The sequence below is a fragment of the Balaenoptera borealis genome (genome assembly GCF_965194805.1).
Source record: "Balaenoptera borealis genome assembly, chromosome: X".
In the NCBI taxonomy this organism is placed as follows: Eukaryota; Metazoa; Chordata; class Mammalia; order Artiodactyla; family Balaenopteridae; genus Balaenoptera; species Balaenoptera borealis.
Genome location: NC_138881.1, coordinates 100873106 through 100923588, shown reverse-complemented (window position 1 = coordinate 100923588; position 50483 = coordinate 100873106). Strand labels below are relative to the sequence as shown.

At 40.3% G+C, this 50483-nt stretch overlaps 1 protein-coding gene across 3 annotated transcripts; it reads left to right on the top strand.

The window, feature by feature from the left end:
- The first annotated feature begins 3020 nt into the window (after positions 1-3020).
- LAMP2 (lysosomal associated membrane protein 2) lies at positions 3021-38917 on the top strand. 3 transcript variants are annotated; one of them, XM_082377348.1, is made up of 9 exons: positions 3021-3228; positions 14234-14352; positions 15042-15258; positions 18929-19087; positions 20026-20213; positions 21012-21134; positions 24469-24532; positions 24947-25111; positions 34225-38917. In XM_082377348.1, the coding sequence occupies exons 1-9, from the start codon at positions 3165-3167 to the stop codon at positions 34362-34364; spliced, it is 1239 nt and encodes a 412-aa protein (XP_082233474.1). In that variant the 5' UTR covers positions 3021-3164; the 3' UTR covers positions 34365-38917. The 3 variants fall into 3 exon arrangements, with proteins under 3 accessions (XP_082233474.1, XP_082233473.1, XP_082233475.1); XM_082377347.1 differs by lacking the exon at positions 34225-38917 and adding an exon at positions 27460-29871 and having other exon boundaries at positions 3022-3228; XM_082377349.1 differs by having other exon boundaries at positions 3097-3228; positions 37077-38917.
- The last annotated feature ends 11566 nt before the right edge of the window (positions 38918-50483 follow it).

Below are 50483 nucleotides of genomic sequence, written 5' to 3'. Positions count from 1 at the left end.
TGTCTGGTATTTTTGTGATTAGCAGTAATTTTTGATGTTCGACAACATTTTTTTTTTTCCAGCAAAAAACTCCTCTATATCGCGGCTCCTCCCTTGCCTCTTTGGAACAGTTCCGCAGAGCTCTCTGAGAGGCTGTCTCGGGTGCGGGCTACAGTGCTCAGTAAACTCCCTGAATAAAACAGAACTCCCAACTTTTAGACAGTGGGTTTTTCTTCATTCAACAGATGGCAGGTAGATGGCATCAGTACCTCAGGGTCGCTCATTTATTTAATAAGCATTTGTCATTTTTTCCATTCTAAATCTGTATCTTTTTGTTCATTTCCTCCCTCAGACCCACACATCTCATTGTTTTCTCATTTACCAACTCTGAGAGGGTCACTATTTCTGCCACCACTCAGTGTGTTCACACTTAGGGCAGTGTTTGCCAGTGATTCCCTGCTCCCTGGCTAAAAAGTCATGAGCTCTCAGAGCTGCTCCAAAGAGTCAGAATCTACCTATGGTGGTGGGGGACTGAGGAGTTTTGCCCTGGGGGGAGGTACGAGGTCCGGTAGGAGAGGAAGTGCACGTAAAAGCGCTCTGTTTACAGCAGTATCAATAATCAAGTCCACAGATGTGAAGCTCAGATCCCAGGGGATCTCACAAAGTTCCTCAAACCATGGACCCTAGTCCCACATACGGATCTGCCTCTCCTGCAGAAGAGCTCTGGTCAAGTTCCTTCAACTGGGTGGGGGTGATGGGAGACAGTGCACAAAAAAGGGAGTAGTTCTCTCAGTGTTGGAGGAGGGGACATTAAACAACTGCAAGTATGGACACTCAGACCAAACAAAGGTTTGAGAATTTTTGGCTTGTTTCTTCTGACAAAATAACCCAACCTTTACTCACCACCCCAAAAACATTGTTCTGTCTCCTGAAGGAGGCTGTCCCAGTCAAGGAACGAGCATTTGTTTTTGTCAGGGGAAAAGGTGGTGATGGCGGTGGATTTAGCTTGTAAGGCCGCTGATATCTCTCTGTGTTCCATGTTTTCATTTGATGACATCTGCAAGAAGTTCAGGACAACAATTTGTTAAATGGGATGTTTGACTCATTGGGACACTTTGTTTTCTTATATTTTAAACAAGTGAGCATTTACTCTCATAGAATCCTACAATTGTAAAGCTGGGGCTACCTTAGAGAGATCATGTCTGGCCCATTAATATTGCCTTGGGGAGTTTTGAGAAAAACACAATGCCCAGGCCCCACTCCATATCAACTGAATCAGAATCTCAAGGGGCGGGACCAAGGGGCATCTCTAGTTTTTAAGCCCTACAAGTGATCCCAATGTGCAGCCAGGATTGAGAAACAGCTCTAGTCACACTATGTTATTTTTGGATAAAGATATAGAAGCTCAAAGAGATGAAGTGACTTGCCCAAGGTCATGCTGCCAGTAAGTGGTATCTCATACCCAACTCTTCTGACTGCCCATCCAATGTTCTTTCCACCATGCTCTTTTGTCTCTTCTTCTGGAACTTAGAGTTTCACTGAACATTAAAGGTAGGCAGTTTACAGCTGAGGGAGAAGGGAGAGAGTCACTTCATTAAGAATTGGGGGGCGGGGCAACTTCTGAGTGCTCAACTCAATTGTGGGTTCTTCAGGACATAGCTGCTGCCTAGCCTTATTGATGGTGGGGCAGTCAAATGACCTTGTTTTGCTAAAGGCAGTGCCTAATACTGTAGTGTATGTCAGTCCCTCTTAGAGGAAGTCACTTGCTCATGACTCAGTTTCACCCATGACAGAACACATTCATTGCTAAGTGTTCTCACTTTCAGGAATTAATCACATTAAAGCAAAGGACAGTGGAGGGTAGATCTTAATATTTGAGCAGGGACGGGTGTTCGGGTGAGGAGTCACAGGTCCCACTTAAGAACCAGTAAAAGCTATAAACTTCTCCAGAAAAATACACATACAGAAATCTTGCATGTAATTTTTGGGGATTCACAGACACCCCCCGACCCCAAGTTCATCCATTGGAACCAGATTAAGATCTCCTGGACTAGATGATTTTGAAGCTCTATTTTAGTGTTGCTCAAAATGTAGTCTGGGGACCATAGGAATCAGAATTACTTGGGGTTCCTGTTAAAAAAATAAAAACAGATTCCTAGGACTGCCAAAGATCTACTGTTTCAGAATCTCTGGGGAATGAGGTTGAGGATTCAATATGTTATTAAAAAATCCCCAGATAATTCTTTTGGAAACTACTATTTGAGAATCAGTGCTTTATCCCAACATGAGATTTTTATAGTTTTTGAATGCTTTCGTTTGTTGAATATTTTAGGTTTCATCCGTCCAATTGTCAGCTATACCAAATAGTATGTTTAGTATGAATTCTAATTCAAGAATATTTACATGTGTATAGGCAGAAGAAAAACAACCTGAAGGATGGACAGATAGATAATAGTCTCTCTGTGTAGTAGGAATATGGATGATCTTCGTTTTTTTCCCTTTGTCCTTCTATTTTATTTCTCTCTTCCTCATTTTCTTTCTTTCTATTTTGAAATAAGACTCTTCCTCTTTCTGAGTTCAGTTTCCCCATCTGAAAAACAGGGTGTTGTAACTAGGTGAACTTCAAGGCCAAACCTTGCTCTGGCGTTCAGTGACTCTGTATCACCCTCTAGCTCCCTTGTCCTTTTAATGACATGAACTGCATGGGCAACAGTGTTTGGAGAATAATCATGTATTATTTTTGTAGGTATTACGTTGCGATGCCTAGCAACCATTTTTACTCCAGCAAAAGTATTCTCTCCTTCCTCAAGGAGTCGGAACTGAAATAATCTCTACTATCTATCCCCCCCCCAAAAAAAAAGTTCGTTTCTCTTTAGCCTTAGAAACGGCCGTCCGCGCCCATCTCCTAGGAGCGTAAGAATGAGTGTGAACCAAAAAGCCAGGGCGTGGTCACCCCGCCCACCGGGCCCTGCATCACCCCCCCCCACCCCGGCCGCTTTCAAACGCGGTGATTGGGTGAAGGCAAGAAAGAGTCCCGCCCCTGGTCTTATGACCGGCGCTGAAGCGCCGAGTCCTGGGTTTTGCAGCGTTGTGGTCGGTGGTCAGCGGTGCTCTTGCCCCGGTTCCGCGAGGCTTTTCTCTGCTGTCGCTGCAGTTGTCGCCGCAGCAGCCTGCTCTGCGGGATCATGGTGTGCTTCCGCCTCGCCCCGGTTCCGGGCTTCGGGTTCCTTCTGCTCTGCCTCGTCCTGGGTGAGTTGTCGGGCCCTCCTGCTTAGTCCCTGAGCCTGGGCCCGGGGCGCCCAGTTCAGAGGCCACAACCTGAAAGACTGGTCCGGGGAGAGGGGGTTGAGAAGCTGAACGACTGACACTGGGCCTCAGCGCTTGGCCCGAGGTGACGAGCGATGACCTAGAGAAGGCCCGACCGAGGGATGGCAGGGGAGAAGGGTCCATAACGGGGCAAGTAAGGGGGGGTGGACGCCGAGGGAGGAGGTAGGGAAGAGAGAGGAGTGGAGCGCATCGGGTTAGAAAGAGTAACTTGGGGGAGATACTAAGGAGTGATGAGCATAGGAGGGGGCGGTACGTGCAGAATCTGGGGTGGCATAGACATTTAGAGTCCTGGTCCTAGTATCAGGCAAGAGTTTTGAAGATGGTGGAAAACTGTAGGGCGGGAGAGAAAACTGAGGGAAGAGACTGCCTGCGTGGAGAAAAGCTTGGGGTAAGTGGGGGGAACAGATACGAGTAGATTCTGAGGGGCAGTGAGAGGCTTGGGTGGCGGGGGGTAGGAATATTGACGCTGTGAAGGAAGGGTGATTAAAGAGGTGAAAAATGATGATGGATTGGAGTTTGGTACTTGGAGTTCTGATGGGGAAGGGATCTAAGGTGGCTGGGGCAGTTTCCAGGGGAGAAAACTTGGACCCAGCCTCTGGAGACTAAAAGGGATGAGTAGGAACTTTGGTGGGGAGTGAATATCTGACTTGGAGGTGCTGAGGACATCGTGGGTTTTTTTTTTTTTACCAGTTTTGTTACTTCCTCCCAGCTAGACCCTGACAAAAAAGTCCCCAGATGTTGAGGTTTTAGACGGGTGGTATATCTGAGTCTTGTATACTGCCTCTTTGCCTTCAGAAGCTCCATTTCTTCTTCCCTCTCACACAACTGGCCTATTACCTCGTTTTCGGAGGAGGAGGGTAGGTAATTTCCTAAGGATTGGGTTGTTACCAGGTCCTAAGAATGACTGGCTGAATGTTGGCTGATGGTGCTATGTGCACCCCACCCCCAAGCATTGGGTCCCTGAGGCCTTTTAATGCCTGAAAGGTGAACTTTGACCAGAATACCTCTTCCTGAACTGATAAATCCTGCGCTTGTTGCTACCACTGACTCTTGCTGTTTGTGAACTATTAAAAGAAGAGAAGGAACAGATCCAGATGGGAATAGAGAGAAAGTAGATATATTAGGGGCCTGAGAAGGCAGTGAGAGGTGCACATTTTGTAATTCACGTTTCAGTAGAATAAAATCAACACCCTGGAATGGTGGATTCTCAACCAGGGGACATTCGGCAATATCTGGAGACATTTTTGGTTATCACAATTGGGGATTGCTTTTGGCATCTAGTGGTAAGAGGCCAGGGGTGCTTCTAAACATCCCACAATGCACAGGACAGCACTCCCCCACCCCCGACAAAGGATTATCCACCTCAAAACGTCAGTAGTGCCAAAAGATGAGAAATCTCGCTCCAGAGCCATGGCGTTGGAAGGGGTCTTGATGATCTAATCTAGTGATTCTCAGGGATCTTTCCAGGGAGAGGGGGTTCTGTCAGATCAAAACTATTTCTAGAATAATATTAAGACATTTGTCTTTTTCACTTTCATCCTCTCATCAGTACAGTGGAGTTTTCCAGAGGCTATAGAATGAATGTGTGATGACATCACCACTCTCATGGGTCTGATGTGTTTTATTCACTTCTTAGTTTTAATTTCTAGTACAGCAAATACCAATAGATGTAACTCACATAAACCAAAGCTCTTTGAGGTCTTCAGTGGATAAAGTAAAGGGGTCCTGATGCCAAAAGAGAGTCCAGCTGTGCACATAGTGCAGGAAACTCTTCTGTAGCCCTTCTTGAAAGTGGGCCACAGAGGCTTTGCTCAAACACAGTTTGAAGCCTTAACTCCCCTGTGAAGTACTCACTGAGGGCCAAGCGACCCTAAGAGAGGATTGTTTACAACGAAAAGCACCTTATGAGTGACTAGAACACATCTGACCAAGGCATCTGGTAATCAGTAGTTCACTGCCAATTGGATCTGCACAAACAACACTGTTTAGAGAAAGTGAAAAAAAATAATCATTGTCTTGTTGGCTTTCATGTCATTAAATTTTTTTTTTAATGAAAGCTTTTTTTTGTTTTGTTTTTACAAAAGCAGTGCTTGCTCATTGCAGAAAATAAACAGGCAAAAAGAAGCACATAAAAGAACCCATCAGCTCATCTGCTCATTTGCCATTTATTGATTGGGACTAACTAGATTCATTCTCTTGGAAGATTTCCAAGATTGATTCCCTCCACTTTCAAGTTCAGAACAGGGTTTGGAGAAGCAAAAGTTAATAATGTAGGTAGGTCAGATTTGTCAAAGGTACCAGGATGAAATGGAAACTCCCTTTTCTCTACAGCTGCTTTTGCTCCCAGCTATTGGTTCAATGTGGAGCTCAAACTCCTTCCATGTGTTTTTTTTTTTTTCCTTAAGAATTTAGCAATTCTTCAGTTGCTTGGTGGGTTTTGCATGTTACTTTTATATATCAAAATGGATACCAAGAATAGTTTTTTGAAAAGTCAATAAATATTTGTTAAGTACCTGCTATGAATTTCATGCTGTTCCTGACTACTGCAGAGGGTACCAACGAAGGGAGGATCTGTTCCTGAATTTATGGTCTCATTAGCTTCCAGCTGGGCCGTTTTCACTTTGTAACTTTGTAACACTATCCCAGCTGCAGCAGGTAGCTTTTAAAAATAGTTGCTCTAGAGTAAATATAGAAAAGAATTCTCAGAGCCTATGTATTGGTCTTTTTCACAGAGATTAAGCTATGCTGGTATTTATTTGAATGAATTATAACTGACTAGAGAACTTTATGAAGAAAAGCTGTGTAGAGGCATTACAAAGAGAGTAGTGGATGAAAAACTTTTCCTAGCATCACTGCTTATGTTCCCTTTGTGACATCATAGATTTCAGATTTCTGTGGTTATTGATTCCTGTAACTAGTCTGACATCTGGTTTTTATAGGGTTGAGGCTTTTCTGGGTGGGAAAAAACCTGATATAAGTGTCCTGAGTGTGTACTTCACTGGTCGGAGTCCCGCCTTTCCACAGTTGTTTAAGGAATGACTTTTGTGTACCAGCCACTAGGTGAAAGGGATAGATAGAGCAATGGAGAAGACAGATCAGGTTCCTGCTCTCATGGAGCTTACATTTTAGTGGGAGAAGACAGCCCAAAAGGTAAATAATAGAATTTCAGTGATAAGCACTGTGAAGAAAATGAGGCAGGTAATGAGGAAGAAGAGCAGACGATAGGCAGTGGGTGGTGGGGTTGACCCTCCTTGACATTTTGTGGTCAGAAGGCCTTCATTGTTGGGTGACATTTGAGCAGAGACCTGAGTGTTGGAAGGAGGCCAGCCAGGTGACTTATTTGGAGGAATAGGAGTAAATCTTGTCTTTCCCAAACTCTTAGGTTATTAGGCTAGCCTATTTCCCACTCTTTTTTTCCCCCAGTAGTAGTCAAGTCTCCCCTGTGGTCTTAGTCTCTGAGAGTGGAGACTGTCTTCTGTACTGTTACTTCCCATTGCCTCCCTAGCACAGGGCCAGGTGGCACATGGTTACCTCTCAGTAAATTTTTGTTGAGGGTCTTCATTGGTGGGCACTGGGGATATAACGGTGAACTAGACCAACTCGGTCTCCTTTTTCTTCTGTGAACCTTAAATTAGGTCTTGCAAGATATTTTGTGTGTGTTTTCTGTTGGAGAACTTCAAGATCAGTGCTAAGCAGTACAGATAGTAACTTATTAAACTATAATCCCATACAATAATGCTAATATCTTACCTGTACCCCTTCACATACACCTACATAGTAGTGGAGGTTCACCTGGGGAGCTAGGAAGTCCTAGGTGAAAAGGAGAATAAGGTTTCCACAAAGAACCAATCTCTCTCTTTTGGAGGTGATCAAAAAGCAAGAAAGTAAGCATTGAGATTTTTCTGTAGCCTTACCACTGATAACTTTGATTTCAAGATTTTGCTGAAATTATTCTAGCTTTAATAAAGATACTTGAAAGGACAGGCTTATTATTCATCCATTAGTCATTGGTTATCACACCTGATAGGATTTATAGATATTCACATATTCCCCATGAGTGCAGCTTTCTTCCCCTATATTATCGAGTGGAATTTGTGATCAAGGATTATTTCACAGCATTATAGCTGACTTCGGTGCTCCATGGTGCAGGAAGACTGCTCTTCCTCCTATAGTGACAAAAGCATTTCAATCATAATTTCAGGTTAAAATGATCAGAAATCCCATCAGATCCAAAAGTGTACTTTATAAGTACTTGTTGGTATCCTGCTGTGCATTGCAAAAGAATTCTGGAGGTCTGCCAAACAGCACTCAGCAATAAGCCCTTTCCATTAGTTGAATGGTGTTGAGTCTTATTTCCTTACCCACTCTCTGACCTTAAAAAAATTATTTCATAGCTTAAAATCTATTATTACTTTTATTTTTTAAGAGATTTACCAGAAATCCAGAGTATCAGAAACCGAAGCGGTAATTGTACTTATATTAGGAATTGAGGAACAGTCAATTTGACTTAACAGACCTATGAGTTGAAAAGAAAGAGTAAATAGATATTGTTGCCTATGTCCTGATTTTTTTTTTGGCTTGTTTTGTTTTTTGTTTTTAAGACCCTTTGCTCAACCTCATTCTGAATTGATGAGTTTGAGGACAAGAGTCCATAACTAAGTATGATGAAAGTAGACATACCTAAAATTTGGGAAGGATCCCTTTAGGTGCTGTGTTTACTAGAAGGGAAACTTTTAAGCTGGAATCTCTAACTTGCTTGGCAGAGTTCTCTTAGCTCTGAAGGGCTTTCATGCTTTCGAAGAATGTATTGGAGAAGTACACACTACAATTCTTAGCAAGGTTAACTTGCCCAGAGTCTCACAGCTAGTAAATTGGACTGCCTGATTTGAATTCTAGCTCTTCAGTGCCAGTGATGGGACTCTTAATCGTCCCATTATATTGCCTCTTAGATCATTGTTTGTTTTTTATTGGTTTTGTTTTACCACTAGTATTATGTTCCCACCCCACCCCCATATTGTTTACAAATGTATATTTTTCAACTACACTTTGGGTCAAATAGACTTATAAAAACCCAGCCACTTTTTGCAGCGTGCCATGCTTGGAGAACAGAGTTTGTTCTGAGTTCTAAAAGAACCTATAAATGATCTCTTTGGAAACAAGATTAAGAGGATATTTGAATTTGAGAAAGTTGATTTTGCCTTTTTCTTCTCTTTGGAGAATAAACTGTCAGCTCTATAATTACACACTCTAGGATATATTCAGCTGTGGTTTTTTAATGTCATAAAGCCTTTTAGACAAAAATGGTTTGGCTATTCGAAAATCAAACACTTCAATATGGATGAAAATGGCTTGCTGGAGATTTTTTTACCAAAGTGTAAATGTTTCAACCATAAACTTAATTTCTGGGAGAAGGATTATTCCTAGCTTGAAATTCATGTCAAAATTTATTGCAAAAAATGGACATGGGGGTTGAGGGAGTATCCAGAAGCCTGATAGGTTGGGTTCATGATTTGGAAGAGCTAAAGGCTCTTCCTGTAATTAGATTAAGCTGTGTTCTGGGTCGTTATTGCATGGTATTTTCACCTTGATCTAATCAATCAGTATTTATTGAGAATCTAATATGTATTCAGCACTACTAGGAATGATAGGAGATAGAGGGAAGTAATAAACATGGTCTCCCCCACCATGACATTTGTGATGGATGACATTCATATAAAAGACACACTCCTATGGGCTGTGGCATAGATAAGATCATCTGTTTAAGGGAGCATATTGAAATTCAAATGAGTGGCAGAGACCTTATCAAAAGGGAATCTTGAATCTACCCATGTATATCATTCATTCATGGACTTTGTTACTTTTTTATTAGTTAACAAATTACTTGCTGTATACTATAATTTACTATGGCACATCAGTTTGTTGCGAAGTAACAGTTGAAAACTGTTGTTTTGGAGCTTATGACAGTAGGGGAGACAGGATTTACAGGCATAAAATAAATGAATAATTCATGATAGTGTAAAATACACTCAAGTGTGGGGCTATGCACTATGACTGCTCCTTGAGGGCTTTTGTAGTCAAGGAAATCTTTATGGAGAAAATGGCTGCTGAAAAGTGGACAGCCTATCAGTCTGGGTTCTTAATTGTAAGCAACAGAAATAAAATCTCATTGTTTTTTTTTTAAGCAGAAAAGGAATTTATTAAAAAGATATTGGGACATGTGCATACCCTTTGACCCTGCAATTTCATTCCTAGACACATACCTAATAGATACACATACTCCTGTGTTCACCTGTGTTCACCGATGTGTCCATTTGTAATAGAACCAAACTGGAAACTATCCAAATGCCCATCAGCAGTAGCATAGACAAGCAGTGAAAGAAGGCTATACACAGAGAGAAATGACAAACTGCAGTTACACACAACAGCATGGGTGAATCTCACAGACATAATATTGAGTGAAAGAAGCCAGATACAAAAGAGAGCATAGTGAATGATTTCATTTACATCAAGTTGAAAAACAGGCAAAAGTAAACTGTACTGTTAGAAGACAGGATGGCGGCCGCCCTTAGGAGGGAAATCGTAACTGGAAGGGGGAACAGGGGGACTTTGAAGAGTACTTGGAATGTTCCTGACACAATGTTTCCTGACACAAGCGGGTTCAGTTTGTGAAAATTATTTGAGCTGTATACTTTGTGCACTTTAAATCCCTTCCGAATGTATGCTGTGTACTTTTCTGTGTGTAACACATCAGTAAATTTTTACTTTATAAAAATATGTTCATTAGGTAACTCAGAATTACTGGAGCTCTTGACTATATACCCCAAAGCCTAGTTCAGTACCCCAACTCACGCCACTGAACTGCACTGCCATCGCCAAGCTTTAACCTGCGGCTTGCACTGCTGGCCACTGCCACTAGCTGTTCTGGCCTTGTTGCCTGGGACCCTGATCCTGCTGTAGCTACTTCCATCTGAGTGTGATAGTTCCCTTCTTGGCTGCATTTCACCGCCCTCTTATTCAGAATCTGGGGTGGATGCCTTTGCTGGATGGAGCCTAGTATAAGTAAGTGCCATCCTTACCACAAGGGAGGCTGGGAAAGCAAGTATCTAACGTTTTCAGCTGTTGTAGTGGGTGGGGATATTTGCCAGAAATTGTAACAAAAAGGCAGGGTGGCGGGTGTTTCAGATATTGGGACAGGGAGAAAGAGTGAAATCCCTCCTGAGGTGAACAAGTAGATTTCAAATGTTAGGAGCAGTAGAAGCCTGGGAGGTTGACTAGAGCATGGCGAATGGGTCCAGGGGAACAAGTTCAGGCAAATTAAAGGGTGTGTTCTGGGAACATGGCTTGAGAGAAGTTGAAGGAATAGGGTGGGACAAGATTAAAGATTACTTTGAAAGTCAGGCAGAGGAATTTAAATTTAATGTGGGAATTTTGGAGCCAGTAAAAGGTTTTGATCAAGAAAGTATCCTGAGAGAAGAGGTATTTAATTTTAATTTTTAATTTAAGAAAAAGTTTTTATTATATTTATTTTTGGCTGTGTTGGGTCTTCGTTGCTATGCACGGGCTTTCTCTAGTTGCGGTTCGTTATGGTGTGCAGGCTTCTCATTGCAGTGGCCTCTCTTGTTGTGGAGCACAGGCTCCAGGCACGCAGATCTCAGTAGTTGTGGCGCATGGGCTTAGTTGCTCCGCGGCATGTGGGATCTTCCCGGACCAGGGCTCGAACCCCTGTCCCCTGCATTGGCAGGTGGATTCTTTTTTTTTTTTAATTTATTTATTTTATTTATTTTTATTTTTGGCTGTGTTGGGTCTTTGTTGCTGCGCGTGGGCTTTCTCTAGTTGTGGCGAGCGGGGGCTCCCCTTCGTTGCGGTGCGTGAGCTCCTCATTGCAGTGGCTTCTCATTGCAGTGGCTTCTCTTGTTGTGGAGCACGGGCTCTAGGCACGCGGGCTTCAGTAGTTGCGGCGCACGGGCTCAGTAGTTGTGGCTCACGGGCCCTAGAGCACAGGCTCAGTAGTTGTGGTGCACGGGCTTAGTTGCTCCACAGCATGTGAGATCTTCCTGGACCAGGGCTTGAACCTGTGTCCCCTGCACTGGCAGGTGGATTCTTAACCACTGTGCCACCAAGGAAGCCCCAGGAAGAGGTATTTAAGGACCATTAATCTGACAGCAGTTCTCTAGGGGTAGCTAGGAGGTATCTGTAGCAAGTTAGGGGTGTGGTGGTGGAGTTGGAATAGAAATAAAAGGCAAAGGATTGGATGTCAGAGGGAATTTGAAGGGAAAAAAATCAATAGGACTTAACGAAGAGAATGAAGTAGAAGCTAATTCCCAAAACCTTTTGAGCCTGAGTGTCGGTACAAGGTCCTGCCTTTCCTTTCGAGCCAGTGAGGCTGAGAAGGCGGGCTCCGTTTGGAGGAAGTCGAAGAGTAGATTTTCATTGTGGAATTGTTGAGTTTGAGGTGATAGGCATTGAGTAAAAGTGGCCCCTGTGCCGTTGGAGATGTAGACCGGGATGCCAGGGAAGCCCTGTGAAGGCATAGCTCTCACAGCGAGAAGGGCTATGAAGGCATGAGAACAGAATGTTTTGGACCCTCGGGGCATTTCTCAGTTCTCATTTATGGGTTGGCAAGTAGGCTGTTTTGATATTAATGTAGTGGCAAATGTGAACCACAACCTGTGCCTTCTACTCCATAGGGCGGAGTTCACCCCAGCACATGTTGATACTAATCATTGTTTTACACTGTTTTGTCTGTTACTCTAATATCTTTGGAAAGAAAATGATTAATACATGCCAGGCTTTTCTTGGTTGTTTCTGATAGTTTTGAATGCTTTGAATATTCACAAAGAGAATATGTTAAAACGAGGGACTTTAAACAAGACCAAGAGAGACTGTGTATGGAAAGCAGGCCTCCAGGTGATTAGAAGAATTCTAAGCTGCAGTTCTCAACACCACTGCAGGGTAGCCTTGGATCAATGATGCCAGCTCCATTACAGATTGTTCTGAGAAAAGAAAGCCTGTAAAACCTACTTGGGCCTCACAAGGTCTTATTGGAGCCTTAGCCGATACATTTAGGCATTGTCAGCAACCACAAGCTTTAGCATATCAGATTCAGGCTTGGCGAGGCAGCCCGGTCTCCGGAGCATGCAGAGCATGACGAGAGCTTTGTGTACAGCTTGAAAGCTGTTGCTGAGGCACGCCTTCTTGGTATTCCTCTTAGGACTTTATTCTCTGTAGTCTAGAGCGTGTCCCCACTTGTAGGTGACGCAGGTGTGCTCAGGTATCATTCAAGGCTATGCAGCTATCTTAACAGGAAACAGCTCACCCCTTGGGTATATGCGTGAGACAGTGAAGAAAATCCTTAGATGATGGCCCATCATTTCTGCTGTTGCTGAGTTTGCTGGCGTATCGTATTTTGAGTTCTTGGGCTCTTCAATGTAATAGGTAATGTCCCCATGTTTAACCTATTGTAGAAGATCAGAGTCAAGTTAGCTGAAAAGTCCCAAGGCTTTTCTGTCCCTGAAAGGTTTCTCTGCTAAAAGAGAGGTAGCAGGTTGAGAATGTAGGAAGGAACTTTAAGTCCATGTCAAAAGATTTTTTAAAAAATAAATTTATTTATTTATTTGGGCTTCCCTGGTGGTGCAGTGGTTGAGAATCTGCCTGCCAATGCAGGGGACACGGGTTCGAGCCCTGGTCTGGGAAGATCCCACATGCCGCGGAGCAGCTAGGCCCGTGAGCCACAACTACTGAGCCTGCGCGTCTGGAGCCTGTGCTCCACAACAAGAGAGGCCGCGATAGTGAGAGGCCCACGCACCACAATGAAGAGTGGCCCCTGCTTGCCGCAACTAGAGAAAGCCCTCGCACAGAAACGAAGACCCAACACAGCCAAAAATAAATAAAATTAATTAAAAAAAATAAAATAAATAAATTTATTTATTTATTTATTTATTAGTTTTGGCTGTGTTGAGTCTTCGTTGCTGTGCGCAGGCTTTCTCTAGTTGCGGCGAGAGGGGTCTACTCTTCGTTGTGGTGCACAGGCTTCTTATTGCGGTGGCTTCTCTTGCTGCGGAGCACGGGCTCAGTAGTTGTGGCTCGCGGGCTCTAGAGCACAGGCTCAGTAGTTGTGGCGCACGGGCTTAGTTGCTCCGCGGCATGTGGGATCTTCCTGGACCAGGGCTCAAACCCATGTCCCCTGCATTGGCAGGTGGATTTCTGAACCACTGCGCCACCAGGGAAGTCCCATGTCAAAAGATTAATTAGGCTTTCTAATCAATTGGATTTTATTATGAAACAAAAATGATGAACGCTGCATTTATAAAAATTAACCTTTTGCTTATGGATCTAACAACCTTTGCAGTACTGTTGGTCATGTGGTACACACGCTTAGCCCTGGCCCACATCATCATTTTTTCACATTGGAATAAAATAGTTTGCCAAGACTTCTAAGTGTCATAGGTCACATAGCTTGTGACAGGATTTAAAGCAGCAAGACCACAGAAATCAGATCTATCATTATTTATGTAGAGAAAGTTCCACCAGCTGGTTTGAGAAAAGTAGGAGTTTAACACCCTTCCCACGCTTCCCCTTCACCTCATTTACCTTAAAAAACAAAAGTCCTAACAGGTAAACTATAATTGCCTAAAACAAAACTAGCAAGGCACAGAGTGTGGAAAAGATTATTAGGAGGTAAAAGGCAAATGTCACCAGTCTGTGCCATTACCTAAGCATCCTATGTTGAGTAAACTTTTTGGGAAAGGGGTATTGCTAACTTTATCAACAGGATTTCGATCAAAAGGTAATCGCCAAGTTACCATATATGTATACTTTGTTTCATTTTAGAGCTGGTTGAGCTTCAGTGCTGGATAGAGCTTGTTTTTATTTTATGTATGTTTTTGTAGTCCAATTTAAAAATCTTAACTCTTTTTAATAAATCTAGGAGCTGTCTCGTCTTATGCATTGGAACTTAATTTGACAGATTCAGAAAATGCCACTTGCCTTTATGCAAAATGGCAGATGAATTTCACAATACGCTATGAGACCACAGACAAACATAATGTAAGTATTTTTATTTTTCTTTGAGTTTTATAGTAGGAATTTACTTCTACTCTTTTTTTATCCTTTGTATTCATTTATACAAATAAGATTTCATATGTTAACTGACTTAACGTGTAAATTCTGTGGAGCTATTTTAGCATGTACACTTGAAGGTATTCTATTTAGTGTTGGAATGAATATTTTTTATTTTACTTATTTATTTAGGAATGAATATTTTAATTCATCAGTTCTTCAGAGGCTTTTTGGAGTTGGTTAAGGGCAGATAATCTGAAGACTGTGTGGTGTTTCAGGTCTAACTACTTCTGTAATGTTTGTAACATGTACTAACATCAAAGCTTGTCCTTTTTTTAATAGCTTGCTATTAAAGTCTCCTTTGGGGGGGTGGGGTATCCTCTCAATCCTTTTTGCCTTCTTATTTCTTTTGGTTAAGGTCCTGCCTGCTTACAATCTGATTTTTTTAAAAAATCAACTTAATAACAAGTTCAGGCCGGTTTTCCTTTTCCTTTTAGACTTGCATGGATTTTTCCAGAGGGACTGGTGTGTAGCTGAAGAATATGAGACTGGTCAGCACAGACGGGCCAGGCTGGCCACGGGGGGTGTGAAGTCAACTGCAGTGGCACCCCGCTCGGAAATGCTTGTGCTCATTGCTGCCTGTTTGGGCCTAACTCCCAGATTTCTTTTTCTTTTAGAAAACTGTAACCATTTCAGACCTTGGTGCTGCAAAGTACAATGGAAGCTCTTGTGGGGATGATCAGAATGGTCCCAAAATTGCAGTGCAGTTTGGATCTGGTTTTTCCTGGATTGTGAATTTTACAGAGGAGGAGACGTCTTCTTATTCAATCGACAGCATCTCATTTTCCTACAACACTAATGATAGCACAACATTTCCTGATGCGAAAGAAAAAGGTAACCTTAAGAATTGGATTGTGTTGTGTTCTTTTGCTTTTTATTAATAATAAAAAAAATGTAAATAATTTAAAAGCCATCCTTATGCAAGTCTGTCTTCCTGTTTGGAATGGAAACATCATGTCTTTGTATTCCCTTGCATGGCATAGTGTTTGACACAGTAAGGATATTTGCTGTCATTGCTTGGTGCTTTACTATGTACCATGTATCAATAGTATCCTAAGTGTGTTGCCAGCAGCATCTCACTTAATCTTTAACAGCAACCCTGGGAAGTAGATGTTATCTCAATTTTACAGGTAAAGGGAATGAGGCTTGATGAGATCAGATGTCTTTCCCAAAGGTCACACAAGCTAATAAGTGCGTGAGCTGGTGTTTGAACCAAAGTGTGTTGAGCTTACAGACTCCATGCACTTAACTACTATTATTTATTTCATTCAGTAGTGGGCACTCAGCAAGTGTTGAATGAATGAGAAAATCCTTAACTAATAACTATTTTAAATGTGTACAAGTTTAGTAACCTGATACCAGCAGAAATACTTCATCTTCAAATCTTTTTTACCATTTAGGTAGGATTTTGACTGAAAAGTAAAAAAGGTAAGGAAAAAAAGTTAAAAAAAAACAAAACGTAAGATGACTGAAATCAACATTTGCTGCTATTTTGAGAGAATTTTAGGTCAAAATGAACTTGGGAAGGCTTTGGGAATTAGGCCATTGTTGTGACTACTAGAACTGAAATGTGTGTTAAAATATTTTGAAGGCATGGATAATGGAGATTTCAATCTTGTTAGGGATATAATTCTCTCCTTTCTCCCCTCTCCACTGAGATTGGGATATTAACATGGTGTTTGTAGTAGCTTAGCATTTCTCACAGGTAGTATTTCATCCTGACCCCAGAAGCACAGGTAGATGGGCTTTAGTTTCCTGGACTTGAGGATGAGTGATTCATTTGGATTTATGGGATATCAAAAGATCATATTTTAAAGATCCAGAAGTGAATGAGCTCATGTAAAACTTGGGAGGTATCACTAACTGAGATTTGGAAATTAAATCCTAGTTTTCTTTTTACTGATGTCTTCATTTGAGAGGATAACTAAAGCAAGTTTATTATTGGATATCTTGGTATTTAGCTTTCTGCCATATATTGTCTTTCAGAACTAGTATTAGGATTTGTCCCTAACTTTCACTGAGCTTAAAAACTAGTTGGAGAGACAAAGTGAAGTTGTTTACCCAAGTTATATGGATAAATTGGAAAGCATTGAGATCCTTGTGAATTTGTTATTGTTTGTGTTTTGGGCATGGAGGGTTCATAAATCTTTTCTGACAATGTGAGGAAAGCTCTAGACCCTCTCAAAGTACAGAGTAAACTTTGCATATGGTACATCGTCCCTGAGCCCATCAGTGGATGCCTGTGGACAAGAGGTCCTGATGAGGAGCAGAGGTCAGCATGCATCGAAGGAGTGAGAAAGCTTGGTGTAGAGAAGGAGGACCTGAGCTGAAACTCGGCCTAATGGTAGATTTTGAATAAGTGGAGAATTTTGAGCAGAATATTTCCAGCAGGGGGAAGCATAGTATGCACAGCTGTAATTGGAGAGCTGCCTGATTAAAATAGAGGCTGTGTGTGTAGTAGAAGGAAAATCAATTTGGCTAGGTGCAGTGAGTCTAAATTATAGGGGGCCTTAGGAAGCCAAGGAAAAGCATTTATAGCTTGATGGGGTAGGCACCAGGGAACCATTTTAGGTTTTTAAGCAGGAGAATGATGTAACAAAAGCAGAGACAGTAGTTTATAAAGAATGTTCTGCAGGATTAATTGGAAGTGAGAAGACTACAGGCAGAGATGCCAGTTTAAGAGGCTGTTATAGGAATCAAGTGATGATGTAATGAGTAGCCAGACCAAGGGGGGTGGCAGTAAAAGCAGATGGGGTTTAATCTGACAGATTTGATGGAAAAACTGTGGGCTCTGAAAGGTTAATGCCAGTCTCTCCCCCCTTTTATTTATTTTTATTTTTTTATTTTTTGGCCGCGCCGTGCAGCTTGTGGGATCTTAGTTCCCTGACCAGGGATGGAACCCGTGCCCTCGGCAGTGAAAGTGTGGAGTCATAACCACTGTACCACCAGGGAATTCCCTCATCCCTTTTATTTTAAACAAGGGAAGATGCAATTTTTATTGCTAGCTTCTGTGTAATATTTGAAACTATTTGAGATTTTAAATGGCTTCCTTAAATAGACTGTTGATGATGGGTTTTTTTCTTTTTTTAAATAAATTTATTTATTTATTTATTATTTATTTTTGGCTGCATTGGGTCTTTGTTGCTGCGTGCGACTTTCTCTAGTTGCGGTGAGCGGGGGCTACTCTTCATTGCGGTGCGCAGGCTTCTCATTGCGGTGGCGGAGCTCGGGCTCTAGGCATGCGGGCTTCAGTGGTTGTGGCACGCGGGCTCTAGAGCACAGGCTCAGTAGTTGTGGCGCACGGGCTTAGTTGCTCCGCAGCATGTGGGATCTTCCTGGACCAGGGATAGAGCCCATGTCCCCTGCATTGGCAGGTGGATTCTTAACTACTGCGCCAGGAGGGAAGCCCTAAAAATGACATAGTTTTATAGTGTAACTCCAGTATGTCTACAGCTTGTTTTTGCACTCGTTTGTTTTTGAGGTCTATCTACATACAGCTAGTTCATACATCTATTCACTGATGTTAACAGTGAGAAACGGTTTTGGAGAAAAATGTTCTGGTTCATTGGTTTAAAAATTTTTTTCCTTTGGCCGTTAGGGGGTGCCAAGGCAGCATAAGTCCTGCCTTGCTATGTGATGGAGAGGCACAGAAGGCAACCTATATTAAGGGACTTGAATAACTTCCTTCCTTGCTTCTCCAAAAGAAGCTAAGCCATTTGGGTGGATAAGTGTGATCATAGTCTTTTGAAGTTTCACCATATAAGCATTATAATAACTCTGCACAGAAAGGTGGTAACTTATTGCTTTCATATTCTGAAATTTTCCTGAAATGGAATAGTCTTTAAATCCTATCCAGGAAGAGGTTTCAAAAACTCATTTTAGTTACTATAACTTACTTTGGGATAGTAGCACAAAAATAATCCTTGATTATTCCATCTCTCTTCTTTGTTTCGTCACTAAGTCCTGTTGATTCTACCTTAGCTATGTGTCTTCAGTTTGGCCTCTTTACTCTCTTCTTACTGCACCTCACTATCTTGGTTTAGGCAACTCCTCCTCGCCTTTCCCCTTAACCAACTCGTTGGCCTTCTAACTAGTTTCCCTCTTAAATGACTTTCCTTAAAAGTTTTCTGCTCTGCCTAACCTCTACAGTTTTGCTGTGTTCCTTAAAATAAATGATACATTTGTTATTCCCAGCTTTAAAAACTGAAGCTGACCTTCTGTTGCTAACAAAATAAAGCCCAACCTGTCCTGAGATCATAGAAGATGCTTCAAAGTGTGACCACCTACAACTTATCTTTCCTTCCTAATCCCCATCACGTCTTTCCTCTTACTCCTTGTGTTTCAGCCACAGTGAATTTGTCAGTTCCGGAACAGGCCTTGTCTTTTGTCACTTCAGGAATGGGGCGGGGCAGGCAGACAGAAGAGATGAAAGTCTAATGTATATTTATATGATCACTTTCCTCCTACCTTCTTGGAAATAGCTATTGTTAATCTTCTTTTACAGGAGTTTTTACTGTTTCTGACCGTGTGGCAGTCAGAGTTCCATTGAATGACATCTTTAGATGCAATAGTTTATTAACCTTAGGAAAGAATGATGTTGTCCAGCACTATTGGGATGTTCATGTACAAGCTTTTGTCCAAAATGGCACAGTGAGCACAAAAGGTGAGCACTTAAAATATATATATTTCTATACTTGGGTCCTAACTTAAGATTAGAATATACCAGGTAGCTTTAGTTGAAGTCGTTATCTTAAAGCATTTATATGTTAAGACTTACACCTTACACTGCACTGTAAAGTTTTTATAAATAACAGCAATTCTTATTCCCGTGGAACTTGCACTTTTAAGTTTCTGATGTACATGTTGTGGAATGGTCTTTTAAAATGTGCTACCTGTAGTGTTTTCAGTGGCTAAAACCTAATCTTTGTTTGAACAAATCCTCAGATAGCATTTGATCCTCAGCTCTTCAGCTTTTGAAGATCCAAGACAAAAGCTGAGAAATGGGATTTCTGTGTTCTAATCTTGACTTTTATAAATCGATTTTGTAACTTTTATATGACTTTATTGGAAAAACAATAATTTCTCGTGCACCAGTTCTGGAAAACTACCAACACTTCCTAAGAAGGGGTTGAAATAAAAGGTTCATTTGTATTTAAATCCTTCAATGATTTTTAAACTTTTTTCAGTTAAAAACCGTATTTTTCCTTAACAGTGGTTATATGTGGAAAAGAAGAGGGCAGGCCTAGGTAGGGGCAAACTGTTTTCAAACTTAAACCTCTGATTTTCACCTCAGAGGCAGATGAAGTTTTGGGGGAACAAAGGGACTGAAGGGACTCATCATGAAAAGATGAGTGTGTGGCCACGCGTGAGTAGATAACGCATTTGTATGTGTCTGGAGCCTGTCTGCCATGTCATAGCTCTTAAGATTGTCTGCATATGAAGCAGCAGTTAGAGGACCTCTGCCTCATTTAGGTTAAAATAATACTATCAAGATATTCTCTACCCTAAACATAACCCTTTTGGACTTTTATTGTGAGAAATATTTTGCTCTTCCCTGGCCTTATGAATTAAAACATTTATTTTGTCCTTTGTTTGTTTCAGAGTTTTTGTGTGATAAAGATAAAACTTTAACCACAGTGGTGCCCATCGTTCCCACCACTGTGCCATCTCCTACTACAACACCCTCTCCAAAGGAAAAGCCAGAGGTTGGATCCTATTCAGTTGTAAATAGCAATGGGACATGTCTTCTGGCTACCATGGGGCTGCAGCTGAACATTACTCATGATAAGGTATAGTTGCCTGTTTTTATTGATACATTGTTTCTGTATCTCCTTTCAAATGTAGTGGGTCCAGCCTTCACCCCAAGCGTAGTGTTATTAGAATGATGCAGTTTTAAATAGAGATTTGTGTTGACTTGTAGAGTTTTGATTAATTTGAGTTATTATAACCATGAAGAGTTAATGTCACTGTCAAGGTGTTGTACTGGCCAGCAGGAAACCTAGTAGTTTAAAGGACTCTTTGGGGTGTAGATTCTTTTTGCCATCAGTAGATCAGAATACGAGCAGTTGATCTTTATTTCAGTTAGTTTAAAATATAACTCCTTCACACTTTTACCTGAACCACACTGTAGGTGTGGAACAGTGCAGCTGTTTCTCCAGCTATTTGATGACTTGAATGGTATAGGTAGATAGGTAGATATAGATAGGGGTGCACGATGGCACTTCTGGTTGCAGTGCTCCACTGGGGCTACAGAGGGCGTGCCAGCAAACCAGTCCGATTTTCAGAGTCCTGGGACTTTAAACAAGCTAGACAGATGGCTCTTGTGCTCCATTAAAAAATGTGTTTTCATTTGGCTCATTATTTGAGGAAGCTTTCCTCTTGTCTTCCTTTTTTTTTTTTTAAGTCTTCTGAGTCATAGCTTGAGGACCTGGGCCAGCTTTGAAAGTAAGGTATCATACACTTAAGTATCCATATCTAGGAGACAAAAGGATTTTTTTGTTCTCCATGAACTTGGTCTTATTAGAGTATAAGATTTTGCTGTAGATTTTTATGATTCATCTGTACCTCTCCCTCTTCTTCCCCTGAAGGTTGCTTCGGTTATTAACATCAATCCCAACACAACCAACTTCACTGGCAGCTGCCATCCTCAAACTGCTCTACTTAGGCTGAGCAGCAGCAGCATTAAGTATCTGGACTTTGTCTTTGCTGTGGTGAGTAACAGGTTCATCAAAAATTAGGGGAGCACATCTGAAAATCTAAAAAGGGGTGTGTGTGTGTCTGTGTGTGTGTGTGTTTGTGTGTGTGTGTATTTGTTGAGAGGGATAATTACCTCTATTTTCTATTTCAACACTACTTAATTATAAAGTGTAGTCCATTGATCCCTGTTAATCCCTCAGGGTCACTTCGATGTTCTGTGGGCTGGACTCGAATTCTGCTATTCTGTTTTTATATAGACCTTAGGGTAGGAGTAAGAATTAACCCATATTAAAAAAAAAGTCTAATATATCCATATAGATATGTTATAATAAAGTCTACTTATAAAAGACAAAGTAAGTTCCATAATATTTTTCTCTATTATTGGTTAGAAAATTCTCATGTTTGTCTGTTATAATATTTTAGGCTTTTTCAAGGCTATACCATTTGTAATAGTATCAGTAATAATGATAGCTAACACTTATTGAGTACTCACTATGTACAAGGCTCTGCAAGTGCTTTATGTGCAGGATAGTTTATAATGGCAGCATTCAGGTTTTTGTTGTTCATGATCATATCAAGGGCTGAACCCTAAGCAGAAGTTTCCATGCATGCTCTGCTTCTAGGTAGCATAAATTGATCATTGGGGACTTTATTTCCACCTTCTCAGAAGCAGTTGTTATCCCCATAATTTTTCGAAGGGTGTGTGTGTGTGTGTGTGTGTGTGTGTGTGTGTGTGTGTGTATTGTATGTACACATGTTACAGCAAATTGGAATGGGGAAGAGGGGCTATCAATGAGGGAAAATGTTGAACCACCAAAGTTACTGTATAAGGCGCTAAAAAACAGTTCTGCTTTTAAATCAGATTACTCTTATCTAGGGATGGGGAAATAGTCTCAACATCTGATATATGAAAAGTTAGGTATGTCTTTGTTTCGTGTCTGAACTTGGTATTTTGAGTCTAAAGCCTCTTATCTCTATGGAATATATGCCGAGTAATTGAGGATTATATTTTAGAAAGGTTTATAAAAATCTTCCCTTTTTCCAGCATTCAAATAATTACGCCGTTGTAGTACATATATGACCAGTGAACTACTATTAAGAATGTCTAGTTAAGCTTGTCATCTTCAGTGTGGTAAGAGCAGACTTCCCAAGTTACCTCATAGAGATTATATTATAGTCAATAAGAATGAAGAAAGTAATATTTTAGATTGACTCCCTTTTGAGTGATTGAGCTTGATTTTTCTAGCTGAGGTAAGATCCTAAAAGGAACATGGTTTCTTCTGACTCTCATGGGGAAACATGTAATATTTAATGATTACAATATTTAATTGCCCAGCAGACTATTCTAAAATGTAATTCAAAATAGTGACATTTTAACCATGCTATAGGCACTTTGAAAAATCAAGAAACATCTGCAGTGTCACCAGAGTTCAGTGGGGCCCATCTCACCTTCAATCCTATCATGACACTTGCTTCTAAGGATAATTTATTGAATTCAGTGTATGTGCAGGATGTTATGGTGGGATACAAAGAGGAAGGCCTGTATTCTTCAGATGCCCATGGATTAGTGGTAAAGATAGCAATGTACTAATAATTCCTGTTTTTATGGAAGGCCTTGAATGTCATGCTGGCTTTTGGAATTGATTCTTTGGGCAAGTAGAGTGCTGTGGGATGAGTGCTAGACCAGAGGAAGATACAAAGTGCTATAAGAGTGTAGAAGAATGAGCCATTAATTCTACCTAGAGGAGAGTCAGGAGGGTTTAACAGAAGAGATGGCATTTAAGCTGGACCTTCAAGGATGGGTCAGATTTGTACACATGGGGGAGAATGGGGGGAGTAAGTGAAAAAGTACAAGCTACCCCTGGATAAAGGAACACAATCAAGACCAGGTGGAGAATGAGACATGTAGCATGTTTAGTGAAAGATAAGTTTGGAAGAGTAGTTGGGACTAATTGTGGAGAGCCTTGAATGCCAAGCCAAGGAGAGATGCGATAAGGTTGTCAGGTCCTCTTTATGCTTCCTCCTGAAATTCTCTTAGTCTGCCCCCTGGTTTTCATTCCCTACTGATTCAGGCCTGCATTACTTCTTACCTGGATGTTTCAGACAGCCTCCTAACTAGTCCCATCTCTTCCTCCCCTCCCCCAATGTACTTCAGCATCAGCTTGATCTTCCTGAAGCTCAGCTCTTCCTCAGAAACCTGCAGTGGTTCTGTTTTGCCAACAAGAAAACATCTAAATTCCATGCCAGGGTAGTTCAAGCCTCCCCTCCCTGCCATGCAATGTAACCTGCATATCCAGCTTTATGATTCCTTCTTTCCCTTTTTATGAATCTCATGCTTCCCTTACCCTGTTCCCTGTGCACATCCCGTGTGGTAGGAGAGCGTATGAGTAACCAGTACCCAGGCTCTGCAGCCAGACTTCTGGTGTCAAATCCCAGCTCACTGACTACTGTGTAGCCTTGTGGAAGTTACTCAACAACCTCCATAATTCAGTTACAAAATGGGGTGTTGCAATTCTTCTGTTCTGTGAAGCCTCACATGTAAAGTTTTAAGAACAGCGCTTGTCACTTCGTAAGTTCTCAGATGCTAGTGTGCTTGTGATTATGCTCATTTTCTGACTACCTTTACTCACGCGGTTGCCTTCTCGAATACTCGTTTCTGCTTGTTTCCTAATTGAATCCTACCCAATTCAAATGGCCCATCCCTAAGCTTGTGTTACCTTTGCTCCTCCCTTAGTTGGAAGTAACTTCTCGCCTTTTAATTTTCATAACCTATCACTTTTTTGTAATATGGTTATTTATTTATATCTATCTTCTCTTACCTGGCAGATTGCAAACGCGGTGGGGGCAGGATCCATATCTGGTCCACTTTGCTGGCTCCCTGGAACACTTAGATATGTTACCTGGTACATACTAAAAGCACTGAAATAATGAGAATGACTGGCTAATCAGATGAGTGCTTCAGAGAGAAAATAGCAGCGAAGGAATGGTTAGAGCTGGAGAGGCTGAAAGGCAGGGAGCCCCGTTAAGAGGCTGTTGTGATCCAGGCTAGAGGTGGTGAGGGCTCAGAAAGTGACAGAAGGAATGGAATGGAGGGAGTGAATTGCTGAGTGTCTAAGAACCATATGAGCACACCTCTGGTCCAAAAGTTGGAAACAAAATGAAGAGGGAAGGGGTTTCTGTCACATTTTGAGTCCCTTTACTTCGTTGCAGTTTATTCTACTGGTCCAGGTCTAATCCGTGGTTTTATCTTCTGGGTAATAGTATTAGATTACTTTCTTTCTGTAGACATTAACTGTACCTGTAGACAGTTGTGATGCATTGATTAACTGGAAGCTCTTTTTCACACAGAAAAATGAAAACCGATTCTATCTAAAGGAGGTGAATGTCAGCATGTATTTGGTTAATGGCTCTGGTAAGCAAAACATTGGCCTCGGGGAAAAGAGTATGGGTTACACTGAAAGAATAGAAACCGTAATTATCTTGTTACCAAATAGTGCCTTATTTAATGGACCAGAAGATTCTATGTCAAAATTGTACTTTGACCATAACTTAGTAACTTAGAACTAGAGTGTTCTACCTTTTGCAGTATCCCATATTTTCAAAGCATGGTAGATAATAGTTAAGAATGTGACTGAGTTTTAGAATGTAGAAACATCTATAGAGAGATACGGAACCTAGTGATCTTAAGAATGGCTTTTTGTGGGCAGACCCTGTACCCTAAGCCCCCATATTTCACAGAAAAATCCTGAGGACTGTCCCATTTTTTTTTTTGTTGTTGTTGTTGATGGGATAAGAAGTTACTAACATGTTTTTTTTTCCCTTAAAGTTTTTAGCATTGCAAATAACAATCTCAGCTACTGGGATGCCCCCCTGGGAAGTTCTTATATGTGCAACAAAGAGCAGACTGTTTCAGTGTCTGGAGCATTTCAGATAAATACCTTTGATCTAAGGGTTCAGCCTTTCAATGTGATGGAAGGAAAGTATTCTACAGGTAAGAATCAAGCAAGTTTTATTAATAATTTATGTTCTTAGGTTGACTGCTGGGTGGCTTTTCCTTTGAGTCATGGGAATTTAAGCACTGAAATAGAGGAATATGAATTCACCTCTCGACTCTGTTGTAGAGTTCTCATAGCCTTGGGCAAGTTGTGTAACTATATTTAGCTCATCATTTTGCTCAAATTAGATTTGTTTTGTGATCTCAAAACCATTTGCAACAAAGTTCTTAAAGCTAAAACTGATAGGAGCTTTAAGTGAACTTTACTGAAGGTGTAGACATTTCTCCATGGGTTGTAGTTTGTGGGAAGGGTGGCACTTGGGAGCAGCAGTTTTTGAGCATCTTGCCTCCGCCTTCTTGGGGCCATCTTCTCGCTGGAAACATTTTCATACCAGAATTAAAGCAGTTTGGTCTCATTTTGTTAAGACAAAAGATTGCAGTAGGAAAGCCTCAGATATCATGACCGATGTTTTGGCCAGCCAGAAAGATCTGGAGAGTTTTAAAAGCATGTGCCAGTGTGAATGAAGCTTTTTGAAGGTCTACTCAGGGCTAATGGTGGTATTTATCAGATTTTTAGTGAAAGCTTTGTGAAGGGCTTATTACAGTGTGTTTATATGAATATGAAATATGCATTTGGCATTACAAGATTCAAATTTGCTTGAAGAGGAAAAAGTACATAAAATTCCTTAATTGGCTCGTCCTTTAAAACCAATTATTTAAAATTGATGGTTTGTGGATCACAGTTCTGCCCAGCAGAGCCATCCCAGTCATCCACATCCTTTTTAACAATTAATTCTATGGTTTAGAAGGAAATGTGGAAGCTGTGTTTAAAGTGAATGTGCTGCGAGCTGCTCAGCAGTTTTGCAGTAGTGCTGAACACCTAGCCTGACTTCGTTAGGCCAGAATAAACTGGGCTCTTTACCCTACCATTCTTGTGATTAGAAGGGTTAATTACAATTTAAAAATACTTTCAAGAATTCATTTCCCCCTTTGTCAGTTTTGCTTACGTACTTCAATTATTTTGATCCTTCAATAGTTTTACTTCTGAGTCTTTATCGAGCTCCCCTACATTATTACCTTAATTTTAGGTCCAGATTTGTGTTTAGAACTTAAAATCATTTGCAGTGTAAAATCCGCTCAAGCCTGTTTATCTAGTCAGCTGTAATAGACATGAGCTGTGTTTTTTCTCTAATTTGAAACTTTGGTTTTTATGTACGTAGAATTAAAAATGTCACCCAAAGGAGTATACAGCATTTAGTACTGATAATGAATGCGTAATCTATTTGTGGAGCTAGGTTCTTGACTGTGGGTACCTATAAATACAACACACTGGTAATACTTCACTGTTTAGGAGGAGGAAATAGACTTTCAGTAAGGTAAGAGTGTTGATTGGATTTTACTGGATCAGACTACTCTCTAGAAATGGGGAAAATAGCCCCTGTGGGCTGCCAGCCCTGACCAGATTGAGAAACGTGGTAAACACACTCAAATTAGTAAGAGGTCCCAGTTTCTTGACTTTTGCAGCCGCTAAAAGCATATACTTGAAGTCGGGAATCTGCAAACTTTTTCTGTAAAGGCTCAGACAGTAAGTGTTAGGTTTGGAGGCCATGTGGTCTCTATCACAACTATTCAGCTCTGCTGTTATAGCATGAAAACAGCCACAGGCAATAAACAAATGAGTGAGGCTGTGTTCCAATAAAGCTTTACTTGTGGATACTGGAACTTGAATGTCATATAATTCTCGTGAGTCACAAAATCATCTTCTTTTGTTTTTTTTCCAATCATTTAGAAATGTTCAAAAGGCATTTTTAGCCCTTGGGCCAGATTTGGCTCACGGGCTATAGTTTGCCCGATCTTTGCTCTAAAGGATTCCAGAGCCAGCATGGCTGTTCTGATCCCACAGTTAAACCTTCCTGATCTGCTCCGAGTTTCCCAGAAGACATTCACTCTACCACTAAGAGTCTAATCCTGCTATGTAGCTATCTGGCTAGATTAGCTCTCTTCATTTCTGATAAAGTAATACTCCTATTTTGGAAAGCACTTGGAATATAAACAATGAAATATATAGACACATGTATGTGTTTTACTCATAGATATAAATGAGTATATATTCATATATATCTATATATACACACATACATGAATGAAAGGACAAATAAGGTTTAGGATTTTAATTCTAGGACACTCCATAATTTTATGTAGCTTTATCATTAAAATATATGTCTTAATTACTTAAAGTTGATCTTATAAGAGCATTTCTGAATTTTGAATCAACATCTTTTGCTTTTGGACATCATTTTTTTTATTATACTCATTATTTGTTACACACTTTTTCTCACCTACAGCCCAAGAGTGTTCGCTGGATGATGACACCATTCTAATACCAATTATAGTTGGTGCTGGTCTTTCAGGCTTGATTATCGTTATAGTGATTGCTTACCTAATTGGCAGAAGAAAAAGTTATGCTGGATATCAGACTCTGTAACACTAATCCACATGTGACTTTGTTACAAAACAATAAAGCAAGTACAAGATCCAAGATCCAACATGCAATACTGTTCGATTTAAGGTATATATAGTTGCAGTTCTAATCTTAACAACAAGTGGTACAGAGGATTTCGAACTTAAATAGATAAAAATACCCCTAAAACTCTAAACTATAAATTAGTCACATGATTTTGGTTTTCCCAACTAAGGAATTTAAAAGTTATTTCTACAGCAAAAAACATGTGCAAAATCACGTGGATTATAGATTCTATTTTATTGTCTTGAATTAGTATTGCATTGTTCTCACTTTAAACATTCTGACTAGAAATATACAGCTTAGGAAAGGGTTAACCGCACCTCCACATGCAGTCGAATTGAGACAACACATTCTACAGTGGATTTGTACTTGCTCCTTTGCATTTTTTGGTGATTTTGTTTGCAGGTTAACTTAGCTGCTTTGGCATTGCTGTGTATTTGACTATGAGAGATATGCCAATAGATTTGAACAGGGTCTAGTATTATTATGTTCTTAGCAATGCATGCTTTTCTAATGCCTTTTGAATACATTTGTTTTTAATGTGGCTGTAGTGACAAAAGATACAAAAGCTTTAAAAATTTTAGAATAGGTGTTAATCTTATTGTTTAATCTTTTTAAGAAAAAAACTGGATATTTCCGTCTTTTAAATTGTAAGACACAAGACTATTCCAACTGGGCATTTCAGTCCATTTTCTAGATGTTCTAGAGATAATTGCTAGGCAGTGCCAATTTGGGGTGTTAGTCCTTTGTACCCGTAAATTGGCTTCTACATGCAGTGCTAAAATTAATGTAGATTTTCCTTTAGCTTTCTAGTATCCTTGTTGGTGATGGTTTGTTTTATTCTCTTCTTTTCTTTTCCTTAAAGAAGAAATGCCAGTATGTCCTAGAACCTAGATAAAGAACTTGCACCTAACCCAAAAGTCTTGGCCTTCTCTTTGTTCATGAAAAAGCTGTTCTTTGTTTCCAGCTTGTGTTGATTGCTACAACATTTACTAATGTGGCTTTCACATTTAAATAGTTCTCTGCTAATCAAAACTTACATTATTATTGTTCATTATGGTAGCATCATCATTAATTCATGTACTTTGTGTTGAGTTCTGTGCTCTGGGGAGATGCACCAATTGTCCATTTAACCTGCACCACCTAATGTTTATATGAGAAAGCAAAACATTTCTGCTTGATAGTTAGCACATCAAGTATTTCTTGCTGCTTCTAGGTCTTTCTTTTTTTTTTTTTTTTTGGTATTGAGATGGCTGAGCAAATATTAAAAAATTGTTAACATGCAGCAATATATGGCAGGTTCCGTGTTTTGGGGGATGGGAGATTATGTGTGCCTCCCATTCACTAGAAAATGAGATATCTGGGTTCCAAAATGTTGTTTGCGTTGAATAAATTTGGTAGTCTAGTGACACACACGCAGAGGCAATTGCATGTTAGCATGTGTATGTCTGTAACTACCTTTCGAGTTATATTGGCATGATAAATATTTTCTCCCACTTAAATTTGCTCTCTGTTTAGAGTAGCCTGAAAATCTTACTGGCTCAGAATAAGATTCCTGACTAAGCCCCTCTCTAAAAGCTACATTGAGCTGCATTGCCAGCTTAAGGCACTTTTTAAAGGCTAAATATAAATCTGATTTTTAAAAAATATTTTTTATTTAAATAGTGTTTTAGTGTAAGATTGTTAACGTTGTAAGAATGGATAATGCTTGCAAGAATGTGAGCCTTAGATATTTCTCATGAGTCAAAACAAAGCAGCTTTTTTAAAAAATAAAAGTTGGAAGCACAAGTGGGTGGCACACTGGCTTAATGCTGTTAATGTTTCTAAAAGTTTCTACCTTTAGATTATATATCTGATTTATATTAAAATACCTCTAATTAGTACTGTTTTATAGAAAATCTGACTTAATTGAATATTTTTGTATTTTACATGGGCCAGTTTATATGCTGTTATTTACACTATCATTTCCTATAGCCATGTGTTCTTTGTACCTTTTGTAGTTTTGCTTTAACAGATTTACACCTTGATGATCTGACACTCTATTTGGTTTCTGGGTGTTTTTCATGGGTTAGCATTTGTATAAAGAAACTGGTCCATGTAAATACTTTCCATGTTTTTTCCTCAGATGTTTAAACCACTAGTTGATGTATGGTATTTCTCTTCAGATATTTGCCTGTCCATTTGCTCAACATATTGCTTCTAAAACAAACAATAAAGATTCTTTTATTTCTTAAGGAAATTTGCTCACATTTCTTTCCCGTTGGCTAAAGTCTAGATTTTGTATACTACATAATGGCAATTTCTTCCAAAAGGAAAAACTTAAGAAATGCTCAGAAGTAGAATTATTTCCAGAATGTTCTGTGTATTACTGTCTGGAAGAGTGGTCCCATACATAGGTCCCTACTGATGTTGGGGTGGCTATAGAGTAAGAATCAGGTCTGGGATGAGACGTGTGTGTGTGTGTGTGGGGGGGGGTGTGTGTAAGCTCCCCAGCTGAATCTAATGTTTAGGCAATTAGGAAACCAGTGATCTAGAATATTTATTTCATAGTAAAAGTGACAGAATATCTCTGTATACTTTTCTCAGGTCCTAAATTGAGGCTGATATTTAGTATCTGTACATTTCAGCCACACAAACTGACCTATTGATCCAAGCCAAAATAGGATTGTGTGTAATCTTTCTCTCAGATCACGTTAAAATGCTTGAACCTTCCAATTTCCAGATAGCTTCCCAGTCCACCTTAGTATATCACACACAAAAATTTAGCAGCCTGGCTAGTCGCTTTCCTCTGGATTACCCAATTAAGCCACGTGACTGCCAGTTAGTCATCAGAGCTCCCAGCTCTACTAGCTACCATGTGACTTTGGTCAAGCTACTCAGCTGGGGTCTCTCTCGTTTTTTCATCTGGGGACTGAGGGCTGTTAAGTCCTGTTACTCTTATTTCTTTGAGTGATAGTTTTTCATTTCAGTGAAGAAAAATATACATTTGAGTATTTTTAGAAGGAACCTGATAAGCTACTTGTTAGGCATCAAGAACATATTTACATACAGTGTAAAACACACCATCTGAAGTTTCTTGCGTTTTTTTAGGAGGGATTATTATGAGACTCATATTTTTAGGATTATAGACTTTTATCTCTGTTTATTTAGGTAGATAATGTTACATTGTCTTGGGCTCATCTCTCTCCTACCTATCTCTTGATCTTCTACCCTGGTACATAACTTTCTGCATCAATAATTACCATATCTTATTTTTGAAACTAGTATAGAGTAGCTTCAAGTATCTTTTCAGATTCATGTAATATATTTCAAACAGTTTGACTATAGATCTAAAAGGTATATAATAAATAAGATGTCGCATAAGGATGTGCTTCTAAATGCTGATTCTTCCAAAGAGAATTTTTGACACATTGGTTTTGAAGAGGTGTTTGTTTTATATTTTATTATAAATGTACATCTCAGCTTTTCAGCCCTCACACTGAAAACTGTATTTGAAAAATTTCTGAACTAACAGAAAATTGAAGATTAACAGCATTTTAAAAATCTACATGAACCTTTCCACTGAGATTTCAATGGTCAGTGACACTTTATCTTTAAAAATCTTCATTGCTTCCGTGACTATTAAACTCTTCCACAAATACACTTTTCCTTTCCCCAGAAAGGTCTCAAGTGTACATTAGGCAAATAGATCAGGTCAAAATGACTTATAGAATGAGGTTTTCTTTTCTTGGATGTGATTTTATAAAAATTACTGTTTTACCAAAATTTCTTTCCATTACCTAAAGAATTTTTAAAGGCCGAATTCATAAAAATCAATAATTATTATAAATTAATACTTCACATACTAACTGAGAGCATTTTAAGTAAATGACAGCATCTAGAAAGATCTTTGTATTAGCAGAATTGCCTTTTTGATCTACTCTGGGAATATTTGTCTTGCATGAAAGCCTTAAGAAAGCCTTATTGGAAGTATTTATGAAAGTCGTTTCAGTACTAGGTCAAATACCCAATTTGGGAAAGAGGACTATGAATTCGTTGCCAGAATAAGACATTAATCTAATGAATTTTTTAAAAACCAAGTTACATTAAATCCAAGACATAATACTTTATGGTCATGTCACCTAATAGTTTATATGCTGGGTGGTAATTTGGGAAATTGAAAGGGAGGAGCTAACTGGGTGCTCTTAAAACCATATATTCACAAGTCACATCTGGCAACCTCAGCTATCTGGATTTTTAACAAAACCAAGAAGCAAGTGAAAAAGATCATTGAACTGGCAGCCAAAATTGATGTCATAAAGTCCATAAACTCTAGGATTGCATCTTGTTCCCAGTTATTGCCCCAGAGACTAGCAAAAGGCTGGCACATTTCTTACATGCAAACACAATCAGACGTGCCTTGCAGCTATTCATTTTTATTTTCGGCACAGTTCTAATAAGCTTAATTATCTGATTTATCAATCCCTGGTAAATTGCAAGCTAGGAGGAGAACTAGGGCAATAAGAGGCAAGGAAATGGAAAATAGAAGCGGTGGTTCAGGAAATGGAAAATAGAAGCGGTGGTTCAACACGCCAGCCACCTCCTCTCTCTGCAAACATATCTCCATCTGCACTATCCCTTTCTTCTCCAGTCTCAGTAGGTTTTCTTCTGGTCAGTGCTTCTGGAATCCCATTTCCCCTTCCTCCCAGGAGACCTTGTACCAGCGTCTTCAACCTGTAAAATGCTCATGGCTCTTTCCCTCATCCTGTAACCACAAGTCTCTTCCACCCTGAAGGTATCCTTTCTTGACCCTGTGTCCCCCTTCTAACTACCTACCTTTCTTCTAAATGTCTCATAACGAGTACTGTGTGTTCCGCATCCCAAGTTCTTGATCTCCTAACCAGTCAATCACTTCCCATTCACTCCTAAACCTGCAACAGTTTGACTCCTAGCCCCCACCCTCCGTATTGCTACATCCAGTGGACATTTCTCAGGCATCTCTAATATTTTACACTGTTCTCCCATGATAATTGAAACTGTTTCCTTCCTTGGCTTCTGTGGCACCATTTTCTACCTGCCTTTCCTACTTTTTCCTGCTCCTTTATTCTTCAAATATTGGTGTTCCCAAGGGTTTTGTCTCTGATCCTTTTATTACTCTATCTGCCCTTGCTGAGAAATATCTTTGTCCCTGGTTTGAACTATCACGTCAACCACTTGGTTAGGACATAGGTATCTTAAACTCAGCAGATCTAAAACGGAATGTCTCCCTCTTCCACATATCCCTCTCCACCCTCCCCCGACACGCAGATTTTAAAAATTAAATTTAAAAAAACCCACACAAAAATAACTACAAGTAAAACTGAAATGCATATATTCCCCCTGTATTCCCTATCACAATGAATGGCACCAGTGTCTACATAATCATGGGATTGGAAGCCATTCTACAATATTGTCTCCTCCTACATCTGTTTGGTCAATTCTGTGTTCTAATTGGATCTCTAGTCCATCCCTTCTGCATCTGCACTTCATTATCCGAGTTCAGGACCATATTATTGGTCATCTGGCTTCTAGCAGTAGAGTTGCTTCCTAACTTAGTACCTCCAGTCTTCCATCTGCCGTAACTTCTGAAACAAATATCCTGCTTAAAATTCTGCAGCAATTTTTTTTTGGGGGGGGGGCATCAGTATAAGGCCAAACTACCTAGAGCATACGGTGCCTTTGTGAGCTGATCCTAGTACCCTTTTCCACCTCTTTTCCAAGAGTACCTCTTAATCCATTGTTCTAGCTATGCCAACCTACTTGCATTTCACCCGAAGTGCTGTGTTTTCTTACCCTCCATAGTTTTGTCTGTGCTGCTTTCTATACCTGGAACGCCCTTCACCCATTACCTGCGTGGTTAATTCCTATTCATTCTTAAAAATTCAGCTCTGGTGTCACCTCTTTCAAACTGTGTCTTGTGTAACAAGGCTGAGTTGAGTGTGCCTCTGAAATATTTCGATGACACTGTGTATTCCCTGCCCCTATTACAGCACATTGTGAAATTATAACCGCTGATTTTCTTATCTGACTCCTACACCAGACTGAAATCTTGAGGCAAACAGTTATGCAATCAGGGCCAGTTTATACCTTTTCTTACTACTAAATGGCCCCATATTCCTATGCATTGAGTTCTTACATCTGCTATGTATAGTTGTTCATTTGGTTCATTTCATTAATACTTCCCAATCTGCAGTGTTCTAGGTACTGTGCTTCTTCAACATCATAACAATTTGCCTCTGAAAGCTCACAGCCTGATCATCAAGGAAAGGCTAATTATATTTATCCATTAGCTTCCATTTGAAAAATCTGTGAAGTATGTGATCATTTTATATATCTTTTCATCCAAAATGACTGCATTTTTTTTGGTACTTAAAAGTATATGATTTGGTTATTTGGAAAATCACTTTTGTGGAACATCTCATTTGTTGCTAATGAATTCCAATGACTTGTTGCCTTGGTGTAAAAAACAAATACGTGTGTTGGGAAGTACTGTCATTTTAACTTAAAATGTACAGATCTGAAATTTTGTCACTGTTTCTGTTCTCAATTGTCCTTTCTCCACATCTAGCTCAAGACTGCAGTGCAGATGACGACAACTTCCTTGTGCCCATAGCGGTGGGAGCAGCCTTGGCAGGAGTGCTTATTCTAGTGTTGCTGGCTTACTTTATTGGTCTCAAGCGCCATCATGCTGGATATGAGCAATTTTAGAACCTGCAGTCTGATTGATTATATAAAAATACATGCACATAACAAGATTTTCTTCCCTTTCAGTTTTGAAATACTTTGTTCTTTAAGATTGATATATTGAAACTTTACTTCTTAAATCAGTCCCAGCATTTTGAGATAATTCTTTATTAATAAAAACTGTTAATAGAACAGCATAAAATTTTAAAAAAAATGTTGTATTTACTGGTCCTGAAGACAAACTTGTTGAAAAGAACATCGGTGTGTGGTGTTTTAAGGTCTATCTTAAGAAGCCTTGGCCAAATTTTGATTCTAACCCAAGATGCCTTACACTTATTAACATGGCCATTATGAAGATAAAATATGTAGTTGTCTCCTAATGGAATTAATAAATATTGTTTCACTACCGGTGTTCTGTTTCAGTGTATAAGAATTATCCTGATTTAAGCTCATCACAGTGCCTTTGCATATAGTTCATTAAATAAATGTTGATGTGGCATAAATGCCCATCAGATGCTTAAACTTGGTTTTCAGTTGAATGTCCTCAGGACCATCAGCATTTTTTAGGTTATGTGACTTTCTTTGAAGATGAAGTCAGTATCTTTGGCTTGTGACTTTTCCCCAGGTAAAAAACAGACCCAAGAGGCTACAACAGAGCTTCAACTGGCTTCAGAATTAGAGTTTTCAAAAAACTTTCTTTTTCAGCAATAATAGACGGAAAGGATTCAAGCATATTTAACCACTTGCCTTTTTTAAAATGTTTTTCTCTTCCTTGGATGCCTGATTAGCGTTGCAAGATAGAAATATTCTATGAACTAATTAGGAGAGATTGTGTTGTGTTTCTCTACCTCATCTTGTTGGTCTCTAGAGCATTAAAATCTATTTAGTGTTGTCATCAGACTGGTACTTATGAGCTGTAAGCAGCAGCAATCTCAGAAGGGAGGCAGCGAAGCAAAGCAGCAACTCGGCTCCTGCCTTTTCCAAGACGGCCCCTGTGGGGCAGAGCATAGATGGGGTGTAGACAGAAGCTGTTGGCATGAAAATGAGCTAGATAATCAGCCCCTGTTGAAGCACGCTCCATGTTAGAAGTGCAGCACAGATATTGAATGTATAGACAAATAAATAAGAAGGAAGCTTAAAAAAAATAAAAAAAATAAAAGAAGGAAGCTTAATCAGTAGACTCGAGAATTTCACATGGAAGTGATTATTTTATTAATTCATTCTGTGTATATATTGGCTTGTTCAGAATTTTTGTAATTCACTGATTACAGCATTTTGGTACCCAGCTATCAGTCTCTGAAGGCTTTCAGTAAAATATAGTAAATCTTTTTAATAAAAGCTAATGTCATTACTAAAATCTGTTCTATATACTCAGAACCTCAGCAGCATTTTTTTATGAATGACAAAAGTGCAAGAGGAAGAAAAGATAAAATTAGAGGAAAAATGCAAGTTATTATTCAATCATAAATCACACCAAGTATCACATTTTGTTAATTGCATTAGACTTATACTGGAAAGGACTTTAAAGATTCCTTACTATAACCCCATAATTTTTTCAGAAAGAGGAGTGACTTCACTGAGGTTACATATCTAGCAGGCAACAAAACCATTATTAGCGTTTTGATTAAAAATTGTCCCAATGAAGTCTAGTCACTCAATAGTAAGACTAGTTTAAACTTGAAACTGTGAGATCAGAACTGGGCACTTTGAGTTTCTGTACTAATTTCAATAAATGACACATGATACCAACTTTGTTTGCTTGAGTATTTTTAAAAGTACTGAATATTGGCTTTTTCAGTGGCTTCTATTTTGACCTCTGTTTGCTACTTCAAAGCCTAAACCTCCTTGGATGGGATCACAGACATGGGAGGAAAAGAGAAGGGAATGAACACTTGTTGACCTCCTGATGTGTATCATATACTTTAGAAATATCATTTAATCCTCAGATACCTTATAATATAGGTATTCTTATCCCCCTTTTACAGATGAGGAAAGTGAGGCCCAGTTTAAATTACTTGACCAAGGTCCTTTAGCTAGTAATTGAAGGAATCAAGATTCAAACTCAGTTCTGTCTCAGTCCAGAGTTCAGAATCTACATTGCATGTGCACACCGCCTTCCTGGTGGTCCAGTGGAGTGGACTACAATGTCCATTGGACTCTGCTATTATTCTTCCAGGCCACTGCTCAGCTAAAATTACATATAACCTGATAGCTACCTAATGCTTGTATGAAAAAAATTATACAGCATTTTCTTGATCATGAGTCCTTTTTAACTTAGATGTTATTACTCATACAGAATTCTTATTTATATTTTCACGATAGCTGTGGCAGGGGAGAAAGGGAGTGGGGAAACACGCAGGTAGCGGTTTTAAGTGAAGATTCCCGCAGTGCCGCTCTTTCCCCCGCAGTGCCATTAGACAATTCAACGTAAAATCTTCCCATATTAGGCAAGCACAATTCTTTGTTTTGGACCCTTTCCCATTCTTCCCTTAACTTCTGCTTTTTGTACTGAGGTATTAGGTGTGATTTGAGATGAAGTGACAGTGAGAGAGACAGGAGGATCGGTTGCTTGGAAATACTTGGGTGGACATAGTGAAAATAAGAAAATAAGGGTAATGCTGTAAAAGACTAACCTATGTACTTTTCAAAATGCTTGTTTCTTGTTTTCTTGTTTCTGCTTAATTGCATTCCTTACTAATTTCCTTTCCTTGCTTTCTGTCTGTTCTCTTCTAACAGCTGAAGAATGTTCTGCTGACTCTGACCTCAACTTTCTTATTCCTGTTGCAGTGGGTGTGGCCTTGGGCTTCCTTATAATTGTTGTCTTTATCTCTTATATGATTGGAAGAAGGAAAAGTCGTACTGGTTATCAGTCTGTGTAATCAATTAAATCTAGTGCTTTTTGGGGTTTTTTTGCCATCAGAAGTTATGTTTTCCATTGGCTAAAGAGCCAGGAAATGCTGTGCAATTGATTGTTTAAGATATGCAGATTAACCTCAGTGAGTTGCTAGCTAACTTGGGCATGAGTAGCACTATTAGGACCAATTTCTTCTTTTTTTCCTATTTTTTCTTCCTTTGTAAAAGTGTAATTGAAAGAAAAATTGTGGCTTAGAATATTTTTTTTTAGTGAATAATGATTCTAAGCCTCTGAATCCAATTACGAAAGCATTTCTACTGAAGTATAATTTTATATGTTGCAGTTACTTGTATTTTGCCTCTTTGACATTATTTGCAAAATCAGAGCTGTTAGAGAATTTAACTTGCTTCAGGAAATAAATTCAAGAACATAGTGAATTCATTTTCATTGGTGGCAAACATAAAATTTGGTTTGTAATAAGACTTAGATTCCCCACCGCCTAAACAAGATTATTTAAATTCTGATTTAATTTTCCTGCTAGTTAAAAAGAAAGAAAGAAAGGAATGTCTTCATAATATTGTATTTAATAGCAAAAGTCTGGCTGTTTTCTTAATTACTGTTAGTGGCTACTATATTTTAATAAGGATGTCGCAACTAAGACTCGGTGCAGCCAAAATAAATAAATAAATATTTTTTAAAAACCCCAAACAAACAGAGATGTCTTTTTTTTTTCCTACTGGAGTTTGGAATATATTGATTACCTCAGACTTGCCATTTATGCTGAAGGTTGAAGTAAGATCTATGGCGGTTTTTTTTTTAAGGTGTTGATATAGAAAGGGTTATTTTTTTTTTAGAGTTATGATTTAGAATTTTTTTTCCCTTAGAGCCTTAACTTGTTCACAAAGTTAATTCATCCTCCACTAAAAAAACAAAACAAAGCTTCTCTATTTTGTGTGCCTCCTGTACTCTCTCATCCCCTGTATGAATAAGTTCTAATTGATAATTTTAATGTATTGGTTTCTTTTTTCTCACAGCAGCATGTGCTAACTCTAGAGGCTAGTGGGCCCTGAAGTATCATCAGTCAGATGGCTGCCTGGCCAGAGCTGGACCAGGATTATTCTGTAAATTTGTTGATCTTGATACAGACTTATATCCCTGTAGAGACCTCTAATGGCTCTGGCTACTGGAGTAAGGTACTAGAGGCCACTCCTCCCAGTGTCTGCTTGATCGGCTAGGCTATTGAATTGTCCTTTGATTTGGAAGCACACTGTTGTATTTCTCTAGTGTCCAAATGGCTGCTTTGCACTCCTGTTATTAGCATAAGGCAGATGTTTATTTTATCAAGCTATTTTATCTCTATATAACTAAAAAACAAAAGTTTTCCAAAGATCTGCCTTCACTTTAAAAATGTTCCTTGGATTGGGACTTCCCCTGGTGGCAGTGGTTAAGAATCCGCCTGCCAATGCAGGGGACATGGGTTCGAGCCCTGGTCCGGGAAGATCCCACATGCCGCGGAGCAACTAAGCCCGTGGGCCACAACTACTGAGACTGCGCTCTAGAGCCTGCGAGCCACAACTACTGAAGCCCATGTGCTTAGAGCCTGTGCTCCACAACAAGTGAAGCCACCACACCTCAAGAAGAGTAGCCCCCACTCACCACAACTAGAGAAAGCCTGTGCGCAGCAACAAAGACCCAACACAGCCAAAAATAAATAATTTAAAAATGTTCCTTGGATTAAAAAATTAAGCCTAAACCTTAAATAAAGTTAGTTATTACATCCAAGGATTAGGTCCCCATCTACCTCTTAGCACAATGCAGATGCTCACCACTGTATTGCTGCCATTAACTGATGCCAGAACTCTTTGCCGATAAATGAAATTGGAAAATTTTGTTTTTTAAAAAAAAAAGAAAATTCATCAAAATCTTTCTTTACTCTCTTTATATATAGTGCATCTCAAAAGCATATATTCCAAACTGGAGTAGAAATAGATTGCTCAACTACATTTCCCTTAGAACTCTCTGGTTCTGACTTGTAGACTCAAGCTCTCCTCTGTTTGCTAAGTATATAAAGAATGTTTCCTTTTAAAATGTTCTTCTTTGAAAACAATTGCTTATTTGTTATTTGGTCAAAATGATGGCATCATAAAAAACAGTGGCTTCGTTTCAAAAAATATTTTTGAGATGATTGTCTAAAAGCCAGATTATTTAAATCAGCCTGTGACCTTGCTAGGTATATGGATTGGAAAATTCAGATACATTCAAAATTATGGGTTCATTTAAAAGTTTTCTACTTGTTGGGGTAGGAGACTAACATCACTAATTCTTCATTGGGTATCATGGTTTTATCTTAGATAATTAGCAAACATGTTTTAATTCTTCTTTGAGAATTAAGATTAATTGAAATATAAAATATTAACAGAGGGTTCAAACAATAACTGCTTCAACTCCAATAAAATACAGGAAGCCCAAAATCTATCAACTGAGTGTTCAATAAGCTTTGCTCACTGAGTTCATTTTTATGTCAGTACAACAGGGGGGTCAAATAGTAGGACTTTGAACTCATAAATATAAAGAATTGTTTTTACCTAAGCTTCTTTGGAAGAACTGATGCCTGCTGCTACCTAAAGTTTTGTATATATCAATATAGTAACCTAATTAATACCTACAAAATAAATACTGTGGTACTCTTGTTTGATCTGATGTGTGTGAATTTTAGATTGATGGATTAAAATATAATAAAGATCATACAATCTATATCACTATGGATAACTTCATTTTTATTCCATGTTCTCAGTCTTAAGAGCTTGGATTGATTTATAAAATCTAAGTCCCTCAAATTATTGTCTTTTGAATTGTCAGTAGGACTCATATGATCTCATAGGTCTGCACATTAACCAAGTGCCATCATTAAGAAGGCATTAGAACCTTTAATGCAGACATTTCAAATATGGGGCCTATGTGGTCATGAAAATTCCAAGAAAGTATTGAAAATAAAATATGGAAATCAAATTTAAGAGCTTCATAATAAATGTACTTTCAGCATATGTATGTCTGCATTGATAAACTGTACTCACTGTTGAAGTTCATTCCATTCTGAGCAAGATACACCTCAGGGATATGACAGGGGCTGAGAAGGAGCTATCCATTTTCTGAAAATTCCTTAGAACCCAGCCTAATGCTCAGATGTTATATGATTGGATTAAATGACATACATTCCTTTTGACATAAGAGACATTTTTGGTGGGAGAAGGAATTGAACTTTGGATCTCTCCATAGTTCCTGAGTAACAGGGTTTCATTTTCTGATAAATGTTTAATGGCTTCTAATTCAGTCAAAAAATGGCCTTACCTTGCATTTGTGGGACTGGGGAGGGGGTTCTCGATAGAACCTGTCTTGTCTCAGCTTCGCTGAATATATTTCACAACTCTGCACCTCATAGAGCCTCTGAAAGAAGCACTTTAAGATTATTGATAGCAAGTAGAGTGGTTCTATGTATGTTGCCATGTATCTAAAAAGTCAACTTGGAGGTCCATCTTTTTATTTTTTTTAATTAATTAATTTATTTTTTATTTTAACATATTTTATTTATTTATTTATTTATGGCTGTGTTGGGTCTTCGTTTCTGTGCGAGGGCTTTCTCTAGTTGTGGCAAGCGGGAGCCACTCTTCATCGCGATGCGCCGGCCTCTCACTATCGCGGCCTCTCCCGTTGCAGAGCACAAGCTCCAGACGCGCAGGCTCAGTAGTTATGGCTCACGGGCCTAGTTGCTCTGCGGCATGTGGGATCTTCCCAGACCAGGGCTTGAACCCGCGTCCCCTGCATTGGCAGGCAGACTCTCAACCACTGCGCCACCAGGGAAGCCCGGAGGTCCATCTTTTTAAATTCAGTGTGTATACTGTAATGATAGAACTGCCTAATTCTAAGGAAACGTTTTGCTTTCTCTTTGCTTTTATTGTCTGTATGTATTTGGATGGCAGTCGTAAATTTGAGTCCCTCTGTTTCAAGAGATAATGAACAGGAGAAATCTTGGTATACAATACATTTTTAGTAGGAAAATGCAGCTATAGTTTTATTTGTTTATTTTATAAATTTTTTATTTGTTTATTATTATCTTTGGCTGTGTTGGGTCTTCGTTGCTGTGCGCAGACTTTCTCTAGTTGCGGCGAGCGGGGCCTACTCTTTGTTGCGGTGCATGGGCTTCTCATTGCGGTGGCTTCTCTTGTTGCGGAGCACGGGCTCTAGGCAAGCAGCCTTCAGTAGTTGTGGCTCGCGGGCTCTAGAGCGCAGGCTCAGTAGTTGTGGCGCACGGGCTTAGTTGCTCCGCGGCATGAGGGATCTTCCCGGACCAGGGCTCGAACCCATGTTCCCTGCATTGGCAGGCGGATTCTTAACCACTGCGCCACCAGGGAAGCCCTATAGTTTTACTGAGCAGTTACAGTGCTGTGCACTTTACACACATTTCATTTAATCCTCATAGCAACTCTCTGAGGTTGGGCAGTATCATTCCCAGTTTACAGAGGAGGTAACCGAGGTTACCTTGGTTGGTTACTTAACAAAATTCCCACAAAGAGTAAGTGACAAAACTGACATTTGAGCCCAGCTCCGTGTGCCTTCAAAGACCATGCTCTTAACCACTATGCATCCTGGCTGCTAAGAAACAAAAGATTTTTAAAAAACCGTGTACCTTACATTAAATGGTTACAGAAATCTGACTTCTGTAATCTTCTGTCCTACATGTAGTTACCCTGTAAATGTTCTTCGTATTCTTAAAATAACTTTAGTTTTGTCCAGCCCACTTGAAGCAAGGACGGATGCTGTGGCAGCATGCCTTTTGAAAGATCAAACCAAGGCCAGTTTGTGCTGTACCTCATTAGTAATGTTAAGCCCTGAATGTCACTTTTTTTTTCAGAGTAGCTTCATCTAGTTATTCTGATCACGTATCATTATCATTCTGCCCTCAAACTGTTCTGCACCATGAATCATTTTGACTATGCATTAGTGTGTTTAAGAGACTAAATGGAACTCTCTCCTCACTTTACCTAAATTAATGCCATCTCTACCCCCCAGCCGTCCCCCAGCCTTAAGTGCAGTGTAGCCATGACACTCGGCAATCCTTGCTAGGTGCTTGTGAGCCCCAATACGCAGTTCCTACTCTTAGATCTAGAGCCTTTTTGAGAGGATTTCAAGAAATCCTTATCCACATACTTAAAGTTTCCAACCATAATCTGCAGCACTTCCCCCTCCCACCTCATTTACTCTCCTGTACTCGCTTCTCTCCAGCCATAATGGCCCTCTTGCTACCCCTCAAAGACCCTAAGGGTGCCCTCACTTCAAGGCCCTTGCGCTTGCTCTGCCTTCTACCTGGAAAGGTATTCCCCCAGCTATCCTCATGGCTCACCCTCTAATCCCATGCAGGTCTCTTCAAGTGTCACCTAGTCAGGGCAGCATTCCCTGCGCACTCTAATAGAGCACTCCCTGCCCCCACCACTTCCCATCCCCCTTACTCTGTTTCACTTCTGTTACTTACCACCTATTACCATCTGACATACTATATACTTTACTTGTTAATCTGTATTTCATGTTTGTCTCCCACTAGAAGGTAAACTTCATGAGAGCAAGAATCTTTGCTGTGTTTACTAGTCCGTCCCAGTCCCTAGAACAGTGCCTGGCACATAGTTCACACTGAAGAAATATTTGCTGATGGATGAGTGGTCATCTTGTGTAATAGCTAAACACTTATTAAGCACTTTCTACCTTATTTCATCAAATCTAAGATGCCATCAGTTGTAAGATAAATACTGCCAGTTAAACTGTGAGAGACCTACTGGTTTCAAAAATGTGGAAAAAGTACATCTTTTTTTTTTTTTTTTCTTTTTTGGCCGCACCGCGCAGCATCTCAGTTCCCCAGCCAGGGATTGAACCCGGGCCACAGCAGTGAAAGCCCGGAATCCTAACCACTAGGCCACCAGGGAACTCCCAAAAATGTTCATCTTAGAGTTGATATGTACCAGGCACTGTGGAGAGTGCCATAGGTGGATTATAACACCATTAATCCATTGAATGCATCTGGGATTCAGACCCAAGTGGTCAGAGCCAATGCCTTTAAGCACACTACCATTACAACCTCCCTTTAGTATGACATACTGCTGCTTGTGTCATTTTCAATTCCAAAAACAGAAGTCTGTATCTGTGGTGGTTATGATTTTCAGTTTTAAAGCAGACAGAATTTTTAATATTCACGTTTCCTTCTTTTAAACGCTACATAGCTTAGGGTGGCAGGTATATCAGAAAAGAATTTGAATCCTGGCTCTTAACACGCAGCACAAGTTACTTAACCTCTCTAAGCCTAGGTTTCTACATCTGTAACATGAAGGTGGTACTACTACCTATCTTGTAGGGTTTTAAAGGGAATTAAATAAGATAATGCCACCAAATATACATAGTAAGCAATAAGCGTGAGCTTTTTTTTATTATATAGATTGGAATCTTCTTCCTAAAGATGATAGGTGTCAAATGTTTAGATAAGATCATGGAAGGAGGAAGTGAAGAGAGAGAATAGGGCTAAGATTAAAGCCTTAAGGAACAGAAATCTACTCAAACTAGGTTAAAAAAAAAGAGGAATGGGACTTCCCTGGTGGCACAGTGGTTAAGAATCCACCTGCCAATGCAGGGGACACAGGTTTGATCCCTGGTCCGGGAAGATCCCACATGCCACAGAGCAACTAAGCCCATGCGCCACAACTACTGAGCCTGCGCTCTAGAGCCCGAGAGCCACAACTACTGAGCCCATGTGCCACAACTACTGAAGCCGCGCGCCTAGAGCCCGTGCTCACAAGAGAAGCCACCGCAATGAGAAACCCACTCACCGCAACGAAGAGTAGCCCCCGCTCGCCGCAATTAGAGAAAGCCCACGCGCAGCAATGAAGACCCAACGCAGCCAAAACTAAATAAATAAAATAAATTTATATATTAAAAAAAGTAATGAATTATGAAGTGATTGGATAAGCCTCACAGAATCCAACTGAAGGAAGTATGTCTGGGACTCAAAGGAGTAGAGTTAAGTTATAAAGCTTCAACTGAGAATAAACAGGTGATAACTACCAAGAAAGTTTAGAAAAAAATAAATGAGTGATAACTTGTACTGCATTTATTAAGATGTGCTATAAAGCTAGGATCAAATGTTAGATGGATATAATAATAGACCAACAATTTAATGGACAACACACACACACTGTGTGTGTATTTGGTATTTGATAAAGATGTTCTTTTCAGATCAATGGGGAAAGAATGGAACATTGAAAAATGATGCCGAGATACTAGGTTGATTATTTAGGGGAAAAAATACATTGAGACCTACCTCATAAGTACCAAAATAAATTCAAGGATGATTAAGGAGTTAAATTTTTAAAAACTGTAAAAGATATAGAATCAAATATAGATGGTTGTATCTTATCTCAGAATAAAGGCCTTCCTAATAAAAGAAAAAGAAGAAATGACAGGGAAAAGATTTCAATATATAAGAATTTAATACTTCTGACTATCAAAATGCCACCACACACAAATTTAAAGATAAACTACAAACAAGGGGAAATACTTGCACCTTAAGTATGACAAAGGGTTAGGTTAATATCCTTACTATCAAATAAATACAAAACAAGATGAGTATTCCATGAGTACACTGGAATAAGGACATGAATAGCTAAGTCATGACAGAAGAAATACAAATGGATAAGCAATTTGAAAAACTACTCCATCTTTCTAATAAGCAAAGAAATATAAATCAAAACAAGATATCTTTCAAATTGGTTAAAGATATCTTAAATGATTATATTTACTCTTGGGCACAGTACAGAAAACTCTGCACACTAACCCAGTGTTGAGAGTGAAATGAAAATTTGGAAACAATCTAAATGCCCAATGAGATAGAACAGCTTAAGTAAATTGAAACACTGACATGACAGCACGTTACACAGCCATTTAAAGTCACATTCTCAAATAATTCAAATATGAGACAATGTTCGTGTCTTACTGTTAAGTGAGAAACAAATGTAGGAAAGAAGTATGTACCATTTTTCTGTTTTGGTAAATAAATCTATATCTATGTATCTATATCTATAACTGCTCTTCTGCCATCCAAGAAGTGCTTCTCCCAATCCCTATACTTTCCCCCATGCGGGGTGCGGAGCCCATCACAGAAAGGATCCAGATTTGAGCCACTACTTTCACAGTTGAGGAGGCTACAAAAAAGTATGTACCATATTGTGTCTTGGTATATATGTATGTGGGTATATATATGCATATGTGTGTGTGTATAAAGTAAATACATTAAAAATATAAATAGCAGTCGCCTCCAGGTTTTGGGATTGTGCGTGGTTTTAACTGCTTTTCCTACTTCTTGTTTTGGTGAATCTAGTTTACTTTGACAGTCAGAAAGGCCCTCAGGAAAATGATTTCCCAAGAGAGTGGGTTTTAATCTCCTTGGTTCTCTCTTGCATCCTGCTTATAAATAAGATTCGGCTCTGTGAGAAGACAAAGCCTCCACTCCTACCAGATATCAGGGCTCTGCCCTCATTTTTTTTTTTTTTTAATAAATTTATTTATTTATTTATTTATTTTTGGCTGTGTTGGGTCTTCGTTTCTGTGCGAGGGCTTTCTCTAGTTGCGGCGAGCGGGGGCCACTCTTCATCGCCGTGCATGGACCTCTCACTATCGCGGCCTCTCTTGTTGCGGAGCACAGGCTCCAGACGCGCAGGCTCAGTAGTTGTGGCTCACGGGCCCACTTGCTCCGCGGCATGTGGGATCTTCCCAGACCAGGGCTCGAACCCGTGTCCCCTGCATTGGCAGGCAGATTCTCAACCACTGCGCCACCAGGGAAGCCCCTCTGCCCTCATTTGAAACTTGTTTTTATCAAAGAAAACTTTTTATTTGACACTGCTTATTAGTCTGGTTAGCTGCCCTTTGCCATGCATCAGGCACAGCTCTCTCACCCACAGAGGGATGCAGAGGCACACCTATTATCGATCGGTCTTTTGTTGCCTCCTGTGACACCTGAGAGGTGCTTCTCCCCATCCCTAAACTTTACACTTGCTGCCTGCAGAGGCCCCCGCAGGAAGGGTCGGCTTGGAGCCCACTACGTCTGCAGCTGAGTGAGACGAATGGGAGTGGAAGTGTTGATGGCAAGGGGCTCTGTGGAGGTGGGGCAGGGAACGTGGCAGCCACCGCATGCTGCCTCAGCCTTCTGCATCTCTGTCTCTGCAGCTTTCACCAGGCTGACACCCCTAGGAGCCATGTCCACACTCCTTCCAGCACCTTCTTTTATAGCACCAACACTCCACAGCGACCAAGCCTGACTCTTTCGCCATCTCCACTCACTTCCCTCTCCACCAGACTGCTGCTATGACTCAGAGTCCTTCCATTATAGTCAATTATATCCATCAAGGTATTGACAGACCCTGTTAACTGCTATTAATTGGTAAGGGTACAAGGTTGAGGCTCTGTGATATAGTAGAAAGGGCATGGAGTTTGGTGCCAGGCAGACGGGTTAGAACCCAGGCTTCACCGACTCCCAACTGAATGACTTTGGGTAACTTACTGAGTTGCCACATTTGTAAAAGTGGGAGTAAAATATCCTCCTTGAAGAACTATTGATAGAGGTATCTATTATACCTATACTTTACAGAGCTGTGATGGTCACCAATGGGATAATGGCCATACACTGTCACATAGTACGTACTCAGTGGTATGAGAAGGCACACAGTGGGTATCCTTTATACCCATTACCCCATCATCACAGAGAAGAACCCTAACAGTGGGGGAAGGGAGCCAGTACTTTTGGGGGATCAGAGAAATTCACTAGTTTGTTTTCGGTCACACAGCTAGTGAATGGTAGAGCAGATGTATGAAGCCAGTCTCTCTGGCTCCAAAGCCCAGGCTCTTAAACAACTTGCTGCCTTTACCTGCATGTGCCCAGCCTAGAACAAAGGGATGACTGACAGCCAACCTCAATCATTCTGGCCAAAGATTCATGCAGGTTGCTATGAAAAAAGTCAGCCCTGAAGTATTAGGTGATCACATTGAGCTATGGAAGAGTTGTGCCTGGGCTGTCTGCTTTCATACAGATCTACAGACGTTCCAATGGACATCAGAGTGTGTTGTGAAGCCCTAAATGAACCAACCATAATGAGATCCAGGGTGATTTGTTCACACTACACTAGGGGTTACAAAGTTCTCAAACTTTAGTAAGCACCAGAAACACCTGTTAGGCCTCACCTCCCACAACTTCCCAAGTCAGGAGGTCTGAGGTGGAGCTTGAGAATTTGCATTTGTAATAAGTTTCCAGGTGATCCTGATGCTGCTGGTTCAGAAACCATGCATTGAGAACGGCCAGCTTAAAATGTACTATAATATTCCCAAGTCTCATCTGTGTCCCATCCTCTCAAAATTCCAGGGAGCTATCAGCATACACAAGTGTATCACAAAACCAGCCTCCAACCCAGAAAGCCTAGCTTTGGGTTGATGTCCCTGCTGGTCCCCTTCCTCCCCAGCGCCCTCCCGAGCTACCTAGGCCTCCTGGTAATCAGGACTCCGAGGGAAGAGAGAATGCTGGTGGGTCAGGTTCACATCTGTTCTCTGCCCCTTCCCTGTCTCTACACCAAGAAGGTAGCCAGACTCTACCCCCCTTTGCCTCAGGGAACATTTGTCTTGTTAGCTGACTGTCTGAGCCTGGCTGTTCTCCGGAGTCCTGAGCACCTTGATGGGATTATGCACAGGAGGGAGGGGGCAGTGCCTTGCAGGGCAGAAATGCGGGAGGGAAATTTCTGCTCAAGGGACCTCTGGGATACAGGGCCTCAGGGAAATGGCTTTTCGGTGCATGCAGGGAGGCTGGACACCAGGCATTAGGGCTCCCAGCCTAGGCAGAAGCCCCCTCCTCACCTCACCTCTCGTGCCCCACGGGCCCAGGAGTAGCAGAGATGCCCACCTTCAAGGAACCGTGGGGACTTGGACAGTGAGGGGAGCAGCGACAATCACAATGGACTGAAGACCCTGTAGAATACCCTCTGCCCTCCCATTCTGAGTAACTCACAGGAAGAGGAGGGGCCGTTCAGTAGTGAATGAGATTGGATTTTCCGTCACCTCAGTGGGATGGAGGGAAGAGCCAGATTTAAACCGCCACTTCTGAGCAAACCTGCCCCGAGGTACACGCTACACAGAAGACACAGCAAGTAAGTGCACACTCTTTACTACTAGTTAGCATCAGAAAACCTCTGACAAATGTTGAGCTTGGTGAATGGGGATCTCCTGGGGGAACTCGAGGACACTTTTTGTTCAGCCTGGAGGCTGACCTAACTTCCCAGCCCCTGGGCTCAACCCTGGCTCCCCTTGGCTTGCAGCAGCTGCCTCAGGGGAGCAGAGAGCCTGCAGAGAACACACCGAGTGGAAGAGAAAGGCCCAGGGGCGTTGTCAAGACTTAGGGTGCTTGTCCCAGTCCAGTTCTATTTCTAATCCAGTAGGTACTCCCAAGGGAAGCACCACCCATAGCACAATGCCTGTCCTTGGAATCCATTTCATTCTTCATCTACTCTTGACTGGAAGGGGGCTCGGGATGGGGGCAGCCTGAAGCTGAGGGTTCGAGTGTGTAGCCAACACTCTCCCAAAGCATTGTCTTTCTTAAAGACAACGCAGTGGTCTTTCAGACAACTGGGAAAATAGCTGTCCCTCTCAAGGGGGAAATCAGCAGGAGTATGAGAAAAGTCCTGCCTGTACTTTTGTGAGGCTACATTCCCAATATATGCCCCTGCTCATTCCTTTCCAGTGGGACTAATGTGATGAGCAGTTCAGTCATGCAAGCCCTTCCATGCAAGTCTCTTTGACATCGCCCCCAGAATCGTAGAAATGGATCTTGACTTTATTTCAATCGGGCTTACCCAAAAGCCATACTATGTGTAAGGCAAAGAAGTCACTCCTGATATAATTTGTATGCCAAATTAGGCTCTCTCCTGTCATCTAACCAAACTCATCCAATTGAGTTAAAATGTGTGTACCAGATAATAACATACAATAGTAGTTCCTAGCACATAATAGACAATCAATCACTATTTGTTCAATGAATTAATGAATGCAATTTGACAAACTTTCTGTAACCCCTAACATTTAATACTACCCTCCCACCCCCCTCTTTGAAACTCTGCTACGTCTATCTCTTGTCCCCAACAGAAGCATTAAGCTTAACAAAATTTGTCTGCCCTCCCTTGTTGCAAGATGTGTGCCGGAATGTTTCCTTTTCTCTGATACTCTTTACCTCCAGCCAATTGAGATCTCACTGAGGTGAAGGTTGCTGAGAGCCAGAAGGGTATTTCCTAAGGATTCACACACTGGGAGCTGGACCTCCTTCAGCTTCACACGAAGTTCCTGGAGCTTAGAGACACAAAGAACAGGCCCAAACCAATGAATGTTATAAAAACAAATCAAGAAACAAATATGAACACTGCTGCAGAATACAGCATAACAATAGCATTCTCAAGGAAAAGCAGTGTTCCTAGAATAAAGTGTATCTTAGGTTCTAAGAGCATGGTTATTCTCAGCCAAAGACCTGGTATTATGGGAGAGAGGAGGTTAGAAGAATACAGAAGGGAGAAAAAGAGAATGTTTAATCACATCAGCCTCTCGAGGGTGTCAACCAATCGGTAGCAGCCATCCAAAGTCCACCAACCTGTGAACTTAAATGCAATTGGAGAAATTTTCCTTTAAAGGATTAATTAACATATTCAAATCTCATCTTCCTTTAAAACAGTACACATTATAAACACACATATACATATACATGTATAATATGAAAGTGGGAGAAAGAGATCCATATGTAGAAACAGATATGTGTTAAAAATGGTTATTGCTTGATGGTAGGATAATGAAAATTTTTGTTTGATGGATTTTCAAATTTTTTATGATGTAAATAAAAGAGTTAGTTTTTGATCAGAAGAGGGCCTCCAGAAATTGATTTCTCTTTAGACTATGTGTCCATTCTTTTTCTACATCCCATCCCTGAATTCAATGAGGAGCTTGTTTTGGGCAAGACTTTCCACTCACTTAGTATCTAGATTTTCTGGCATTTATTGCAAGGCAAGTATCAGGAAAAATTAATCCCACTCTATACCTTAGGCAGTCCCAATCCCTCCTCCTGAGGTCTGGGGCAGGTTTCTCCTCTTGCTGGGGTTTAAAGGCTTTCTTAACCTCTGGTGGCCTGGGCGTCTGTTCCTGAGGTTGTTGCTTCATTGGGTCTTCTTGGCTCCAGC

Excerpts from the sequence above, each read along its gene's own strand:
- LAMP2 (XM_082377349.1), top strand. The coding sequence starts at position 3,165 with ATGGTGTGCTTCCGCCTCGCCCCGGTTCCGGGCTTCGGGTTCCTTCTG. Across the intron at positions 24,533-24,946 it reads GTATTTGGTTAATGGCTCTG|TTTTTAGCATTGCAAATAAC; the intron begins GTAAGCAAAACA and ends TTTCCCTTAAAG. Across the intron at positions 25,112-37,076 it reads GGAAGGAAAGTATTCTACAG|CTGAAGAATGTTCTGCTGAC; the intron begins GTAAGAATCAAG and ends CTCTTCTAACAG.